General features: G+C 45.3%; 1 protein-coding gene and 2 long non-coding RNA genes across 3 annotated transcripts; all 3 read right to left on the bottom strand.

Annotated features, from left to right (window-relative positions):
* Positions 1-12,223: 12,223 nt before the first annotated feature.
* On the bottom strand, positions 12,224-12,848 carry LOC120935428. Its single transcript, XR_005748478.1, has 2 exons — positions 12,636-12,848; positions 12,224-12,473 (listed from the first exon to the last, which is right to left on the bottom strand). It is a non-coding gene; the product is annotated as an uncharacterized LOC120935428 (long non-coding RNA).
* A 125-nt stretch (positions 12,849-12,973) lies between these two features.
* On the bottom strand, positions 12,974-14,246 carry LOC120935429. Its single transcript, XR_005748479.1, has 3 exons — positions 14,119-14,246; positions 13,904-14,010; positions 12,974-13,140 (listed from the first exon to the last, which is right to left on the bottom strand). It is a non-coding gene; the product is annotated as an uncharacterized LOC120935429 (long non-coding RNA).
* Positions 14,247-15,772: 1,526 nt separating this feature from the next.
* LOC120937580 lies at positions 15,773-20,826 on the bottom strand. Its single transcript, XM_040350921.1, has 2 exons — positions 19,925-20,826; positions 15,773-16,601 (listed from the first exon to the last, which is right to left on the bottom strand). Exons 1-2 carry the CDS (start codon positions 20,493-20,495, stop codon positions 16,024-16,026), a joined length of 1,149 nt encoding a protein of 382 aa, XP_040206855.1. The 5' UTR covers positions 20,496-20,826; the 3' UTR covers positions 15,773-16,023.
* Positions 20,827-72,089: the final 51,263 nt, after the last annotated feature.

Consider the following 72,089-nt stretch of genomic DNA (forward strand, 5'->3'; position numbering starts at 1 on the left):
AGGGTGGTCCACTTGCAGCACTCGCTCACGTAAGAGTCCTATGCCTCTGCTATCACTGGATATTAGAAAAGCGTTCAACACTGTATCTTAGGCATACCTGGCTGCAGTTTATAGTACAGAAATGGGATTCAGTCCACATTTTTTACATTGGATAACATCCCTCTAAACCATAGGTGTCAAACACAAGGCCCGTGGGCCGAATCCGGCCCTCCAGGCCATTTCATGTGGCCCTCGCACCTCCAGCCCTCCTCTGGTCCTCCTCCAGACCCTTACTTTCTGCTTTTAAGCAATGCATCCAGCTTCTTCCCAGCAGCAGCATAAGGAACGGGGGTGCACTGTGATTTAAGGGAGAGTAGGGGACTCAACTTCTGATGGTGGGGTGGCTCTTGACATCTAATGTAAAGGAAGGGGATGCACTGGACATCTAATCTTGCAGATACAACCAGCCCTTTTGAGGCAATCATAATGCTGATGCGGTCCACGATGAAATTGAGTTTGACACCCCTGCTCTACACCCATCCTCAGGCATATATTAAATATTCTGGATTCCGCTCTGAACTCTTCTCAATAGCACAACCCACTCCCCCCCCCTGATTTTTTCATTGGCTTTAGAACCTTTAGCTCAACTAATTCAAGACAACCCAGATATCAGAGGTGTTGATGTAGCTTCTACTCGCCACAAATTATGCCTGTTTGCTGTTGACGCCCTACTTTTTGTGACCTCCCCACACCTAACCTTACCAAATTTATTCAAACTACTAGTCAAAAGGTGCAGGGGTGTCAGGGAAATGGCAGAAGAACTGGCAATTCCGCCCAAGACAATCATGGCCGCCATGGTGACTTCCTCCTTGTAACCTGAATAGATCACATGACCAACTTCCTGGTCTATTTAAAGCGGGGGTTCACTCCAAAAAAAAATGTTAACATTACATTCAGCCGAGTTGTCAGAATGACATTAGGCTGTTTTTTTTATTTCATTGCCATACATACCGTATTTTCACCGCCGCTTCCGGGTATGTAATCTGCGGGACTGGGCGTTCCTAATTGATTGACATCCTTCCGACCGGCGCATACAGCTCGTCACGAGTTGCCGAAAGAAGCCGAACGTCAGTGCGCAGGTGCCGTATAGAGCTGACTCGCAGTCCGGCTTGTTTCGGCAACTCGTGACGCGCTGTATGCGACGTTCGGAAGGATGTAAATCAATTAGGAACGCCCAGTCCCGGAGCTTACATACCCGGAAGCGGCGGTAAAAATACGGTATGTACGGCAATTAAATAAAAAAAGAACAGCCTAATGTCATTCTGACAACTCGGCTGAATGTAATGTTAAAACATTTTTTTTGGGTGAACCCCCGCTTTAAGCCTGCTGCTGGAGCTGCTCATTACTGGATTATCTCTTCAGTCTCCTGTGTACCTTGACCTTGTCTCCTGATCCGTGCTTATCCGTTGTGACCTGGCTTGCCTTAACCTTGCTTCCTGATCTCCTGTGTTTGACCCTCGGCCTGCTTCTTGACTCTGTTTCCTGACCACCCGGCTTGACCCTCGGCTTGTACCTGGAACCTGCTCGTGTATGACCTTGGCTCGCCCCTGTATATGCTCTGGACTGACCTACCTGTGTTTGACCCCCGGCCTGGCTTCTGGTATCTTCATTTAAATACTACAAGTTCAGTTCTGCCTGCCTCAGCCATCCCTCAGTGGCTGAGCTCATCAGACTTCAAGCAAGCACCTGGCCTATCGTGCTTCTGTGGGCTTCGCGCTTCCTGTTCCCAACTCAAGGGTCGCGCTGCACTCTTAGCATCTCGATCTCCATACTCGTTCCTGACAAGGGGGTGAATGTGGGATGATTGAACCCTACATGTATACATGTAAACCCTGATCCTTGGGGGGAGGATTGGGGTGCGTACGGAGCTCACAGGTAAGCAGGGGATGGGGAAGAGCCAGAGGAGAGCTGAAGATGATGAAGGCACATAAACTGACCATGGTGTCAGGGCTCAGCAGCCAGGGGTAAGGCAGCACCAGGCAGGATCAGCCAGGTATTTTAGGTGATAGAAAGAGCCGAATTACACATCACAAGCACTGTGCTGTATAACATGCTTTAAAGGAACAGGATCCATTTTTTTTTTAGGGTTACAAACACTAAGTTTCACAGTGAGTATAACAAGCATGCTTTACTGCATATACAGACTGATTTTACTGTAGTGGGTTTAGTAACACTTTAAGTTTCCTGCTCAATCTCCTCCTATTGCCTCTTACAGCTGTTAAAACAAAAAATGCCATAACGTTGACTTGTTCAGTGAGTTTGTTATTAAGACTTTGACAAATATGAAATAAATAATATAGATAAGTACTTATGTACACTCAGCTCAGCAATGCAATGTCAATACAAGATCTAAAGAGCAAATTTGGAGTAACAAAGTAATATACAACCCATTTAAAAGTGACAGAGAAAGGAAAAAGGCATAGCTGAACAGAGAATTCATTATCATCCCAAGAGCTGAAACATGATCATTTAGAATTGAAATTGCTTTACATATCCGAAAAAAAGTAGAACTACGAGTGACCAATCAGGGATTACAATAACCTTCAATCTGATAATTGACAGTATTGCGACCTCCGAAAGGGAGTATGATAAGAAACAGAACAAGAGGTGAGTGTAGAAGACTAGTAAGAAAGACTAAAAAAAAAACAGTTAGGATAAAGGGAGAAGGGTAAGAGGGAGTGTGGGAATACAAGTGAGATGAGAAAACCTCCTAACTCTGAAGGTCAAGCAGGCGGCTTTAGTTAAAAAAGCTGACATATTCCCTTCTTTCTGTTTGTCGCTTGCTCTCTTTATATGCACCCTTACGCTTTATACCTTGAGGCTATCAGGCCAGCTCTTGCAAGGCTTCAGAGGATGTAGAAAATGGGGCAGTGTGAGTGTGCTATGGCAACAAACTTCTCTAAAGTGGTCAAATTCCCTAGGAAGTTTTAAAACTCACATCAAGTCATGTATAGACTATATGAAGAAACCAAATGCGGTACATATAAGCATTTTAAAAACATAATTATGTGCTTTTAGACTGCTAAAGCTCTAAATGATCTGGTCTCCAAAGAGGATGGTGCTTACATTCAATCAAACAAGTGTCCCTTGTGCTAGTGGCTCCTCTCTTGGGCTGCTTTCACACTGCAGCTGCGACCGCATTGGTGGTAAAGCACCGCTCATTTTAGCGGGCGATTTACCGTTGTTTTAGTGGAGCTTTTCGGCCGCTAGCGGGGTGCCTATTAACCTCCTCTAGAGTCCAAAGAAAGGGTTAAACCCGACTGTGTTTCTGTGCTTCTGAAGCCACATTGATGCTAAAGCCCGCTCATTTTAGCGGCGCCTTACTGTCGGTTTAGTGGGGCTTTTCAGCCGCTTTCAACCCCTGCTAGCGGCCTAAGAAAGGGTTAAAACCGACTGTGTTTTGTCACTTCTTTTGTCACTTTTTAAGGCGCTTCGGAAGCATGCCCATTCGTTCCAATGGGCAAGGGTGGTTTAAACCACCCCAAAGATGCTGCTTGCAGGACTTCTTTTCCCGCCCGCAAGCGCACCGACCCAGTGTGAAATCACTCAGGCTTTCACACTGGGGTGGCATGGGAGGCAGTTTTCAGGCACTTTACAGACGCTGTTTTTAGTGCTAAAATGCCTGAAAGTTGCCTCAGTGTGAAAGTAGCCTTATGCCGCGTACACACGGTCAGAAATTCCACCAGCAAAATTCTGATGTGAGATTTTGGTCGGAAATTCCGACCGTGTGTATGCTCCATTGGGCTTTTGCTGGCGGATTTTCCGCCAGCAAAAGATTGAGAGCAGGTTTACTATTTCTCCGACAGAAAAAATTCAGATTGGAACTCCGATTGTCTGTAGCAAGTCCGATGTGCAAAATTTTGTAAGCATTACCCCCAGTGTTAATAAGCAGTTAAACAGCAGCTACCAAAGGACACCTCACCTTGAATGTAAACACCACTTTAAATAGAATGGAAGGTGTACAAAGTTATACGTTTGACTGCATACTTTATTCACACATACTAGTCTTTTTTTTAAAGTATATTTTATTTTTAATTTATTTTTTTACAGAAAGAATTTTAGATTTTTTCAACGATTAATAGAGTTGGTAGCACAAAGACATGCAAATAGTTCTTATGAACCACTGTATTGTGTGGACAACCAAATGATCTGGTTTGACCATTGATCATTGAGTACAGTAAAATATACTTACATTGATGCACTTGGACAAGGAGTTGATGCTACCACCATATGTAGGAAGTAAAAAGTTTCATGTGTGATAAATTATTTGAAGAATGTTGTCAAGTGTTGACATATAGTAAGAACATCTGGAGCCTTTAATAAACTGTGATATATGGAACCTAAATTGGAATTGCCAGATGGTGATTCTCTATCTAACTAGAGCCTCTTCATATCTTGTCTTCTTGGAATTCCTATTTTTGGCAAAAAATGTAATTCTAGGGAAGTCCTGATAAAATATTCAGCTTCAAATAACATTATTAAAATAATCATTTTGGGATCCTCTTTGATAAAGAGTTGTTAAAATCATTTGGATCATGTTGGTCATTTCAGAATATTTTGGTTGTTTTAGCAAATCTGATAAATGAAAAAAGCACAAAATACCTGTATGTGAACAATCTGTTTTACTAGCCCCACTTTTATTACTTGTACAGTATGTGAACAATCTGTTTTACTAGCCCCACTTTTATTTTTAAATTGTCCAACTGACTGTTTATATTTGAACCTAAAAGCAACCTTTATTCCCCTAATTCTAACAATCCTAAACTGTAGATAAGTAACAAAACACAGACTCTCTAATAAATAGTTAAACCTTTTCATAAAAACAAAAACAAAAAAACTGATTATGGGCCAGATTCTCAAAAGAATTACGCCGGTGTATCTACAGATACACCGGCGTAATTTGAAAATCCCGCCGGCCTATCATTGTTTTGTATTCTCAAAACAAGATACGCCAGAATTAGGCTAGGATCCGACTGGTGTAAGTCACTTACACCGTTGGATCCTAAATGCAATACTACGCTGGCCGCTAGGTGGCTTTTACGTAGATTTCAGTGTCGCATATGCAAATGAACCGAATACGCCGATTCCCGAACGTTTTTGCGCCGCTTCGCCGTAGTTTACGTAGTTTCCGTAAGCGTAAGGTTACCCCTGCTATATGAGGGGTAACCTTACGTCGGTCCGCCGTATGCCATGTTAAGTATGGCCGTCGGGACAGCGTCTGTTTTTTCCATCGTTTACGTTGTTTATGGAACTCGTCGCGAATAGGGCTGTGCGTTAATTACGTTCACGTCGCAACCAATGTATTTGCGGCGTACTTCGGAGCATGCGCTGTGGCCTACGTTTAAGGCTGGCGCATGCGCAGTTCGTTCGGCACGGGGGCGCGCTTAATTTAAATACAAGCCGCCCTCTTTGATTTACGCGGGGATACGCCAGGCCATTTAGACTACGCCGCGGGAAAATTACAGGGCAAGTGCTTGGAGAATACGGCACTTGCTCCGGGAAGTTGCGGTGTATTTTTTCCCAGAAGCAGCTCAGTGGGTGTGGTCTCACCGCTGTGCATTCTAGGAAAGGGTACTTAAGGACAGACACTGTTCTGGCGGGGTCTTGGCCTCAGTGATGTACTTTTTCATCTAACAACACTGAAGAAATTACACTTTGCTACAATGAAAAGTAGTGAGTGTACAGCTTGGATAACAGTGTACATTTTCTGCCCCCTCAAAATAACTCAACACACATTAATGTCTAAACTGCTGGCAACAAAAGTGAATACACCCCTAAGTGAAAATGTCCAAATTGGCCCCATTTTCCCAGTGTCATGTGACTTGTTAGTGTTACAAGGTCTTAGATGTGAATTGGGAGAAGGTGTGTTAAATTTTGTGTTATTGCTCTCACTATAAGAATATTGCAAAGACCATGAAACTGAGCAGCAGCCACGGTGGCCAAGACCATGCAGAGGTTTAACAGGACAGGTTCCACTCAGAACTGGCCTCGCCATGGTCGAACAAAGAAGTTGGGTGCACGTGCTCAGCGTTATATACAGAGGTTGTCTTTAGGAAATAGACCTATGAGTGCTGCCAGCATTGCTGCAGAGGTTGAAGGGGTGGGGGTTCAGACTGTCAGTGCTCAGACCATATGCTGCGCACTGCATTGAATTGGTCCGCCACTGGGGAGCTACAGTTCATTGAGGAAACCATGAATGCCAACATGTACTGTGACATACTGAAGCAGAGCATCCCCTCCCTTCAGAGACTGGGCCGCAGGGCAGTATTCCAACATGATTATGACCCCAACACACCTCCAATATGACCACTGCCTTGCTAAAGAAGCTGAGAATAAAGGTGATGGACTGGCCAAGAATGTCTCCAGACCTAAACCCTATTGAGCAACTGTGGGGCACCCTGAAATGGAAGGTGGAGGAGCACAAAGGGCCTGATCCTCAAAAGGGATACGCCGGCGTATCTACTGATACGCTGTCATATCCCTGTTTCTATCTATGGAACTGATCCACAGAATCAGTTTCACATAGATAGGCAGAAGATCCGACATGTGTAAGGGACTTACACTGTCGGATCTTAGGATGCAGTACCGTAGCCGCCGCTGGGGGCATTTCTCGTCGAAATGCCGCTTCGGGTATGCAAATTAGCACTTACGGAGATCCACAAAGCTTTTACGCTTCGTTTTTTCTCTGTAAGTATTAGTTTGCCGTCGCAATATTAGGGCTGCTCTTACAAGGCCTAAACTGTTTAGACCTTGTAAAAGTAGACCCTTCTACCCCGCGTCGCTGTCTTTTTTAAAAAAAAAAAAAAAATTTCCCGCCGCAACTCGTTTTTTTTTTTACACCCGTCGTGATTATCAAAACCCGGCGCAATGTAAAACCGCGCAAAGCATGAAAATGACGTCGGGAGCATGCGCAGTATGTCTGGCGCGGGAGCGCGCCTAATTTAAATGGGACTCGCCCCATTAAATTAGGAATGCCTTGCGCCGGCCGGATTTAAGTTACACCGCAGAAAATTTCTAGGTAAGTGCTTTGTGGATCGGGCACTTAGGTAGAAATTTTCCGGCGGTGTAACTTAAATCCGAATATTTAAGTTACACCCGCTGGCTGTGGATCAGGCCCAAAGTCTCTAACATCCATAAGCTCAGTGATGTCGTCGTGGAGGAGTGGAAGAGGACTTCAGTAGCAACCTGTGAAGCTCTGGTGAACTCCTTGCCCAAGAGGGTTAAGGCAGTGCTGGAAAATAATGGTGGCTATACAAAATATTGACAAAAGCCAATCAAAAGTGCAAGGCCCTCAGAAAGGCAAGGCTCCCGTAGGCATTGCTGAATCGAGAGGGGGCTCAGGTAAGTATTGGGGTGGTAGGCAGCACTGATCAGTGGCACTGATGATAAGGCACTGATAGGCATTGATTGGCAGAACTGGTGGGCATTGATAGGTGGCACTGTTGGGCAAAGGTAGGTGGCACTGTAGTCACTGGTAGGTGGCACTGTGGGCATTGGTAGGTGACATTGGTGGGTACTGAGAGGTGGCACTGGCAGGTGGCACTGGTGGTCACAGATGAGGCAGCCGCGGCTCTCTGTGTGAGGGACCGATGTCCCTCTGACAGAAGCCGGTGATCGGAAAAAAAGAAAACAATTACTGATCTTCTGTTTACATCACGTGATCAGCTGATAGCTGATCATGTGGTAAGGGGCCAGGATCCACCCCTTACTCCGATTTGTGATCAGCCAAGTCTCATAGACTTGGTGATCACAGAGTGCACTGCGCCTGCCCCATAGGGGGCGCACAGGCAGCTCATGCACGGGAAGATGTCTATTGACGCCTTCCAGCCAATTAAGGCCCACACTGTAGCCATCATTTGGCTATAGCGCTGGTGGGAGGTGGTTAAAGTGAAACAATAAAAATAAAAATTCCTTTATATATCGTGCCTGGGGGTCCTCTTAATGTGCCTGTAAAGTGGTGCATTTGTAGTATATACAGAACATGCTACAGCAAAACTGACATTTCTAAAGAAAAAAATAGTCAAATCCCATTTAAAATAACTTGCAGTTACAATTGTCGGCACTCGGCCATTAACCTCTTGCCCCCGAGTGCACACACATATGCATCCTCGGCTTTCGGGGGTTATACCGGGATGATGCCCACAGCTACAGGCATCATCCCGGTATCATTTTTTAGAGCAGCTTTCCGGTGATAACAACCAATGTGCCTAAAAGCCTCTCGGTTGTTATCCCGGAGGAGCGGGAGTTGACTTCCCCCCTCCCGCCGCCTCCACTGCTCTTAACAGGCATCCCGTCCCACCGGGAGACCCGATCCATGGTGCGCCACTTCCGGCGCCTAGAGAGAGACTGGCATAAAGCCGTAAATGGCTTTCTGCCAGTCTCCTTAATGTAAACATGGAAGCAATGTCGCAACGTCACTTCTGGTTTACATGGCTGCCAATGACGCCGGATTTAAAAAAAAATACAGTATTCAGATTTGCCGCTTTCGGCTATCTGAATACTTTAAAGTGTAAAGGAGGGATTTGGGACCCCCGATCCCTACATAAAGAGTACCTGTCACCGCCTATTACTGTCACAAGGGATGTTTACATTCCTTGTGACAGCAATAAAAATGATAATAAAAAAAATACACATTATTATAATTTCACGCTCACGCAGCAAAGAAAACTCATACGGAAGTCGCTGTAAACGCTGTTCAAATCACACATGTAAGGTATCGCCGCGATCGTCAGAGAGCTTTTCGAATTTGCTGCGAACACCCCAAATTGTTCGCTGTTTGGCGAACGGGCGAACAGCCAATGTTCGAGTCGAACTCATGTTCCACCCGAACATAAAGCTCATCCCTACTATACTGACACTATCCACAGCATTACTGACACCATCCTGCACATACTACCCACCACCATATACTCCATACTCTTCTGCTGCACATACTACCCACTGCCATATACTCTGCACTCCTCTCCCTTAGCTGATCATCATATTAGTGTCACTGTTTATGTCAGTGTCAGTTAGGCTGGCCATACATGATAGAATTTTTTCTCTATCTCACCTTCTTAAAATTTGGTAGTCATATCCCCAAAAATTCTAAGAAGTATATTTTATTTATCTCATGAACAAAATGTGAGAAATAATGTACCGTATTTATCGCGGTATAACGCGCTCTAGCGTATACCGCGCACCCCCAAAGTGGCCCCCAATCCTGTGGGAAAAAAATATTTTTTGTTTTTTTGTACTTACAGTTTTGGTGTCTTGCGCGGCGTCCATCTGCGGCCTCGTCGGGTCCGGCGTCCTTCTGCGGCTTCTGGTGTCCTCTTCGGCGGGTCCGGCGTCCGTCTTCGGCGGGTCGGGCATCCATCTTCGGCGGGTCCGGTGTCCATCTTCGGCGGGTCCGGTGTCCATCTTCGGCGGGTCCGGCGTCCTTCTGCGGCATCCTCCCGCTCGTTTCCCGCCACGACTTTGAATACTGCGCCCGCATATAGCGAGCGCAGTACACTCGTGAATCTTCGGACAGGCTCGGGCGCCTCTCGCACTGACGTCCTGTACGCTCAGGACGTCAGTACGAGAGGCGCCGAGACTGCCCGAAGATTCACGAGTGTACTGCGCTCGCTATATGCGGGCGCAGTATTCAAACTCGTGGCGGGAAATCGGGTATCGGCGTATATCGCGCACCCACGATTTTGCCCTGATTTTCAGGGCAAAATAGTGCGCGGTATACGCCGATAAATACGGTATATATCATACAATCATTCCATAAACACATACACTGCATATATAATTTAAGGAACATATGTTTAGCCACTGCTCTTAACAGGCAACCCGTCCCACCGGGAGACCCGATCCATGGTGCGCCACTTCCAGGGCCTAGAGAGAGACTGGCATAAAGCTGTAAATGGCTTTCTGCCAGTCTCCTTAATGTAAACATGGAAGCAACGTCACAACGTCACTTCTGGTTTACATGGCTGCCAATGACGCTGGATTTAAAAAAAAATACAGTATTCAGATTTGCCGCTTTCGGCTGTCTGAATACTTTAAAGTGTAAAGGAGGGATTTGGGACCCCCGATCCCTACATAAAGAGTACCTGTCACCACCTATTACTGTCACAAGGGATGTTTACATTCCTTGTGACAGCAATAAAAATTATAATAAAAAAAATACACATTATTATAATTTCACGCTCACGCAGCAAAGAAAACTCATACGGAAGTCGCGCCCGCATATGTAAACGCTGTTCAAATCACACATGTAAGGTATCGCCGCGATCGTCAGAGAGCTTTTCGAATTTGCTGCGAACACCCCAAATTGTTCGCTGTTTGGCGAACGGGCGAACAGCCAATGTTCGAGTCGAACTCATGTTCCACCCGAACATAAAGCTCATCCCTACTATACTGACACTATCCACAGCATTACTGACACCATCCTGCACATACTACCCACCACCATATACTCCATACTCTTCTGCTGCACATACTACCCACTGCCATATACTCTGCACTCCTCACCCTTAGCTGATCATCATATTAGTGTCACTGTTTATGTCAGTGTCAGTTAGGCTGGCCATACATGATAGAATTTTTTCTCTATCTCACCTTCTTAAAATTTGGTAGTCATATCCCCAAAAATTCTAAGAAGTATATTTTATTTATCTCATGAACGAAATGTGAGAAATAATGTATATATCATACAATCATTCCATAAACACATACACTGAATATATAATGTAAGGAACATATGTTTATAAAATAGTTTACCATTTGCAACAAAAAAAAAAATATGTCCCCTGATTTCATTTTAAAAATCTGGTCACCTTACCTTAGCTGTCAAATTTATATGGTTTTCTTGAGTGTAGAACCTGTTTTATCTCTCCAGGTTTGCAGCTAATTTCAGTGCTATGGCACTGTAATGCATCGTTTCCACTGAGCTGATCGGTTCGGTACGCTATTTTGGGTGTTTCCATTATGAAAGTGTGTCATAAAACCGAACCGTACCACACCATTCTGGGTCCTGCTTCAGATGTGGGGCCATAGAAAATGGAACGGTTTGGTTAGGGCGGAGCTAAAATACATTCCACTGATTGGTGGACACGCTAGGCATTTTTTCTAAACCCTGTATGGCCCCTGACGGTCCGAATTGCAGTGGAAACGCTCACCAGAATAGACCGGACCATTCTAACCATTCCAAACTGTACCGACCCAAACCATTCCGCTCAGTGGAAACGAGGCATAAGGGTGCAAAACAATGCTTCTACAGATGGACCTCAGATAAACTCTGTAATGTTTGCTGCAGAGTAAATACTGCTTTGTGTCTCCAAGTTTGTGGCCTATTCCGGTTCACCAGTACTATAAAAGTGCCACATATTGTTTTTGCTGCTGACAAATTTCTAATGTTTGCTGCAGGGTAAATCCTATTTTGTGATTCAACTTTAGCAGTCTATTCTGGTGCTCTGACACTCTAAAAATGTCACAAAATGTTTCCGTAGCTTGTAAGGGATAGGCGGGTGATGATAGACCTGTCCTCTATGCTTTCCCATTAACTTTTTGGGCGCCAAGTCTGGGTCACATGAGAGGGCTACCATCTAGGTGGGTTGCTCTGGGCTACGGTAGGCACCTGTATAAGGGTCACTCTGCTCTAAGCATGGGGTACTTCTGATCTGTGCCATTTCCATCAATGCCCGGTCTGAGGCAGCCGTGGGGAAAATACTCAGCCTTTAAGGCAGGCATCTACTCTCAGAGATGAACGTACACAGTGTAAACTCTCCTCCAGTTAAGTATTGGGTCCCGATAGTCAGTGTCAGTGTGAACCTCTCACTGTAGCTTGCATTCAGGAGGGACACGCTGAGCCTTGTTCACATCCACCTGTCCAGCGTTTTCCACTACCCTTCCCCCAGTAGCGCAATGGGGCCCTGCTGTGCACCTAGCACGGGCTCCACGTGCGCACCCACCTAACTCTTGGCTTCCCATACCTTTTCACGGGATGAGAACCTTGGCAGTGCGAGTCTGCGCCTGTTGCTATGGGAGAGTGACAGCTTGTAAAAGGAGTACAGAACACCCCTCTCTCACTTCTAGAGTCTGTCCTATCTGACATAGGTACATGCTACTGACCTACTTTAACTAACTGTGAGAAAAGAGAAAGTTACCCCTAGGGGCTTTGTGCTGCAGCAAAAAATGAAAACGTACCATGAAATAAAAAATTATAAATTTATTAAATATAGAGTTCAAAAAGCCCCAAACACGGGGGACTCAAGATATGAGCTTATGACAACAGAGGTTATACATAGCGAATAAAAACAGAGAATAGAACAAATACAGACATAGCATAACAGTACTGTGGAGTTATACAAAATACTATGGGCGAAAAAACACCCCTACGCGTTTCGACCTTTTGAAAGTAACGGTCTTCTTCAGGGAGTATTGGTTAGACGCTGCCATAGGTTCTATAAAAAGAATACATACAAAAAGATACATGCAGATGAGTGGAACATCATAACAACAGAACATGGGGAGGCCCGCCACCCACAGCCATATAAGTAGATGGTGGGATGCGGGTGTTCCTCCTGTAAATATGGACTGATGTAAAAAGTACCATTGCCACTCACCCAGGGGCGTCCACTCGAAGGCGTAGATCCGGACCAGGTGAACCAATACCGCACCATCAAACTTCCCACGGGGGTATCGGGGGTGAAACAAAGGGGAGAGGAGCTCCCCTAGGTCAGTGTGGAAAAAGACTCCGAATTCCAAAACACCAACGGGAGAGGTACCACCCGGGCCCACGAGAGGTCAACGAATAGCGCGCCGAAGGGTCGCGCCCCGAGGCGGGCCGGGGGGGGGGGGATTGGGGGGTAATCCGCCACCAAAGGGGGGGGGCGGAGGGGGAGAACGGGGCCGGGCAGGGAAGGGGCACAGAGGGGGGGGGAGGGGGGAGAGGGGGGGGGAGAGACCCCCAACAACAAAGCCGGGGATGGCAGATGAAAGCCAAACAGGGGTGGGGGCGAGCACCCGTAACCGGCTGGGCCAGGGGGGGGCCAGCACCGCCGCACGAAGCCGGGATGGGTAGGTTGGGGTGCGGTTAAGCACTTCCCTCCTGAAATTGCGATGAAGGCCCTGTAAGAGAATACACACAAATATATATGAAGCTGAAAAGTGTGTCTGAAAATAAAAAACTAAAAAATAAATAAAAAAGAAAATAAACTAATAAATGTGAGTACATGCCGGGCTGAGCAGGAAGCCTGATGTATCAGCAAGGAGATTAGATGAGCGAAGGACATGCACAGGTAGAAGAAGGGAATGTGAAAATAGAAAAAAAGAAAAAAAGGGGGGGGGGGGGGGAAGGGGGGGGGGGGAAAACAGGGGGAAAAAGAAGGAGAGGGAAACTGTGCAAAAAGGTGAGATATGGCGTGAGGGCAAAGCTGAAGAGGTCAGTGCGGTGAAAAAGAATGAAATAGGAAATGGAATATGGAAAATGAAAGGAGTGTTGGGTGACTGAGGGAGTCACGATAAAAATGCAGTGTATAAAATGGTGAAAAGAATGTGGGAAGTGTGTGTGAAGGAATGGAGTGAAAACGCAGTGAAAAGTGAAGGAGCAAAGAAAAAATAATAAAATAAGGTGAATATCAAGAGGGAAGGAAAGAAGGGGTGAGGAAGAAAAAAAGTGTAAAGGTGAAAGGTGAGAGGTGAAAAGAAAAAGGACACAAAATATACTAATGATGATAATGGATGTGACTACGGATGTATAAGTGACATGTGATGTGTGTACAAATGCATGGGACTAAAAAAGACAAACAAGTGAATGAAAGGGAAGTGAGGAAAAAAAAAAACGAGAAAAAGGGCTAATAGAGACACATGAATAGTGATGGAATAGGAATACCTGTGCTATCTGTGATGCTCACAGAAAATCGGATAGTGCAATGGTTAGAACTGTAGCCTTCCTGTTAAGGAAGAATGTTGAGACACCTTTAAAGGAGGTGCTGACATCTGTTAATGAAATAACAAGAAATAAACAAATAAGAATATAAGTAAAAAATGCCAGAGTGGATGGCAAGTCTGCAGGAAAAAGAGAGCGGAGCTCAAGCTCCCACCTACCCTCCTGCAGCCAAAGTCTGTAATGACCACCAAAATCAGTCGCCGTGGGATCTGGGTTTATCCCGATGGGGCTGGCTGTTTATATAGGGTATGTCTAAGCAGGTGGGGGAGTGCACTCCCTCAGCACCTGTGGCAACCCCACCCCATAATAAGTGGAGGGCGGGCCCGGATGGACACCAGTCGGCCCGAGAGACACACCCACCACTAGGGCAGGTGTTCGTAATCGCCTGAGGGTCCTCCCTCGGGAGGAGCTTGAGCTCCGCTCTCTTTTTCCTGCAGACTTGCCATCCACTCTGGCATTTTTTACTTATATTCTTATTTGTTTATTTCTTGTTATTTCATTAACAGATGTCAGCACCTCCTTTAAAGGTGTCTCAACATTCTTCCTTAACAGGAAGGCTACAGTTCTAACCATTGCACTATCCGACTTTCTATTTTCTGTGAGCATCACAGATAGCACAGGTATTCCTATTCCATCACTATTCATGTGTCTCTATTAGCCCTTTTTCTCGTTTTTTTTTCCTCACTTCCCTTTCATTCACTTGTTTGTCTTTTTTAGTCCCATGCATTTGTACACACATCACATGTCACTTATACATCCGTAGTCACATCCATTATCATCATTAGTATATTTTGTGTCCTTTTTCTTTTCACCTCTCACCTTTCACCTTTACACTTTTTTTCTTCCTCACCCCTTCTTTCCTTCCCTCTTGATATTCACCTTATTTTATTTTATTATTTTTTCTTTGCTCCTTCACTTTTCACTGCGTTTTCACTCCATGGGAGTGTAGGCCGTACAAGACAACTTAACTTCTAATGATTTGAATAAAAAACATAGACCAAAATAATTTAAATAACTTTATTGAATAAATAAATAAATAAATCCTTTCATTTTTTTTTTTTTTTTTTATTTTGGTAGTAGAAATGGCCGCGGCACCGTTATTGGTATAAATAAATCTATATAATCATAAATATTCCATTTAATATTACTAAAATTCTAATAGTAACATTTTCAATATTATTTAAATTCTTAATATAACATTTTCCAAACTTTAATCATCTCTTAAGATCTCGCTCAGTCATAGAACTCGAGCGAATACCATAACTAATAAATACAAAGTCCCCCCTTGATTTCAAGGGTGACATACCACATAAGGTGCTGCGACAGGGAGGGAGGGAGGGGAAGCACACTATGCCGTACCAGGCCTTGACTGAAAAACCCTTCAGAGCGGTGGGCTTATATAGCCCCCCGCACGTGTACAAAGCCCGGGAAACATGTGATTTCAAACACATGTAGAAAGCCCGGGAAACACGTGAGTTTGAAACACCTGCTAAAGCCCGGGAAACACGTGACTCAGAAGCCTAATTTGCCCAGCAACATGACTCATCCTTTGAAAGTCACGTTTTTCCCGCCCAAGCTGCCAGCTACAGTACCTTCAGTTGCCATTTTTTTTTTTTTTTTTAAAACATGTTGTTCTGCCGGCCACAATCCCATGATGTTGGCACTAAATAATGCCCCCTTTCCATGGGAGTGTAGGCCGTACAAGACAACTTAACTTCTAATGATTTGAATAAAAAACATAGACCAAAATAATTTAAATAACTTTATTGAATAAATAAATAAATAAATCCTTTCATTTTTTTTTTTTTTTTTTATTTTGGTAGTAGAAATGGCCGCGGCACCGTTATTGGTATAAATAAATCTATATAATCATAAATATTCCATTTAATATTACTAAAATTCTAATAGTAACATTTTCAATATTATTTAAATTCTTAATATAACATTTTCCAAACTTTAATCATCTCTTAAGATCTCGCTCAGTCATAGAACTCGAGCGAATACCATAACTAATAAATACAAAGTCCCCACCAGCCGGTTTTTGTCGGCTGACAAAAAACGGCCTACCCCAGCACCGTGGCCATTTCTACCATATTCTGGAGATCCGAATTGAAGATATCCAAACCTATGTCAGATAGGTGGATACCATCAGACCTATAGAGACCAGAAAAACCTCCTTCCAACTCAGTGTGCCTATAAGAAAAACTGTTCAATATAGGCATAAATTTCTCAATTGAATGATTAACACGCCTCCGAATCTTCTCCAGAGACCTATTCTCCGGGAAAGATAGCCAGAGAAAACGCGGAATCATTTCAGAAAAGATTATTCTAGTACTAGGAAAGGACAAATGAATATGCTGCAAATCGCGCTTAATTTTAAAGATCAAATCTAAAGTTGAATACTTTCCTATGTCATTACCCCCAAGGTGGATTATCAAAATATCAGGATAAGGTAAACTGTGAGATAAAATAGAAATGTGGTGACAAAGATTGTCCCAACGCAAACCACGAATACCTTTCCAAAAAATCTTAAAAGAGTCAGGAGGCAAAGACAGGTTAGAAGAGTAACATCGTTGACACGCCCGGATGTGAGCCCAATGAACAAATGAATGTCCAATGATCCAGATGGAGGATAATGAACCTAGAATCAGAGAGAAAGATTAGGACGGATATATAAACCAAACCTCTTTGACTCCCATCTACCCAAACTCATAATTACAGACTCATTTAGGCCCAACCTAGCAGCTTCCGTAGCAGCTCCGATGCGAAATGAATGGGATGAAAATTTTAAGTGACCAAGGTCTAAAGAAATCAGGCATCGCCTGAAAATGGCAGAAAATTGAAACCTTGTTACTGGGGATGAATCTAAATGAACCAGAAAATTACCTATACAAGAAGGTCTTACGGAAATGTATCTAGAAATGACTAAGTAAGGGCAAATGATATGATCCCCACATGCATGCAACGTGAGCCAATGCCCTTTACCTAACACATCCGTTTTGGATTTACTAATAAAAACCAGAACTTTTCCTTGAGAAACGCGTACTTCACTAAATTTTAAACCTGAACTACTTTTTTTATTATTAGGAACTAGCTCCGAAATTCGAAGAGCAGCAAAGAAAATTAGCACAAATGCTGTATGAAATAATAATGCTTCGAATTCCGAAATACACACCTTAGGTGTATTTAAACAAATTTTTCTTAAAAGTTCTAATGAAACGGGCCTACGTGTGTCAGGCGTAAAAGTCTGTCTTCTGTATCCCTTTAAAGCCTGACGAACCGAAAAGAAACTGTTACACGCTGGGAGATTGTGTAATTTTAGAAAAAAGGAAATTCCTGCCAGGCTCTTGTTAATATAATTAAAAGATAACTTCTGTTGCATAAGTGAACAAATAAAAGCAAGGACCGTTTGTTCGGTACATGAGAAACCAGCTAAACCCAATTCCTCGGCGAACAAGAGCCACTTTCTCCATGCAACCGAGTACTCGATCCATGTTTTGGAAGCAATCGAGCCCCTGATAGCCGAAACAATAGGGGCTAAATCAGATCCCAAAGCTGACTCGGGCAGGTGCATCCAACCTGATCCGCTTCTGGAAAAAGCTGTCTGAAACGAGCCATCTGAAAACGAGACAGGCTATCAGCTATCAGATTACTTTTTCCAGGAACATGTTTTGCTTTCACCCAAATGTTAAACCTTAAACATAGTAAAACCAGATATCTTAATAATTTTATAACGAATATGGATTTAGAAGAGAGACAGTTTAAAGCGAAGATAACACCCTTATTATCTGAATGTACTAAAATTCGTTTGTTACTGAAAAATTTTCCCCATAATTCAAAAGCAACTACTATGGGGAATAACTCGAGGAGCACTATATTCTTGGTTGCCTTATTGGCAACCCAGAATGGGGGCCACGAACCGCAGCACCAATGGGTGCCCCAGATTGCTGCGAAACCTAGCGAGCCTGCTGCATCCGTGTAAAGATCAAGATCGGCTGAAAAAATAAAATCTTCTTGGAAAAAAGTACGACCATTATAATCAGATAAAAACTGCGACCAGACCAAAAGGTCATCTTTCAGATCCGAAGTAAGACGGATATGGGAAAACGGAGATTTAAGGCCAGACATGGCCATAGACAATCGCCTGGAAAAAATTCTGCCAACTGGCATTACCCTAGTGGCGAAAGCCAGAAGACCTAGAAAAGACTGTAACTCTTTTAACAATACTTTCCTCCGACGCAAAAAAAGATAAATCGTATTCTGAATCCTAGTTATTTTAACCAAAGGGAGCTGATATTGACACAACCTAGTATCAATACTGATCCCAAGGAATTCTATAACCGTGACCGGAAAAACAGTTTTTTCAGTGGCTATTGGCACACCAAAAAACTTAGAAATGTTCAAAAATAATTCTAGCATTAAAAGACAAATAGGAGAATCAGGGGGTCCTACGATCAGAAAGTCATCCAAATAGTGGATAATCCCGTTGTAGCCAGCCTCGTATGAGACGACCCATTGCAAAAAAGTAGCAAAAGTCTCAAAATATCTACACGATAAGGAACACCCCATAGGGAGACACATATCGTAAAAATATTTTCCTTCAAAACAGAAACCTAGAGAATTAAAACATTCAGGGGCAATGGGGAGCAGTCTGAATGCAGATTCAATATCAGTCTTTGCTAACAATGCCCCGTTACCAAATTTTTTTATTAACCTAATTGCGTCGTCGAAACTTGCGTAAGATACAGAAGCCAACGAATCATCAATCTCGTCGTTCAATGAATCACCCTTTGGGTATGAAAGGTGATGAATTAAACGATAAGAATTGGGCTCCTTTTTGGGTACAATGCCCAAAGGGGAAATACGAAAATTCTTAAATGGAGGAAAAACAAAAGGGCCCGCGACCCTTCCTGCTGTAATTTCTTTCATTAATTTTTTTCTCACCACCTCACTATGTGTCAAAACCGATTTCAAATTACTTACTAAGCTGCAGCCGACCCCTGAAAAAATTGGAAGGGTGAAACCTGAGGAAAATCCATTAATTAAAACCTCAGCTTTCTCCCTGTCTGGGTACCGCATTAGCCACGGGTACATGTTTTGCAGATTCACCGGAGTGCAAGCCTTTAGAGTTTTCTCTACCTTGTGCAGGAAAATTTCTTTTGAAACATTTTGAGACAGGATGAGTCCCGAAACAAAAGGAACACTCGTGCTTGTATCTGCACGACGTTGACCATTTGCACTGAGACTCATTAAATGCAAAACAAATACCTTTCTTATAAGTGGGCGGTACATTCTGCGCTGGTAACTGTCTTGAAAAAACTGGTTTCTGCGGAAGGATCAGGTTCAACCATAAACCTACATCCTTCATACCCCATCTTAAATTAGGATACACTGACATCTTCTGTCGAAATGATTCATCGTAATTATACCACCCGAAACCCCCGAAATTCCTATACGCTTCAAGTATATTCTCCAAATGTTGGAATAGACCACTACACTTATCCGGGAATTTTTCACCTAAAATGGAAGAATAAATACAAAAGGCTTGTAACCAATTGTAAAAAGATTTTGGAGCAGTACGACGTCTATCTTCTGATAACTCGTCCATTTTTTTGTCGCTTTTTCCCGAAAATTCCTTACCAGGGAGTAAAGCTAATAATTCAATAAAGTCGCCTTTCCAAATTTTTTCTTTTATATTTGTGGACAAGTGAAAACCCAAAGGAGAGATTTCACATGGGAGAGGCTCTTTAAAGGAAATTTCAGGGATCTGAGAGGAAGTAGGATTATTAAGAAAAGAATCAAAACTGCTATCATTAACAGCAATAGCAGACTGAGAAATTGTAGGTAAAGCCTGTGCTGACCAAACATTAGCAGGGGATAATTGTGACTGACTAGCAATAACATTTTTTAAATTATTAACAGATTCCAATAATTGCTTTAAAATCAACTGGTTTCCTAACTCACCACTAGATGTCGCTGCTCCAGCTTGGGACGCTGAGCTGTCATCTCTCTGTGAGCTGCTAGCCGGCCTAGAAAGGAATTCTAGCCGCTGAGGAGCCGTCACATTGTCCAGCTGAGTCTGCCTGGCCACTGGTGACGCTGTCTGCTCCTCCATAGGAACCTGCAAAGAAAAAAGATCCCTCCTTCCCTTCACTGGTGATTGACGGCCTCTACCCCTCCCCGTCGTGACGCGCACCGGAGATGGAGAGGCCGTCCTCCTCTTCTTCTGTATTCGCAGGCTGCTGCGTTGAGGGGTGGTGTCGGAAGTTCCGCCCAGGCTGGAAACCTCATCCTCACGGGCCGCAGAGACAGCAAGGGAGCGCTCGGGTGGCTGGGTCCTGGAACACCTGTAAGGGAGAGATGGTGTCTGAGGTAGAAGCGGTTGCTGAAAAGCATCCGACGGACCCGCAACTTCTCCATCTTCCTCCGCGACAAGGGCAGGTTCAGCCTCCATCTCCGCCAGGCACTTCTTCAGCCATTCTTCCCCGCCGTCCTCCGCTGCTCGCTCCAGGAGTCGCCTGATGAGATCCTTCATGACCTGAGGTAAGAGAGATAAAAAGGGGGGGGGAAGCACACTATGCCGTACCAGGCCTTGACTGAAAAACCCTTCAGAGCGGTGGGCTTATATAGCCCCCCGCACGTGTACAAAGCCCGGGAAACATGTGATTTCAAACACATGTAGAAAGCCCGGGAAACACGTGAGTTTGAAACACCTGCTAAAGCCCGGGAAACACGTGACTCAGAAGCCTAATTTGCCCAGCAACATGACTCATCCTTTGAAAGTCACGTTTTTCCCGCCCAAGCTGCCAGCTACAGTACCTTCAGTTGCCATTTTTTTTTTTTTTTTTAAAACATGTTGTTCTGCCGGCCACAATCCCATGATGTTGGCACTAAATAATGCCCCCTTTCCATTCCTTCACACACACTTCCCACATTCTTTTCACCATTTTATACACTGCATTTTTATCGTGACTCCCTCAGTCACCCAACACTCCTTTCATTTTCCATATTCCATTTCCTATTTCATTCTTTTTCACCGCACTGACCTCTTCAGCTTTGCCCTCACGCCATATCTCACCTTTTTGCACAGTTTCCCTCTCCTTCTTTTTCCCCCTGTTTCCCCCCCCCCCCCCTTTCCCCCCCCCCCCCCCTTTTTTTCTTTTTTTCTATTTTCACATTCCCTTCTTCTACCTGTGCATGTCCTTCGCTCATCTAATCTCCTTGCTGATACATCAGGCTTCCTGCTCAGCCCGGCATGTACTCACATTTATTAGTTTATTTTCTTTTTTATTTATTTTTTAGTTTTTTATTTTCAGACACACTTTTCAGCTTCATATATATTTGTGTGTATTCTCTTACAGGGCCTTCATCGCAATTTCAGGAGGGAAGTGCTTAACCGCACCCCAACCTACCCATCCCGGCTTCGTGCGGCGGTGCTGGCCCCCCCCTGGCCCAGCCGGTTACGGGTGCTCGCCCCCACCCCTGTTTGGCTTTCATCTGCCATCCCCGGCTTTGTTGTTGGGGGTCTCTCGCCCCCCCCTCTCCCCCCTCCCCCCCCTCTGTGCCCCTTCCCTGCCCGGCCCCGTTCTCCCCCTCCGCCCCCCCCCTTTGGTGGCGGATTACCCCCCAATCCCCCCTCCCCGGCCCGCCTCGGGGCGCGACCCTTCGGCGCGCTATTCGTTGACCTCTCGTGGGCCCGGGTGGTACCTCTCCCGTTGGTGTTTTGGAATTCGGAGTCTTTTTCCACACTGACCTAGGGGAGCTCCTCTCCCCTTTGTTTCACCCCCGATACCCCCGTGGGAAGTTTGATGGTGCGGTATTGGTTCACCTGGTCCGGATCTACGCCTTCGAGTGGACGCCCCTGGGTGAGTGGCAATGGTACTTTTTACATCAGTCCATATTTACAGGAGGAACACCCGCATCCCGCCATCTACTTATATGGCTGTGGGTGGCGGGCCTCCCCATGTTCTGTTGTTATGATGTTCCACTCATCTGCATGTATCTTTTTGTATGTATTCTTTTTATAGAACCTATGGCAGCGTCTAACCAATACTCCCTGAAGAAGACCGTTACTTTCAAAAGGTCGAAACGCGTAGGGGTGTTTTTTCGCCCATAGTATTTTGTATAACTCCACAGTACTGTTATGCTATGTCTGTATTTGTTCTATTCTCTGTTTTTATTCGCTATGTATAACCTCTGTTGTCATAAGCTCATATCTTGAGTCCCCCTTGTTTGGGGCTTTTTGAACTCTATATTTAATAAATTTATAATTTTTTATTTCATGGTACGTTTTCATTTTTTGCTGCAGCACAAAGCCCCTAGGGGTAACTTTCTCTTTTCTCAAGACATATCAGGGGTGTGCAGCACTCTTTTTCCCGTGGGTCCATATACCCTTTCTTTGCTAAAACTTTAACTAACTGTAAGCTTCCATTACCCATGGCAATCACATGTATTACCAGGGTGACTCTTTAAGTGCTGACTTTTTATACTGCAATGTGCCTAGTGATCCACAGTGGGAGACTATGTCCCTACTCCCTAAATCAGGCAGTGTTCTGCCTTGGCATACCTTGGCTGATGTCTCCAGGAGATCTGTCTCTGCAGTTCCTTGCATATTGGCAGGCTCCTCTCTGCAGATTATCTCCTGTGATGACAGCTGGACAAGAAGGTAGCTGAAGGAGAGATGGACATGGCCCCATGGGTGGGTGGTTGGGTTAGGATCGGGTTGCAGCTTCACCTGTTAGCCTTTGCTTTTCCCATGTGGCCGGTCTCTCTGTGCAGAGCCTCACTCCTGAATTTACAGGTGAAACTCGAAAAAATTTGAATATCATGCAAATGTTCATTTATTTCAATAATGCAACTTACAAGCTGAAACTAATATATGCGATAGACTCATTACATGCAAAGCAAGATAGTTCAAGCCATGATTTGTCATAATTGTGATGATTATGGCTTACAGCTCATGAAAACCCCAAATCCACAATCTCAGAAAATTTGAATATTACATACAATCAATAAAACAAGGATTTAACAATATCGGACCTCTGAAAAGTATAAGCATGCATATGTATTCAGTAATTGGTTTGGGCCCCGTTTGCAGCAATTACTGCCTCAATGTGGCGTGGCATGGAAGCTATCAGCCTGTGGAACTGCTAAGGTGTTATGGAAGACCAGGATGCTTCAACAGCGGCCTTTAGCTCTTCTGCATTGTTTGGTCTCAAGTCTCTCATCTTTCTCTAGGCAATGCTCCATAGATTCTCTATGGGGTTCAGGTCAGGCAAGTTTGCTGGCCAATCAAGCACAGTAATCCCATGGTCATTGAACCAGGTTTTGGTGCTTTTGGCAATGTGGACAGGTGCCAAGTCCTACTGGAAAATTAAGACAGCATCACCATAGAGCTCGTCAGCGGAAGGAAACATGAAGTGCTCCAAAATCTCCTGGTAGACAGCTGCATTGACCTTGGACTTAATGAAGCACAGTGGACCAACACCAGCAGATGACATGGATCCCCAAATCAACACAGACTGGAAACTTCACACTGGTCTTCAAGCATCTTGCAGTGTGTGTGTGTGTGTGTGTCCATTCTTCCTCCATACTCTGGGTCCTTGGTTTCCAAATGAGAAACAAAATTTGCTCTCATCAGAAAAGAGGACTTTGGACCACTGAGCAACAGACCGGGTCTGTTTTTCTTTAGCCCAGTTAAGATGCTTCTGACGTTGTTTGTTGTTCAGGAGTGGCTTGACAAGAGGAATACATTTGAAGCCCATGTCCAGGATCCGTCTGTGTGTGGTGGCTCTTGATGCACTGACTCCAGTCTCAGTCCAATTCCTTGTGAAAATCCCCAACACTTTTGAATGGCCTTTTCCTGACCATCCTATCCAGGCTGTGGTAATCTCTGCTGCTTGCGCACCTTTTTCTTCCACACTTTTCCCTTCCACATAACTTTCTATTAATGTGCTTTGATACAGCACTTTGGGAACATCCAACGTGTTTTGAAATTACCTTTTGAGGCTTTCCCTCCTTATGGAGGGTGCCAGTGATGGTTTTCTGCACAACTGTCAGGTCAGCAGTCTTTCCCATGATTGTGATTCCTACTGAACCAGACAGAGAGACCATTTAAAGGCTCAGGAACCCTTTGCATGTGTTATGGCTTAATTTGCTGATTAGAGTGGGACACTTTGAGCCTAGAATATTGCACCTTTTCACAATATTACAATTTTCTGAGATTGTGGATTTGGGGCATTCATGAGCTGTAAGCCATAATCATCACAATTATGACAAATCACGGCTTGAACTATCTTGCTTTGCATGTAATGAGTCTATTTCATATATTAGTTTCACCTTTTAAGTTGCATTAGTGAAATAAATGAACTTTTGCACAATATTCTATTTTTTGGAGTTTCACCTGTATATGCACAGGAAGGAGTGTCAGAGCTCAGCAGTGTGTGCCAAATAAAGTAGTAGTGATTGTCACCGGCGCAAATGAATATATTATGGGTAATAAATTATGTTCTATTGGCCTGCTGCAGTACTGTGTAAACCTTCAAGGAGGTTTAGGTAAGAAAGCAGAAAAGTGTTGTTACTGCGCTGGTCTAAATATATGATGTCACAAAATAATTAATTTGAAAAGAGAAAATTGCGCTAATCGAATGAAAATTAAATGAATAAGTAGGAAGGCTGCAATAGCGTGAACTAACACAAAACAATACAAAAAACAAAGAAAAAATTGCGCCAACCAATAATAAACCAGTGAAGTCCTTTGTGTTTCCTATAAGTGAAACATAGAAAAAATGTGCACTATATGAGAGCATAAATAAAAAAAAAAAAACTATTTAAAAAAAAACTATTTAAAAAATTTCTGTATCAAAGTCCATAGACGATAAGTCCAACCCGGACAGCACCCAGTGTGAAGATGATTGACAGTTGTGACCCGCCACCATATGGACTGAGGCTTACCAATAGGTAATTTGATAACAGCGTTATTCAAATTACTGCAGGATACTTCCAGAGTGCGGGATATCAGCCAGAAATACACCAGGTCACAGCCCCTTTAAGAGATCCACGACGGGATGCAGCAGGATACACTAACGGTATTCGTCCTCATAGCATGTCACAGCCCAGTCAATGCAAACATAAAAGGAAGGAGACCGCACATAGGGTAGTATGCACTAACAGGTTTTAATTAAAACGGTTAAAACTACTTACAGGCGAAGGTAAATAGGAAGCAGATAAACAATTGCCGGCCGGCATCTAACAGGAGCCCTTCCTGTACGCGGTGACGTCACTGCACTCCGTCCCAGACGCGTTTCGTCACAATATGACGTTCTCAATGGGAATGGGCTCTGCAGTGAACCACCGCTTAATATATCCAGACCTCGCTTTGACTGCCAGGAACCGGAAGTAACCAAATCGCCATTTTGAAAATGGGAAAACTAGTTATTTAGTGTGTGCGGGACCTTAAGTGCCCTTAACTACGTTGAAAACTAAAAAATAAAGAATATGTATATAAATAAGGCTAAAGACAGGGAGCTATCTCTTTATTAAAAGAGAGACAGTATTAAAGATATAAAGAATTTGTGTTTTGTGCATATAAGTGAATTTAACTACAAAACGTGCATAGATTAAAGATCCATCCTGAATACATGTAGTCGGTCCCTCTCGTGGCCAGAGCTGGAACTGCCGACCTATGGATAATTTTACCTGAGTGAGCAATACCTCACACTTACATAAATCAGGATGCTACAAACCAAATGGTGAATGTTGAGAAAATTTAAGAAAAATTAAACGTAAATAGAAACCCCACAGGGATTAAAATTGTGTATAAATTCATATAATCATATAAATACATTAATATTCATATAAATTAATAATTAGTCAAAAATTGGAGCATGATTAAACCAACCCCCATCTCCAAATTGACATACCATTAATAGTGTAATTTAAATAGTGAACCCATTATTCATTAAAACCAATAAAAAAGGGTGAAAAATAGAAAAATGGTCCCATCCTGGTGAAGTCAAAATGAGGCTAAAAAGTTTACAAATACTTATAATATATATAAAAAACCACTATACAAAATCGCTCTAAACAGTAGTATAGACACAAAACTATCATGATGACATCAAGCATTATTTATAAACGCATTTATATCAGTGTCTATGTTTAGGCCATGAGGCATATAGCACTTGAGCCGGTGTATCCAAGCCATTTCCAGCTTGGAAATTTCTCTAACTAAAGCACTCCCCCTCCAATTAGGTTTAAATTTATCAATACCTAAAAACAGTGTATTTGATGGATCTTTGTTATGTTTGAGGAGGTAATTCTTTATATCTTTAATACTGTCTCTCTTTTAATAAAGAGATAGCTCCCTGTCTTTAGCCTTATTTATATACATATTCTTTATTTTTTAGTTTTCAACGTAGTTAAGGGCACTTAAGGTCCCGCACACACTAAATAACTAGTTTTCCCATTTTCAAAATGGCGATTTGGTTACTTCCGGTTCCTGGCAGTCAAAGCAAGGTCTGGATATATTAAGCGGTGGTTCACTGCAGAGCCCATTCCCATTGAGAACGTCATATTGTGACGAAACGCGTCTGGGACGGAGTGCAGTGACGTCACCGCGTACAGGAAGGGCTCCTGTTAGATGCCGGCCGGCAATTGTTTATCTGCTTCCTATTTACCTTCGCCTGTAAGTAGTTTTAACCGTTTTAATTAAAACCTGTTAGTGCATACTACCCTATGTGCGGTCTCCTTCCTTTTATGTTTGCATTGACTGGGCTGTGACATGCTATGAGGACGAATACCGTTAGTGTATCCTGCTGCATCCCGTCGTGGATCTCTTAAAGGGGCTATGACCTGGTGTATTTCTGGCTGATATCCCGCACTCTGGAAGTATCCTGCAGTAATTTGAATAACGCTGTTATCAAATTACCTATTGGTAAGCCTCAGTCCATATGGTGGCGGGTCACAACTGTCAATCATCTTCACACTGGGTGCTGTCCGGGTTGGACTTATCGTCTATGGACTTTGATACAGAAATTTTTTAAATAGTTTTTTTTTAAATAGTTTTTTTTTTTTATTTATGCTCTCATATAGTGCACATTTTTTCTATGTTTCACTTATAGGAAACACAAAGGACTTCACTGGTTTATTATTGGTTGGCGCAATTTTTTCTTTGTTTAAAATAATTAATTTACCCCTTAAACTTAAATAAAAAGTGAATAATACTCATATATAATAATATAGTGCTGACTAGAGTACAGTAATGTACGTGATAGGCAGGGCTTTTTTTCAGGGGGAACTTGGGGGAACTCAGTTCCACCACCTTTGGCTCAGACCCCTTTGGTGCCTGCTCACCACAATCACTTGTAAACACAGAATTCTGGTTTCTGTGTTTACAAGTGACAGCTCTGCACTCTGTGTGTAACCCCCCTGAACTCTGCACTCTGTATGTAATGCAATCCTGATATTTAATGTCCCTTTAAGACCCTTCTACTGTTTTTGAAATCTGAACGGGGTCGTGGTTGAGTTCCTGCACCTATTTTCTGAGAAAAAAAGCTCTGGTGATAGGTCACTATAAAAATAGCAATAACCAGCTCTCGTGAACGTGTACACTTGCATAATGCTGTGTACCTCTACTGTGCCATCAAAAATAAATAAATAAATCAAAAGATGTGAATAAAAATCAATATCCAGCTCTCTAGAGCATGTACATTAAACACAGTGCTATTTTGCCTACACACAGATATAAATATAAATATAAATATAAATAAATATGTAAGTAACCAAATAAATATATATAGATAAAGTGCAAAATCAAAAACATTTAGTTTTTTTTTTTTTTTCAAAAAGTATTTATTGAGTTTTCGAGAGTTATAACAGAACAGGGTAAGACAAGGGCATCGTGAAATAAGTAGCAAGAGGGGACGCAGCCCCGAAAATGTAATGACATTAGATTAGCGAGAACGTACATGTGACATAGTGGAGGCAAGGTTTTCGAGGTCGGGTACCTGGAGAGATTTTGAGGGGGAGGGGGGTGGGGTGGGAATTTTCGTTCACGCTCCCCCCGAAGGGGGGGGGTGTCAAAGAGGATATTTGTCTCCACGTAGACAGATAAATATACATGAGAGTATGGGAGTACTAACTGGTAGGATCTGTAGGGTAAGCATAAAATCAAATCTAAAGCTGGTGTATAATAATTCGCTAACAACAGCTATAAGAGACATTGCAAACATTATGGTGTAGTATAGAACACAAGGAGAAGAAAAAGGACTGAAAGTAAAAGTGGGGGGGGGGCACCATGGTATAAGCTGCAGCCATTGAGGCATAGAAGGGGGGAGGGGGGGCGGTGACCTCCGGATCATCTAAGGCAGTTCAGGTCATCTGGAAGTGGTGAATCGGGCAGCGGGTGATGGCGGGTCCCCAGCTGGGAACAGAGGCGGAGGGGATTTAAAGTATGAGAAGGAGTATTGGTCAAAATTGGAGAAGTCCTCTTGAGAAAGCGTAGTGGACATGAAAGGTTCCCAAGTTGAGAGGAAACGGGCCTTTGCTGAAGCTCGCTGAAAGTCTGTGGTGGCTCGCTCCTTGTAGAGGAGGAGAAGAAGATCCCGTTGGATTTGAGTGATGGAGGGGGGTAGAGGAGATATCCAGTTCCTCAGGATCGCCCATCGTGCAACAAGGAAGCTGAGTAGCGGCCAGTTCTTGGGCGCCTGTGGATGAGGCGGAGCAGTATTGGGGTGGGGGGCAGACCCTTGAGATCTTTGAAGTAGCAGGGGGTCCCAGTATCCAAATATGAGGAGGAGAGGATCTTTGGGCAGCCTCAGTAGAGTAATTTGAAAGACGTAGGCCAGGACTTGGTGCCAAAATGTCGAGATAAATGAGCATGACCAGAACCGATGTGCCAAAGAAGGTTTCGGGTGACGGCACAGGGGGCAGGAGGCCCCGTTCGAGTCATGCGATGATCGCAGATATGGGATGTGAGCCCGGTGGAGGATTTTAAGCTGGGTTTCCTTCCAGATTTCGTTAGGGGTTATCCGTTGGACTTTATTGAAGCCGTGCAGCAGTTTGGGTATTAGGTCCTCGTCGGGAAAGTCCTTGCCCCAATTTGCGGCAGATGAGAATGATATTGACGGTAGGGCTTCAAGGAGCAGGGGTTTGTAAATGTCCGAGATCTTATATGAACCTTCCAGGAGCAGCCGGTCAGTAAACGTGGAGGAAAAACGCTTCGAAGACTCACTGCAAGAGGACCGTAGGTAGTTGATGCATTGCCAGTAGTGGAAAACATGGGATTTGGGCAGATCAAAAGCCTCGGCAATTTTTACAAAAGATAGGGGGATGCCAGTTGAAGAGTCACATATAGATGAGAAAAGTGAAAGTCCCTTATCCTGCCAAACTTTGAAGGGTTTATGGTCCAAACCTGCGGGGAAGCTGGGGTTGCCTTGAATGGGAAGATGCCGTGACATGAAGGGGGATAGGCCAAGGAGTTTTCGAATTTCCCTCCAGGCGATGACAGTATCTCTAAGTAACAGGTTATGTTGGAGCGTGGGGGTAATCGATTTCCATTTGCAGTGTAGAAGAGCCACTAGGGAGAAGGGGTGTACCATAGCAGATTCTAGACAGTAGTTTGAGTACCTTGAAGAGTGTGATATCCAGTCCAGACTTGTCCTCAATAAACATGCTAAATTATACAACCTGACACTAGGAAGACTAACCCCATCCTCGCTCCTGGGAAGAAAAAGTTTTTTCAAAGCTATGCGAGGTCTCTTGCCATGCCATATGAATTTTGAGATAGCCGATTCAATAAGTTTAATATCTTTATGGCGTAGGAGCAGGGGTATGGTTTGCATTGGGTAAAGTAATCTGGCAAAGCTGACCATTTTGACCAAGTGACATCTTCCCAGGAGCGAGAGCGGCAGATCCGACCAGTTCCTCAATTCTTGAGAGATTTTTGTGATCAGAGGGGGGTAATTTAAGTGGTACAGAGAGGAGGGCAGTTTGCCAATTTTTATACCAAGGTAAGTGATGTGGGAAGTAGCTACAGTGAAAATAGAGTGACGCGTCCAGGGAGGGTCAGGGTGGGAGCCTAGGGGGAGGATTTCACTTTTGGAGTAGTTTATTCGGAGACCAGAACAAAGTCGAAACCTGTCGAAGATCGTTTTGATGGTGAGCATGTCAGAGGAGGGGTCTGCCGAAAAAATTAGGACGTCATCCGCAAAGAGCGACGAACGGAGTTCGTGAGAGCCCGTTCGAATGCCATGAAGGGGGGCGATTTGTGAGAGGTGTCTAGACAGGGGTTCTAGCGCTATGTTGAAAAGAAGCGGGGAAAGGGGGCAGCCTTGCCGCGTACCCTTATGAAGGCGAAATTCCTCTGAAAGAATTCCAGCAGCTACCAATTTTGCAGAAGGGGTCGCATACATAGCATTGATAAGATGACAGAAGGGGCCGGAGAATCCCATTTTTGCCATAGATAGAGACAGCCATTCGAAGTTAACATTATCGAAGGCTTTCTCCGCATCTAGTGTGATAATGGCAAAGTCCCCATCCGGGTGTTGTTTGGCGTGTTCCAGGGCCAGCATTACTTTGCGGATATTTAAGGTGGCCGTTCTGCCCTTTACAAAGCCAGATTGTGCCGGATGGATCAGAGACGGGATAATGGCGGAAAGCCTGTTTGCGATGATTTTAGATAAAATTTTGACATCCAGATTTAAAAGGGATATTGGCCTGTATGAGCCTGGCTCGAGGGGATCTTTACCTTTTTTGGATAATAATTTGATAATGGCCTGGTTTCCCGAGGGGAGATAAGGGCCGCCGGACCACACGCCGCTGTATACTTTGTGTAAGGTAGGTTCTACAATGTTCTGTAAGGTCTTATAGAATTCACTCGTGAAGCCGTCAGGGCCCGGGGCTTTTGAGGGTGTGAGTTTGCGGATGGTATCCGAGATCTCGGCGGTGGAAATGGGGGTGTTTAGATCTGCTAGTTGGGAGGGGGTGAGTTTAGGAATAGATAGGTTCTCTAGGAAGGTGGTTGCCGTCGTTATGTCGATGGGGTCCGGGCCGTACAGGGCTGAGTAGTATTGGAGCATTGCCTTATTGATTGCCGGGGGCGTGGTGTTAACATTGCCGCTGGAGTCTCTCAAGGAGGTGATATGGGTGGGAGCGAACGAGCCTTTGCATAATCTGGCTAGGAGTTTACTCGACTTGTTTCCGAATTTGTGGAATGTGGCGTCTAAATTGGCCTTTTTAACCTTTTCTAGAGTGTCTGCCCAGGTGTCGAATGATCTCTTGGCTGCGTGCCACTCGTCTCTGTTGTCAGAAGAGTCAACTAGGTAGAGACTCCTTTGCGCTTTATGTAGTCGGGAGCTGGCTAGTTTATATTTAGACATGGCATTTCTTTTAAAGGAAGTGGCATATGATATGATCTGCCCTCTGAGGAAAGCTTTGCCGGCGTCCCAAAAGAGGTTCGGGTCATCTATATGAGGGGCGTTCGCCGAGGAGTACTCCATCCAGGCTTTCTCCATAAAGTGTTGAAAGTCTGAATGATTGTGGAGGTAAGAGGGAAAGCGCCATAGCCGTGGGTGGGGAGGAAGGTCGAGGTTGTCAAGAGAGACTGATACCGGGGCGTGGTCAGACACCGCGATGTCTAGTATGTCAGTAGCTGATACCAAGGGGATTAAGTCGTCTGATCCGAAAAAGTAGTCTATCCTAGTGAACACTGCGTGGGGGTTCGAGTAAAATGTAAATTTCCTGTCTGCGGGGTGAGATAAACGCCATAGGTCTCGCAGATGAAGTGAGTCCATAGTGGAAGCGAAAAGCGAGGGTTGCGATGGGTCCGGGCTCGAGCTGGAGTGTTTAGGGGAAGATCTATCATCTACCTGATGCAGAGTGTCATTAAAGTCACGACCAACCAAGTGCGGGAGGTTGGTGGTTTGCAGTAACCAGGAAGATAGCTCGCTGTAGAAAGCTTTTCCTGGGCTGTTAGGGGCATACACGTTTGAGATGACCAGTTCCTTGGAACCAATTTTGAGATGGGCCGATACCAACCGGCCATGGGAATCAGAATTTACCACAAGGATCGTGCATGGGAGGTTTTTATGGATTAGTAAGAGCACACCTGCCTTGCGGCCAACGGCCTCTGAACCCAGGACCGTGCCCACCCAGAGTTTTTTCATGCGCGAAAAGTCGGATGCAGGGAGGTGGGTCTCCTGCAGTAGTGCTATGTCAGCCTTAAGCCTTTTCAGGTGTCTGAGGATCTTCATTCTCTTGTTTGGGGACCTAAGTCCCTTCACATTCCATGAAAAAACGTTCATGTTGGGGATTCCAGGAACGGGGTCTGAGATGTATTTCTATGAAAAACACCACTTGGTGAGGGGCCAGGGGAGGTCGCCATATAAAGGTACATTAAGATCTGTAGGGCACGGGGGAGGAGGGGGTGAGCACGATGCACGTGTGTAGGTGCCGGAGGGAGGGGGACAAAAAGGAGGGGAAGGAGGTGCAAGAGGGATGCCCGGAAAGGGAATAACAGAGAGAACAAAAATAGTAAAACCAAATACAAGAACTTCACTTTTTTCCACATGGAGTCACTGTACGAGCAGGCCCCCTTGTCACGACCTAGGTGATGGGTGCCCGAGAGCCCAAGATTAGATGGCAGGCTCATCGCGGCTAACGAGCAGTGCACATACAGAGGGGGGGTAACAGTATTGCTGCGTACAGTGAGGCCAGGAGACACAACGTCATAGAAAGAGAATAGTACATCATTACTAACCATATCACAAGGATAAACAAGCAGGGAGGAGGAAGAAGGCGAAGCTGGCTGGTCTATGTGCAGCAAGCCTTACATGGGCTTAGATATACCATATCAAACGGGGTACTGAAGGAAAACCAAAAAAGTGTCTTAACGATACCAAACGGAAATAAACAGATATCTTAACACAGAAGTCTACCTGACCGGTTGATGTGGGGGTGGGATACCGCCAGTAGGTGGAGAGTCAAGTAGTGCAGGAGCATGCCTGCTCCGAGAGGACCTTGATGGTGCACTAAAAGTGAACAAAGGAGGGAGTAACCCAGGTGGGAGCGATGGTTGCAGGAATATCACTTCACAGTGGTCCAGGCCGGTTCTTGGGCCGAGGCCCTGAAGCGCTTAGGTGATTCTTTCCTTGGGCTTCTTTGGTCCAGGGGACGGTTAAGAGCCGGGGCCTTGGAGGGCGTCTGGTGGTTGGGGTGAGCATGCCGCGACCGTAGAAAAGCTTCGGCTTCTGAGGGGTCCTGGAAAGTCAGCTGATCGCCATTAGAGGCCTTGAAGCGCAGTATGGCAGGGAAGGCCATGGTAAATTTAATTTGGTGTTTGAACAGTTCAGTGCAGACCTGCTGAAAAGCCTTTCGTTTCTTTGATACCTCGATGGAGTAGTCGGCAAAAACTAGCACTTTTATGCCATCGATCTGGAGCTGGCGGGCTTGCCTAAAGGATTGCAATATGAGGGACTTGTCAGCGTAGTTAAGGTATTTTGCAATAATCGGTCGCGGTGACTTGCGGTCGGAGTTGAATGCCCCCATGCGATGTGCCCGTTCGACTGTGCATGGGCCTGGGAGGCCCAGCGCCTCTGGGATGCGCTGAGCGCAGAAATCTGAGAAAGCAGAGGCCTGAAGAGATTCTGGGACACCGACGAATCGCAGGTTGCTCCTCCTTGATCTGTTTTCTAAATCGTCCAATTTCTGGAGGATGAATTGGTTTGTCTTGTCCTGCGCGTGTTCTAAGGCCTGGGTCTGGTAGATTTCCTCTTCTGCGCTGGACAAGCGGTGCTCCAGCTCATTTAGTCTGGAGCCGTGTTCCCCTAGCTGGGCCTTTATCTGTGCCATCCCAGCGTTCACGGCCTTCTCCACTGATGCCGCAATCATGGGTGTTAGCAGGGCGGCCATGGCTTGAGCTATCCGCTCGGTGTTATTATCCCCCGCTGAGTGGGGTGAGGATGCTTGTGGAGGAGGAGAGGGGGAGATTGCGCCGCTTACCTCCATCGTAGCCGGCGCGTCTGACGTCCGCGGAGCGGAGTAGGCCGAAGCCGGGGCCTCGATTTGCGGTTGGGCCGCCGCCGGCTGCGCCGTCTGCGCCGTGTGGCTCCGGGAGCCAGATTTCTTCACAAAGCGGTCCATCCGTGTGCGGGGATGTGCCCAGAGGTGGAAGGGGGCTCGGATGGCTGCTCGGGCTGGTTTTAAAGGCCGTTATTTTTGTCGTGCGGTGGGAGCTGCAGAGGAGAGCAGTCACTCCATGCGGCGCCGGAACCGGAAGTCGCCAACATTTAGTTTCAAAGTTCATGTGCAACATATGTGCAAAAAATGTGTTTCAAAGTTCATGTGCATTCATGTTGTAACACATCCCAAAAATCGTGGGTAAACACAACTTGACAGTTATAGTCCAAACAGGAGATAATATGGTGATAAATCCTGGTGCTATGTCTCATGCATACAGGGTGCTGCTATTTCTTCCACCCGACAGAAATGAGTGCTACCACCACCACCTGCCAAAATGCAAACTCACCAGACCCCAGCTGGTAATAGGCCAAAAAACTTTTTCCGTTAGGATCGATGGATATGTCCTCACAAGGTGTTCCTCAATGCCTCAAAAAAAACCAAGGGGCTCATCATAGTGTAGTAATTATAAAAGGTTTTGTTTATTTAAGAAACATAAAATCAAACTACTCACAAGAGAGGTGCTTTAAGACCAGCACCTGGTGTCTTTGGCAGTATCAGTCTTTAGACAGCCGCTCAACAGCTTGTCGTTCGGGTGCGTACCTGGCTCCTGCTACACTTGTAGTTCCACAGGTCAGAATGCACTCCCTTGGACAGCGCAAGTTTGGTTTTAGCGCCAGATAGGGTCTGCGTCGCCCCAGGCAGCGGCAGATTAGTGCCAGTAGCGCTAACACCCACGCATGCACCATACGCCTCCCTTAGTGGTATAGTATCTAAACGGATCGATATCTGATCTGATCAGATCTATACTAGCGTCCCCTGCAGTTTAGGGTTCCCAAAAACACATTGTTAGCGGGATCAGCCCAGATACCTGCTAGCACCTGCGTTTAGCCCCTTCGCCCAGCCCAGCCCAGCCCACCCAAGTGGAGTATCGATCGATCGATCACTGACACAAAACACAAAAACACATAACTGCAGCGTTCGTAGAGTCAGGCCTGATCTCTGCGATCGCTAACAGTTTTTTTGGTAGCGCTTGACTCAGTCGCTAAGGCCTCGTACACATGACCGAACATGTCTGCTGAAACTGGTTCGCGGACCAGTTTCCGCGGACATGTTCGGTCGTGTGTAGGGCCGACCGGACTCCCGGCCTAGCGGACAGGTTTCCAGAGGACGAATGTTTCTTAGCATGCTAAGAAACAGGTCCGCTGAAAGCCTGTCCGTCGGACATGTTCGGTCGTCTGTACGACTCACCGGACATGTCCGCTCGGCCGAAAGCCCTCGCATGCATCACAGTGATTCGACGCATGCGTGGAAGCATTGACCTTCCACGTCACCGTGTATCCTGTCCGCGGGGAATTTGGTCTGATGGTGTGTACAGCCATCAGACCAAATGATCCCAGCGGACATGTCCGACAGGTCCCGTCGTGTGTACGAGGCCTTACAGGTCAGGTGCTTTTTTTGCCTGTAAATGTTACCACTGTACCCCTAAATTTAGAGCCCAAAGTGGCAAATCGAAGGTACAGTGGTGAAGAGGCCTACTTGTTTCTGAGCCTGACAGATAGTGAGGAGGAGGTTACGCATCTGTCAAATTCTAGCTCAGAATACGATCCTGTAGATGACAGTGGCTCCCTGACAGATAGCTCTGATGATGGAGTTGTGGTCCCTGCTACCAGACCCCGATCTTCTGCTGTCGCTGAGGTGCAAGAACCGCAGGGCTCTCGTATGGAGCAGAGAAGTACTAGCGCCGCTATTCCTTCTGGTGAACTGGCAAGCACCAGCGGCCTAGTACATCCTGGTCATACATCCAGCACTGCAGTAACACTTGGTGACGTGGCGAGTCCCATAAGTGCAGTTCAAGCTGGAGAGGTGGCAAGCACAAGTAGTGTCCCGCTGCCACCAAGAAGAAGACGACAAAGACAGGCCCGTCCCCATAGTGCCCTTCCTGCTGCATTCGCCAATCCTTATTAGGTACCCACCACTTCTGCAGAACCCGTACTTCCCCCATTCACTGGCCAACCCGGAATTCAGGTGGATACAGTTGATTTTACGTCACTGTATTTTCATTCGCTGTATTTCACAGAAGATCTCTATAGATCTATTGTGGACCAAAGCAATTTGTACGCTGGTCAATACATTGCCGCTAATCCCCAGCTGTCCCTTGCCAGAGATTGGAAGCCAATTACGGTTTCCGAATTTAAGATCTTTCTGGGCCTTTCCCTCATCATGGGCATGACTAAAAAGAGTGAGCTGCGGTTGTATTGGTCCACGTACCCAGTTCACTATATGCCCATTATCTCTGCCTCCATGGCCAGGACACGATACGAGCAGATCTTGCGGTTCATGCATTTCAGTGACAATGAACTCTGTCGTCCTCGGGGAGACCCTGGATTCGATCGGCTCTACAAAATTCGGCCCCTCGTAAACCACCTCAACGAACAGTTTGCAGCCTTGTATAATCCCCATCAAGTTGTCTGCGTTGATGAGTCGCTGATTAAGTTTTCTGGCCGCTTGTCATTCAAACAATACCTTCCCAGCAAGCGTGCCAGATACGGGGTCAAGATGTATAAGCTCTGTGACAGGGCAACAGGCTATACATCTAGCTTTATGGTTTACGAGGGAAAAGACAGTCACGTAGAGCCGGAGAAGTGCCCAGATTACATAGGGAGCGCTGGTAGGATAGTGTGGGAATTGGTGTCACCCTTATTCGGAAAGGGGTATCACTTGTACGTGGACAATTATTACACAAGTGTGCCACTTTTTAGTCACCTTTTTGATTATAGAATTGGCGCATGTGGCACCGTGTGACCTAATCGTCGGGGCTTCCCCCAACGGCTTGTAGAATCCCGTCTTAGTCAGAGGGAGAGAGCCTGCTTACAGTGTAATAATTTGTTAGCAGTGAAGTGGAGGGATTCACGGAATGTTTTCGTTCTGTCCACACTTCACGCAGACACGGTAGTCCAAATTCCTACGGCGGCTGGTGTTGTGGAGACACTCCTCTGTATCCACGAGTACAACCTTAACATGGGAGGGGTGGACCTCAATGACCAGTTGTTGGCGCCGTACCTAATTGCCCATAGGTCCAGACGCTGGTACAAAAAAAGTGTCTGTTTATTTGTTTCAATTGGCTTTGCTGAATGCTCATGTGCTATACAGAGCTTAAGGACGAACTGGATCCTTCCTAAAATTCCAGGAAGAGATCGTCAAAGCCCTTCTGTTTCCAGATGGTGCTGTGCCCCACCTTCCCAACGCAAATGCAGTTAGCCGGCTGTATGAGAGGCATTTTCCTTTTGTCCTCCCTGGTACCCCTGCCCAAAGAACCCGCCAAAGAAGATGTTGTGTCTGCAGCAAACTCGGATTTAGGCGTGACACCCGCTTTTATTGTCCCGACTGTCCTGACCAACCAAACTCACACAAAAACACAAAAAATATATAAAATAAAAAATCCAAAAATAGTTGTGGTTGTATTTTTCTACTCTCTTTATTGTTCTCTTATGTTCACTCTCTACTGTCCACTCACTATTGTTCTATATCTATTCTCTCTATTTTTACAATGTTTTATTGTATTTGCTTTACAGGTATGGTATGTTATACTGTAACATATTTATTTAGCGTGACAGCAACAGCGTTTGCTCCCACGATATATAAAGCCGCGACTCCAACGCTGTAGAAAGTGATTTCACCACCACAGTTAAAAAAAGAGCATATATGCTGAAGCATGGGGGCATTAGGGGCGGAGGAGCGATTTTGCTCCTAATGCCGCGTACATACGGTCGACGGAGGCTTGCCCGTCGAAAAGTTCGACCGTGTGTACGCAGCATAACTTTTTTTGCGGGAGGATGCCCCCATGCTTCGGCATATATATTTTTTAGGCACAGGTTGCGTTAAAAAATGTTTTATTTTTTACTTTTTTTTTGGTATTTGCTTTGCAGGTATGGTATGGTAAGATCTTACTGTTAAAATGTAATGTTACTTTGTTATAATGTTAACCATCATTTGCTTAGCAGGTACGCCATTCAGTTGCACCGCGGATTTATTTAGCGTGACAGCAACAGCGTTTGCTTCCACGATACATAAAGCCGCGACTCCAACACTGTGGGAGGTGATTTCACCACCACAGTTAAAAAAAGAGCATACATGCCGAAGCATGGGGGCATTAGGGGCGGAGGAGCGATTTTTCTCCTAATGCCGCGTACATACGGTCGAAATTCCGTCGGAAGCTTGCCCGTGGAAAAGTCCAACCGTGTGTATGCGCCATAACTTTTTATGCGGCGTACATACGTGTGTGAGCGGCATAACTTTTTTGCGGAAGGATGCCACCATGCTTCGGCATATATAAATGGTGCATGTATGCCCATTATTAGAAGTGGGTGGATGAAGGGAGGTATTCTAATGGTGGGCATACCCACCGATCAATCTCTTTTTTTCGTTCAGCCAACAGGCTGCATGAAAAAAAAAAGATTACAATACATGTCCAACAAGAACCATCAACGTATGGTATGTTGCTGGACTTGAATGGTTATACCAGAATGATGCCTGCGGGTTTAGGTATCATCTTGGTATCATTCTTTTCAGCCAGCGGTCGGCTTTCATGTAAAAGCAATCCTAGCGGCTAATTAGTCTCTAAACTGCTTTTACAAGCAGTGGAAGGGAATGACCCCTCCCCTGATATAAACCGCGCCATTGGGAAAGTGGGAAAACATTTTATCACACCGATCTTGGTGTGGTCAGATGCTTTAAGGGTAGAGGAGAGATCTAGGGTCTAATAGACCCCAATTTTTTCAAAAAAGAGTACCTGTCACTAACTATTGCTTTCATAGGGGATATTTACATGCCCTAAGATAACAATAAAAATTATCTAAAAAAAAAAAAGTAAGGAACAGTTTAAAATAAAATTAAAAAAGCAAATTTAATAATAATAATAATAATAATAATAATAATAATAATAATAATAAAAAAAGCACCCCTGTCCCCCCTGCTCTCGCGCAAAGGCAAACGTAAGTGTCAGTCTGGCGTCATATGTAAACAGCAATTGTACCATGCATGTGAGGTATCACCGCGAAGGTCAGATCGAGGGCAGTAATTTTAGCAGTAGACCTCCTCTGTAAATCTAATGTGGTAACCCGTAGAGGCTTTTAAAGGCTTTTAAAAATGTATGTAGTTTGTCGCCACTGCGCATTTGTGCGCAATTTAAAAACATGTCGTGTTTGGTATCTATGTACTCGGCCTAATATCATCTTTTTTATTTCATCAAACATTTGGGCAATATAGTGTGTTTTAGTGCATTAAAATGAAAGAATATGTATTTTTGCCCAAAAAATGTGTTTGAAAAATCGCTGCGCAAATACTGCGTGGAAAAAAAATGCAACACCCACCATTTTAATCTGTAGGGCCTTTGCTTTAAAATCATATATAATGTTTGGGGGTTCAACGCAATTTTCTTGCAAAAAAAAAATATGTTTTCATGTAAACAAAAAGTGTCAGAAAAGGCTTTATCTTCAAGTGGTTAGAAGCAGTGGCGGCCCGTCCATAGGGGGCGCCCGGGCGCCGCCCCCCCTCCCCAGGCAGTAAAAAATAAAAAAATAAAAAACATTTTTAAAAAAGTCCTTATTGCACCGCGCCGGGCACAGTGCTGTATGGGTAGCGCTACGTCTGTGCAATCACAAGATTGCAGTCGCGGTGCTACATTGGCAGCTAAAATATGCCTTTGTGGCGCAAACCGAAGCGCCACTGTTTCCGGCGCGATGGCCTGTATTATGGCCGAGCGTGTGCAGTGAGTGCACACAGTGTGATTGAACTATGTCACCGCCCCAGTGGGCGGTGCTTTCTTTCACACAGTCAAAGCACAGTCAGGAAGTGACGTCACCTCAGTCAGATCTGCAGCTCAATACTGCACCGCCTGAGAGGATCTGCTGCAAAGAGGTAGGAACTGAAGCCTTCCCCCCATCATTATATTTTTTTATATGTATATTTCTTGGTAAAAAGCGTCAGTCTCCCCCCTGGTTATTAGCTGAAATGTGTTTCCTCCAGTTTATTAACATTTCTGTTAATAAAAGAAGGTAGAAGCCATGCCTTCCCTTTCAATTGGATTCCAAAAACAATAGATCTATAAAAAAATAAAAAATTAGAGCAAATTCCAACGAATCTCACAAAATTTCAGAATTCAGCTGTCAAGAAATACTGGAGCTGGTTTACTAAAAGAGTCATGTTACACTGAACTGCATTCACTTTATATATCCAGTCAGTTTCTGTACTATGCATGTTCATATTCTCCTAACCGAAATGAGTATTGTAAACGTTTTATTAAATCAGCTTTACTGACATTGATACTATAAAGGTTTCACACATTGTTTCCCAAATGCCCCTTCTGCCTATTGGACAGTAGTGGTTCAGAGTCAAGGGGTAGCACTTCATCGGCTCCAGTCATATGACATAGCCAAGGGGGGATTTCCTTTACTCTGAACTGCAGCTATATCTGCATAACCCCCTACCACCCCTGCCTAGATCTAACTCCTCCACCACCCCTGCCTGTGTCTAACCCCCCCTACCACCCCTCCCTGTGTCTAACCCAGCACTACCACCCCTCCCTGTGTCTTACCCAGCACTACCACCCCTGCCTGTGTCTAACCCCCTACCATCCCTGCCTGTGTCTAACCCCCTACCACCCCTGCCTATGTCTAACTCCTCCACCACCCCTATCTGTGTCTAACCCCCCGCTACCACCCCTTCTCTTTGTCTAACCCCCTACCATCCCTGCCTGTGTCTAACCCCCCTACCACCCCTGCCTGCGTCTAACCCCTTACAAGCCCTGCCTGTGTCTATCTCTCACCACCCCTGCCTGTGTACAACCCCCCCTACCACTCCTGCCTGTGTCTAACCCCCCACCGCACCTGCCTGTGTCCAAACCTCCCTACCACCCCTGCCTGTGTCTAAACCCATATATCTTGCCAACATACTTTTCTTGTACAAGAGCACAAGAAATATTAGACTCTGTTATTTGCCCCATATTGCTATTGTATTATTTTATAAAAGTATAATACAAATGCATATGAAAAATGCACCATTCTATAATGTGTTAGTAAAATACATTACCTTTTTCCAAAGTTCCTTCTAATATTAAACATCGTACTCATAGCAAGCAGATATTTTCGCTATGTTTAAAAAAGCTAAAAATAAACGAAAAAAACTAAAAAAAACTAAAATGAAGGTACTAGAAACTTATTTAAAAGTTTGCTTAATACATTTGTTATTTTGCTATATTTATGGTTTATGATACCACACTGGCATCAGTAAATAAAGTTCAATGACATGACACATTTGGAACACCTTCATATATGTTCTGTCTTCATCCAGTTTAGTACATTTTAAAATTTGAGTCCACTGCCAGATCCTATACTTTTGTTTAAAGCAAAAAGTAATGAATATACAGTATAAGGTCAAGCTACTGTTGGGCAGAGTAAGCATTGATACATTTCCAGGATATGCATCCTTTGTTCCTATTGCAGATTACCAGATGGCTAGGTTTTGTTAATACCAGTGGCGGCTGGTGCACAACATTTTTTGGGGGGGCAAACAAATGAAAAAAAAAAAAAAAAAAGACAATTGCCATCAAAGGCAGCCACTGTGCCCATCAATTGCAGCCACTGTGCCATGCCATCAATTGTCGCCACTGTGCCATGCCATCAATTGTCACTACTGTGCCATCAATTGTCGCCACTGTGCCATCAATTGTTGCCACTGTGCCATGCCAAAGGCAGCCACTGTGCCATCAAATGCAGCCACTGTGCCATCAATTGTCGCCACTGTGCCATCAATTGTCACCACTGTGCCCATCAATTGTCACCACTGTGCCATGCCAAACGCAGCCACTGTGCCATCAAACGCAGCCACTGTGCCATGCCATCAATTGTTACTACTGTGCCCACATCAATTGTCGCCACTGTGCCCACATCAATTGTCGCCACTGTGCCCACATCATATGTGCCCACTGTGCCCACATCAATTTTCCCCACTGTGCCCACATCAATTGCCCCTACTGTGCCCACATCAATTGCCCCTACTGTGCCCACATCAATTGTCCCCACTGTGCCCACATCAATTGTAGCCACTGTGCTGATGTATGCTGTTATATGGTGTCAATAACTTTGTATGCAGCAGCATACACTGTGATACATTTGCCTATATGTCTCAGTTTACTGCTCCCTGCTAGCCAGGTTATTGATGTGCTAATGTCCCCTCACTATTTCTAAAGGTTAATTGATCTATTGTGTTGTGTGAAGGAGAGCTGGGTTTAAGTGGCTTGTGTTAATTATTCTGATTGCTTCATTGTGGTAATTATCTCTCTATATGCGGGGTCGAGCGGTCTGGTTGATGTATTCAGTACAGCTAGTGCTCAGCGTCATTGATGTCATTGTCTAAAGAAAATGTGTTTCAGCATCGGCCCCGTCGTGTCTACCTATAATCTGTATGGAAGCCCCAGTGTGAGGGGGGCGGAGATTTGTCATTGTAACAGTTTTGGAAATGACATATAAGCTGTGTGTGTTATAACATTAAAGTCTGTGTTGTTCAAGCAGTAAGCTGGTCTCATGTGTGGCTTTCTGGGCGATTCCAGGGATATCCCTCCTCGTGGAATATTGGGTGATGTTCTTATGGGAAGAAGGGAACGTTGACGGGGATATCATACCGATACCGTCACAATTGGTTGGTAGCAGTGGGATTTTTCCCTTCTATTCCCCTTCACACCCGGATTCCAAGCAGACACTGGAAGAACTACTGGAAGTTCGTGGAAGGATTGCTAGCAACAAAACCAAGCGGGTCATCATAGCAGAATCAATGGAGCTAGACCAGGAGGACGGGATTGCAGCAACGCCAGCAGTACAAGAGATGGAGACACCAGTGATTCAGGAGGAGGAATCGCCAGCCAACAAGCTAATGAGAGAGAAGCTAGCGTGGTTCGGCCCGAACCCAACGCCAGATGTGGTACTGAAAGTGATGGACATGTTAGTAAACGCAGAGCTACAGAAGGCTAAAGAAATAAGAGACGCGGAGCTACAGGAGGCTAAAGAAATAAGGGACGCAGAACTACAGAAGGATAAACAAATAAGGGACGCAGAACTACAGAAGGATAAACAAATAAGGGACGCAGAACTACAGAAGGCTAAACAAATAAGAGATGCAGAGCTACAGTTAAAACTGGCAGCAGTCCAACAAGCAGAACAGTGAGTACAGCACAGCAGACGCAAGGAAGATTCCGTTTAGCGCTTTTAAAGCTTTTGATGAAAAGGACTGTGAGATTGATAACTTCCTGGCGGATTTTGAGCGACAATGTAACCTGCACCGAATAGCTAGAGGAGACTGGGTTTCAATATTGTCAGGCAAACTGTCAGGCAAAGCTTCTGATGCTTTCCGGACCGTGCCAGATCAGGATATCCATAGCTACGCCCGGGTTAAAGAAGTGCTCCTGGCTCGTTATGCAGTAACCCCAGAGTCCCACCGACAGAAGTTCAGGGACTCACGCAAAACCACGAAAGACTCTTATGCGGAATGGGCATGCCAATTGTCCCGGTCGGCCTCTAACTGGGCTAACAGCAGCCAGGCCACCACCGCAGAGGACATTTTGCAACTAATGCTCCTGGAGCAATTTTACAATCACATCCAGACGGACGTCAAGGATTGGGTGAGAGATCGCAGGCCCATGACTCTACCAGAGGCCGCGAAGTTGGCGGATGAATATGCAGATACTCGCAAGACGAACCAGGTCACACCACAGGAACAACCTCCACCACAAACGGTGCCCTCACACCCACCAACCGCTAGATACCAACCTCCTAACAGACCGGTGACATCTAGCCCTCGCTATCATCGCCAGGAGGGCAACGAACAACGCTGCTTCCGGTGCAAACAGCTGGGTCACTTCAAGCAGAATTGCCCCATGAATGACAACACCAGGTCAAATTGGTCTCAACCTGGGTACCGCCCACCAGCAGCAGCCCATTGTGTAGACTCGGCTTGGGATCCAAAGGAGCTGGGTCAGGAAGAACCATTGGGCACCCCTTACGAAGCCCTCATGGTACAATCTGTTATTACGGACAACAGGGAACACCATTGTCAGCTGGTCATGGGCGACAGCCCTGAGCCGGAGGGGCCCTGGAGGGAGCTGGGCAGAAAGAGGCACCGCCGGCCACCCTTCAAGAAGAAGAGGTCCTGGAAGCCGTATAACAAGCTGACCTGGGAGGAGAAGAAGCGACTGGAGGAGAGGGAGTCGCAGCGGGCGTCCCAGATGCGTGCCGAGATGTTCGCCAAGGGCCCACCGGTGGCCCCTTACACCACCACCCAGTTCCTGATGATGAAGGACCACGTGGAGAGCCTGCAGGACATGAGCAAGCAGGAGCTGATCCGTGAGTACATAGAGCTGGAGGAGTGCATAAGCCGCAGGGAGGAGGAGAACAACCACCTGAGGTCACAGCAGCATGAACTGGAGATGGAGCTGGAGAAGCTCCAAGAGGAGAACCGGCGGCTGCGGAGGGAGCAGGGGGTGGCTGACCTTATGGGGCTCTGATTCCCCTCCCCCCCCCCCCCCGGACTCTGAGCACCAGTGCTACAGCATTTCAACAAATATAACTTTTTCTTTTTATGAATCTCCTGGGATTGTCACTTCAGAGCCATAACCTGCCCCCTCCCATAGCGGGACACCTAGACGGCGGCGCACAGACCCATTCGCTGTCTTCACACTGACTTCTGGTGACTTTGCAGATCGCACAAAGACTTGGGGACTGACCGGCGTGTGATCTGACGACCCGGTGACATACCTGAGTCTGAAGCAGTTGCCAAGGGAGGTCAGTCATGCCAAACGGAGTTAACCTCTGACTAATAGCTCTGAACCCGTCAACCCTACTGGACCAGGGAAGGTCCAACCGGGTTTGCCGGAGCAGGGAGCAAAAGGGGGGCCATTGTGATACATTTGCCTATATGTCTCAGTTTACTGCTCCCTGCTAGCCAGGTTATTGATGTGCTAATGTCCCCTCACTATTTCTAAAGGTTAATTGATCTATTGTGTTGTGTGAAGGAGAGCTGGGTTTAAGTGGCTTGTGTTAATTATTCTGATTGCTTCATTGTGGTAATTATCTCTCTATATGCGGGGTCGAGCGGTCTGGTTGATGTATTCAGTACAGCTAGTGCTCAGCGTCATTGATGTCATTGTCTAAAGAAAATGTGTTTCAGCATCGGCCCCGTCGTGTCTACCTATAATCTGTATGGAAGCCCCAGTGTGAGGGGGGCGGAGATTTGTCATTGTAACAGTTTTGGAAATGACATATAAGCTGTGTGTGTTATAACATTAAAGTCTGTGTTGTTCAAGCAGTAAGCTGGTCTCATGTGTGGCTTTCTGGGCGATTCCAGGGATATCCCTCCTCGTGGAATATTGGGTGATGTTCTTATGGGAAGAAGGGAACGTTGACGGGGATATCATACCGATACCGTCACATACACATTTTTCACTCCAAGAATTAAAAAGTATAAATTCATGGAAATCAGATTCAAAAATTGTAAAAATGCAGCTTTGTATTTACCATTAGGTGCATGCAGGGTATGTGTCAGAGGCTACAGGCTACAGGATCAGATTGAACAGTAGCTAAGAATACTTACTTGTACCCAATTGAGTTTAAACTTGCCTTGTCTCATCTGGACAATTGTGTGCAAAATCAACTGCAGAACTAATAGGCAAAAAAGCCCTGAAAGAGTCGCAAGGCTCTGTTGTTTATTAAAGCCATCAAAGGCATCTGAGAAATAGCTTCCAAATTATGGGTTGCAGAACATGCCAGCGGGTGTTTCAAGCTTGTGTGGCATTTATTAAAAGATGTGTCTAATTTGAGCTCCCTTTAAAGCTTGATATAGATGTACAGTAGCTTTAGGCCAGACGACCGGATCTAACCGCTGGGATTGATCCGCGGATCAGTTTCCGCAGATAGATCCGGTCGTCTGTACGTCCGAGCGGACGTTTCCCGGAGGATAAAAATCCAGCCGACGGATTCCCAGCGGATAAAAATTTTGTAGCATGCTACAAAATCTATCCGCTGGAATCCAGTCCAGCGGACTGATCCGGTCGTCTGTACAGACTCACCGGATCAGTCCGTCCGCTCCCCTCCCTCGCATGCGTTGTAATGATTCGACGCATGCGTGGAAGTATTTACCTTCCAGCGTCGCGCACGTCGCTGCGTCATCGTCGCGGCGACGACGCGACACGTCACCGCGGATGTATTCCGCGCGGATTCCGATCTGATGGTGTGTACAGCCATCAGATCCAAATCTGCCAGAGGATTTATTCGCTGGAAACGGTCCGGCGGACCGTTTCCAGCAGATATCCTCTCGTGTGTACGGGGCCTCAGAGTATCTTGAATTGCATGGGGCAGCAAACCTGCTGTGTATACGAGAAATATACAGTGAAAGTTTATGCATGTCTATGAGACATGCCTATTCACTTCCACTGGCCTCCATTCTTAACTATCATAGATACTAGGGATGATCCGAAAATCCCCCGGTTCGGTTCGCAGCAGAACATGCGAACAGGCAAAACATTTGTTCGAACACGCGAACACCGTTAAAGTCTATGGGACACGAACATGAAAAATCAAAAGTGCTAATTTTAAAGGTTAATATGCAAGTTATTGTCATAAAAAGTGTTTGGGACCTGGGTCCTGCCCCAGGGGACATGTATCAATGCAAAAAAAAGTTTTAAAAACTGCATTTTTTTGGAGCAGTGATTTTAATAATGCTTAAAGTGAAACAATAAAAGTGAAATATTCCTTTAAATTTCGTACCTGGGGGTGTCTATAGTATGCCTGTAAAGTAGTGCATGTTTCCCGTGTTTATAACAGTCTCTGCACAAAAGCATATTTCTAAAGGAAAAAAAGTAATTTAAAACTACTCGTGGCTATAATGAATTGTCGGGTCCCGGCAATACAGATAAAAGTCATTGAAAAAAAAATGACATGGGTTCCCCCTTAGTCCATTACCAAGCCCTTTGGGTCTGGTGTGAATATTAAGGGGAACCCCCAAAAAAAAAAAAAAATGTGTGGGCCCCCCCCCCGAATTCCATATCAGGCCCTTCAGGTCTGGTATGGATATTAAGGGGAACCCTGCGCCAATTTAAAAAAAATGGCGCAGGGGTCCCCCTCAAAATCCATACCAAACCCTTCAGGTCTAGTATGGATTTTAACCACTTAAAGACCCGCGTATTGTAAATGTACGTCCTCTTTTTAAATATGGATATCTCAGTAACGGCAGCAGCCGCTGCCACAACTGAGGTATCCATATTTTCTGTGGGCGGCCGTGTAAACGATAACAGTGGTCTCCGCGGCGGATCCGCCGCGAGATCGCCGTTATCGGTGGCGGGAGAGGGCCCCCCCCCTCCCGCCGCTTTTCCGCGCCCTCCGCCGCTTACCGTAGCCGTCGGTAGGGGCGGAGGAGATCGGATGCTGCCGCCTGGAGAGCGAGGACTTGAGTGAGGGCAAGATGGCCCCCACCCGTCCTCATAGCTCTGCTGGGCGGAAGTGATGTCAAAACGTCAGTCCCGCCCAGCCTCTTAAAGAGACAATTTTTTTGTTGTCATTTTTTTAAATGACAAATTTTCCTTTTTTTTTTTTTTTTCTTGCATTTAAGTCTAAATATGAGATCTGAGGTCTTTTTGACCCCAGATCTCATATTTAAGAGGACCTGTCATGCTTTTTTCTATTACAAGGGATGTTTACATTCCATGTAATAGAAATAAAAGTGATCATTTTTTTTTTATTATTTCAGTGTAAAAAATAATAAAATCAATAAAAATAAATAAGAAACCCCCCAAAAAAATTTTTTAAAGCGCCCCGTCCCGACGAGCTCGCGCGCAGAAGCGAACGCATACGCGAGTAGCGCCCGCATATGAAAACGGTGTTCAAATCACACAAGTGAGGTATCGCCGCGATCGTTAGAGCGAGAGAAATAATTATAGCCCTAGAGCTACTCTGTAGCTCAAAAAATGCAACCTATAGAATTTTTTAAACGTCGCCTATCGAGATTTTTAAGGGTAAAAGTTTGACGCCATGCCACGAGCGGGCGCAATTTTAAAGCGTGACATGTTGGGTATCATTTTACTCGGCGTAACATTATCTTTCACAATATATAAAAAAATTGGGCCAAATTTATTGTTGTCTTATTTTTTAATTCAAAAAAGTGAATTTTTTCCAAAAAAAGTGCGCTTGTAAGACCGCTGCGCAAATACGGTGTGACAAAAAGTATTGCGATGACCGCCATTTTATTCTCTAGGGTGTTAGAAAAAAAATATATAATGTTTGGGGGTTTTAAGTAATTTTCTAGCAGAAAAAACTGTTTTAGTCTTGCAAACACCAAATCTGAAAAACACCTAAGGTCTTTAAGTGGTTAAGGGGAACCCCGCACCAAATAAAAAAAAATGGCATGGGGTTCCCCCCAAATATCCATACCAGACCCTTATCCGAGCACGCAACCTGGCAGGCCGCAGGAAAAGAGTGGGGATGAGAGAGAGCCCCCCTCCTGAACCATACTAGGCCACATGCCCTCAACATGGGGAGGATGTCCGAATGTTGATGGGGACATGGGCCTCATCCCCACAACCCTTGCCCTAGGTTGTGGGGGTCTGTGGACTGGGGGGTTATCGGAATCTGGAAGCCCCCTTTAACAAAGGGGACCCCAGATCCCAGCCCCTCTATGTGAATTGGTAAGGGGTACATTGTACCCCTACCATTTCACAAAAAAGTGTCAAAATGTTAAAAACCAAAGGAGACAGCTTGGGACAAGTAATTTATTTAATAAATAAATAAATACAATTAAAAAAAAAGATTCCAGCGATGTAATCCATTCACGATCTCCAGCGATGTAGTCCATTCTCGATTTTCAGCGAGGATACAGCGCACACGATTCTGCCTCCATGGGAGGCACCCGACTCCAGCCTGACAGCTCTAATATAGCTGAGGGCGGGGCCACTCATTACGTGACCCTGTTCCCCTCTGATGCAAGAGAAAATTTCGGGGTTACCCAGTGATGTATACGGGTGACCCCGCCACCTCTGATTCAACGGGAAACCAGCATTGCATCAGAGGGGGTGGGTTCACCCGTACACGTCACTGGGTACCCCCGAGAATTTCCCCTTGCATCAGAGGAGGGCAGGGTCACGTGACGGGTGGCCCGCCCTCAGCTATATTAGAGCTGTCAGGCTGGAGCGCGTCATTAAAAAATAAATAAAAATAAAGATAAATAGGGTGGTCTAGTTGAAACGTGTCAGGGCTTGTATGATATTGTTGAATGTATGCTGACTTTTATGAATAAAGGCCATTGAAAAGTGTGATCGGCTCGAGCACCTTTGCTTGTTTACTTAAGTGTTTATTTTAAAGGAAACCTTTACTGAAACACTGACAGAAGCTTTTTTGAGTCACTTACCTGGAACAAGAATGCAGGAATGTCTGAGTGAAGTTAATGTAACTGACAGTCTTAAAGCGGAGTTCCACCCAAAAGTAGAACTTATGCCTATCTGGTTCCTCCCCCCCTCCGGTGCCACATTTGGCACCTTTCAGGGAGAGGAGGGGAATGGATACCTGTCTTAGACAGGTACCCTGTCTCCTCTTCTGGGAGACCGGGCCTTGGAGAATTACATCAGTAGCTCAGTCCCTCTCCTCCCCCCCATCTGCCAGCCAGTGTGAGAGCGCAGCGTGCTTCGCACATGCACAGTAGGGACCCGGTCGTGAAGCCAAAAGGCTACACTTCTGGGTTCCCTTACCTGCAATGACGGCGGCACCACCCGACCAGCCAATGGAAACATCATCTGTGGTGCCAATATCGCTACAGTGCCAACATCGCTAGACTTCAGGACATGTAAGTGTCCTAATGTTAAAAGTCAGCAGCTACAGTATGTGTGTAAAGGGGCGGGTGGACCTCCGATTTAAGCAGCTCATAGATGACTCAACTTTCTTTCCACCACCACTGACTGATTGTGTTGATGGAGGAATGCCTCCCACAGGGCTATTGTGTTATGCAGGCAGGGTTGCAGGGAACCTTCCCAGCTGGCGGAACACAATAATTACTGCTACCAGTTTTAGCCGCAAAAGGCTGGTTGTACCCAAGATGATCGATGGATCGACTTGAGTACAATCAGCCTGCCCATACATTTTTAATGTGGCTGGCTTCACTTCCAAGTCAGGGAGGTTAATTTACTAAAGGCAAATATACTGTGCACTGTAAGTGAAGTTACTCTAGATCTGAGGAGAGGCTCTGAAATCAGGGGAAGTTCCGCTGATTTCTATCATTCAATCATGTACAAGCAAAAATTTATATTTTTATTTCCCTTGCATGTGATTGAGTATTCTTTGCAAAGTGAAGCTTTACCTCATTAACTTTTTTTACCAAATCATTTTTATTGTAAGAAAATAATATATATACCTGTCCTTTTTCTGATTAGGTGAGGAAGGGTTAAGTACTTAAAATGAGGTGAGATTGTGTGTGTGTGGGGGGGGGGGGGGGTATAATCTTGACTGATCGGCACTTTGGTGTTGAGTGTTTACCTCATTTACTAAGCTCTAGAGCAAGTGCACAGTATATTTGCCTTTAGTAAATCAACCCCAATGGCTCCAAATACTGAAATCATTGATTCAACATGACAGGGAGCAAGAATTTTGAGAAGCATGGATCAACAAAGACAGTTTTGTTACAGTTTTATTACTTCCCTTGACTTATTTTTCATACTTACTGAAAGTTTTCTTAAACTCTTTTGCTGCCAAGTCATGTGCTCCACTTTTAACTTCAGGTGGCTAAACCTTTTTATTAAAGAAATTCTACTTTTTTTTTATGTACAGCTTCTAGAGTTTGTAAAAGACTTCCTCCCTTCCAAAATCACACATTTCAAGTACAGGACCAGAAAAATAAAATGACGGTGCTACTGATTTTGTAGGTATCATGATAGCTGTGCATATGTTTATCAAAATTATATTTTTGATAATAATTTACTAAGAACATTACTCTACAAAACTTACAGAATACCTACAAAATGTAAAAATACAGGTAAAGAGGAACTCTCCCTCCAGAGTTGTCATTATGATGCATATGCAGGTGCGTTGAAGTATCCAGATCCTGACAGAGCCCTTTAGGAAATCTGCTTACGAAATCTGCTTACATGAGGGAAAGTTTTCACACATGCGTGAAGCCAGTAAAAGTTTGTGACTTCCATAACTGCTGTTTTTGCAGCTACGTGGGGAAGCCCATGCTGGACCAGATGTTTGTAGAAACTATGGATGAGCTTCGTGTTCGAGTCGAATCCATGTTCGACTCGAACATCGTATGTTCGACCGTTCGTCAAAATACGAACGTTACGGGCCGTTCGCGCCAAAATCGAGTGGTGCGTCATGGCCCATAATTCACTGCGGCATTGCTGGCTGATGATTGGCCAAGCATGCACTATGACCCGCATGCTTGGCCAATCACAGCGCTCAAAAAACGGAGAGCCATAATTGGCCAAAGCCAGGGTGGCTTTGGCCAATTATGGCTCAGGGGGTTTAGTACCTGCCCCACACTATTAAAGGCCGCCTGCAGGTCGGCCTTGTGTAGTGTGTTGCGGCGGTGGTTAGAGATCTGTCTAAGAGAGAGAGAGAGGCACGTGTCCTCTGTAGTTTGCACCTAAAGCTACTTGGTGTGTACTGCCCGTGTCCTCTGTAGTTTGCACCTAAAGCTACTTGGTGTGTACTGCACGTGTCCTCTGTATTTTGCACCTAAAGCTACTTGGTGTGTACTGCACGTGTCCTCTGTAGTTTGCACCTAAAGATACTTGGTGTGTACTGCACGTGTCCCCTGTAGTTTGCACCTAAAGTTACTTGGTGTGTACTGGCCGTGTCCTCTGTAGTTTGCACCTAAAGCTACTTGGTGTGTACTGGCCGAGTCCTTTGTAGTTTGCACCTAAAGCTACTTGGTGTGTACTGCACGTGTCCTCTGTAGTTTGCACCTAAAGCTACTTGGTGTGTACTGGCCGTGTCCTCTGCAGTTTGCACCTAAAGCTACGAGGTGTGTGTACTGCCTTTGTCCTCTGCAGGCCATTAGTATGTCTGGAAGGACAACAAGGTGTGCAGAGAGTCACAAGGACAAGCAGGTTCTGCGTCTAGAGGCAACAGTGCTGGTCGTGGACACGGTGCATCTTCATCAGCACGTGGCCGTTGGACACACTCGTCCTTGTTTTCTGCAGCTGGCCGTGTTAAGCCGCAACATGCCGAAGACTTGGGAATGTTCATGACCAAGCCGTCCTCATCCTCTCTCACCCAGGCTCAGGGTACTTTGTCTGGCAAAGTATCTGCCAAGGCGTCCTCTTCCCTCTGCTCAATGGCATCACTCACTCCTTCCCTAGCCCCACCATGTCCTCCTGAGGAGTCCCCCGAACTGTTTGACCACATTGTTGGGTACATGCTGCATGAGGATGCGCAGCATTTTGAAGGCTCTGATGATGGTACACAGATAGAGGAAGGCAGTAACGTGAGCCCAGAGAGAGGGGGTGCCCAAGAAGGACAGCAATCTGGCAGTCATGTTCCCCCAGCTGCAGCATACTGCCAGGTTTTCTACAGTGATGAGGAGGGAGGGGATGATGAGGTCACTGACTCTACGTGGGTGCCTGATAGGAGAGAGGAGGAGGAGGAGGAGGCACAGGCACATCTCCAATGAGGCAGGATGCCCTCCAGGGGCAGCTTATGGGCAGCACACCGACTGCATCAAAACGCAGAGCTATGCATGTGTAGGGCGCTGCTGTGTCTCAGCGTTATTCCAAAATTCTTTGGTGTGGGCCTTTTTTGAGACGAGTGCATCAGATTGCACCGCTGCTATTTGCAACATATGTCTCAAGCGTATCTCGCGTGGCCAAAAAATCACCCGCTTGGGCGCCACATGCTTGACCAGACATATGTAAACCTGCCATGCAGTTCGTTGGCAAGCGTACCTCAAAGACCCACACCAAAGAACAAAGCGGACCTCCCCTTGCCCCTCATCAGCTGGGATCTCCAACCCCACCATACCCTCAGTCCTCTCTGAAGCCTGCACTGATAGGACTGAAGGTGTAGAATTAGGTGTGTCACAGCCTAGTACATGCGGGCAATCTACTATCGGTACACCGATGGCAGAATGTACCAGGCAAAATTCCCTGCCCCAGCTGCTGCAGCGCCAAAAGAAGTTCTCTCCCAGCCATCCACATGCCCAGCGGTTGAATGCTAGCTTAGCTAAATTGCTAGCACTTCAACTGCTGCCTTTTCAGTTGGTAGATTCTGCCCCCTTCCGTGAGTTTGTGGAATGTGCGGTACCTCAGTGGCAAGTTCCCAAACGCATTGGGTGACTCTGCTGGCAGCTGGGAAGGACGCAGGACAAGGTACAGTAGTGTTGGAGGTTGTTCCGCCACCATGCCTCCAAAATGCTACTACTGGTTGTGACACACCTCTCTCCTCCACCCCCTCTTCTTCTTCTTCTTCCTCTGTGGCCTCTTCCTGTGCTGATGTGTCCTTGGAACCAGCGGTGCTCCGTAGGCGTTCAAGGGGCTACGCAGGTACACAGGCAAAGAGATGCCATGTGGTGCTTGAGCTGGTGTGCTTGGGAGACAGGAGCCACACTGGGGCAGAGGTTCTGTCAGCTCTGCAGAGGCAGGCTCAGAGGTGGTTGACGCCACGCCAGCTTAAGCCAGGAATGGTGGTTTGCGACAATGGCACAAACCTCCTCTCCGCCCTGCGACAGGGACAACTGACCCATGTGCCCTGTTTTGCTCATGTCCTTAATTTGGTGGTGCAGCGGTTCTTGGGCATGTACCCGGGCTTTCAGGATGTCCTGAAGCAGGCCAGGAAAGTCTGTGTGCATTTCCGACGGTCATATAATGCCAGTGCTCGGCTGGCAGACCTCCAAAGGGACACAACCTGCCCAAGAACCGCCTAATCTGTGACATGCCCACCAGGTAGAACTCTATGTTGGCCATGCTGCAGGGGCTGTACACGTAGCAGAGGGCCATCAATGAGTATCTGTGCCAATATGGCAGCAGAACTGGGTCAGGGAAGCTTGTTTTTTCCCCACGCCAGTGGGCCTTGATCAGGGATGCATGCACTGTCCTGTCACCATTTGAGGAGGCCATGAGGATGGTAAGCAGTGACAGTGTATGCATCAGTGAGACTGTCCCTCTTATTCACATGTTGGAGCACACGCTGCATGGCATAATGGACAGGGCCCTTGAGGCAGAACAGAGAGAGGAAGAGGAGGACTTCCTTACCTCTCAAGGCCCCCTTTATCCACACAGTGTTCCTGCTTGCCTGCCTATCACACAGGAAGAGGATGAGGAGGAGGATGATTGTGTCAGCATGGAGGTGGAGCCTAGCACTCAGCATCAGCAGCAGTCTTCAAGGGATCAATTACAGTCCCAAGGAACCCATGGACTTGTACGTGGCTGGGATGAGGTGGCTGCGGATCATCAGTGACCCAGAGGACTCCACTCCGAATGCCTCAGCAAACCTACGCTGCATGGCCTCCCTGATCCTGCAAAGCCTGCGGAAAGGATCCTCGCATTTGTGTTATCAAGGAGAGAGATCATTACTGGCTGGCAACTCTCCTTGATCCACGTTACAAGAATAATGTTGCGGACCTTATCTTGCCAGCGCAGAGGGAGCAGAAGATGAAACATCTTCAAGGCCTTGCAAAAAGGTCTGTGCAACACGTTCCCAGAGACTGTGGGGTTACAAAATCCTGGTCCTGGACAACGTGTTGCTGAGCCTTCGGTCAGTCACAGAAGGAGCAGTGGAGAATGTGGCCGTCTGACCGATGCGTTCAGACAATTTTTTAGTCCGCAGCCCCAAGGTATGACCGGTTCCAACAACCATTGCCAGCGTCTGTTTTACATGGTGCGGGAATACCTAGGGGCAAGATCAGACTTGGACACCTCTCCCACCGAAAATCCTCTGGTTTACTGGGTCTTGAGGATGGTTCACTGGCCGGAGCTTGCACAGTACGCAATTGAGCTACTGGCTTGTCCTGCATCCAGCGTTCTTTCAGAACGCACATTCAGTGCTGCTGGGGGCTTTGTAACCGATCACAGGGTGCGCCTCTCCACCGACTCGGTCGATCGACTGACCTTCATAAAAATGAATCAGGCTTGGATCACCACCAGCTACCAAGCACCTGATGCTGATGTAACTGAATATTTTTTTTTTAAATGTCAGATCCCTTCAAGACTGCCTATGCTGATGCTGAGTGACTATTCAGTTATGCTGAGTGAATATCCTTTTCCTCCTCAATGATCTTGCTGATAGCTTGTAAGAACATTGTTGGTTCTGGGCACCGCCACCAGTGGCTAAGGCCCAATTTTTCTGCCCCTGTTAAACAGGGGCGAGTAATTACAATGTTTGATGCAATACTTTGCAGCGGGCTCATTGCTGTGCTCCAACTAGAGTATCGGTGAGGGGTTACAGTGTTGTGGCACCAGCACCAGAGCCTAAGGTCCAATTTTTCTGCCCCTGTTTAACAGGGGCGTGTAATTAAAGTTTTTGATGCAATACTTTGCAGTGGGCTCATTGCTGCGCTCCAACTAGAGTATCTGTGAGGGGTTGCAGTGTTGTGGCACCAGCACCAGTGCCTAAGGCCCAATTTTTCTGCCCCTGTTTAACAGGGGCGTGTAATTACAATGTTTGATGCAATACTTTGCAGCGGGCTCATTGCTGCGCTCCAACTAGAGCAGGGATATGCAATTAGCGGACCTCCAGCTGTTGCAGAACTACAAAACCCATGTGGCATAGCAAGACTCTGACAGCCACAAGCAGGACACCCAGAGGCAGAGGCATCATGTGACTTGTAGTTTTGCAACAGCTGGAGGTCCGCTCAATGTCTAAGGCCCAATTTTTCTGCCCCTGTTTAACAGGGGCATGTAATTACAATTCTTGATCTAATATTTCACAGCAAGGCATTCCAGCGCCCACCAAGACTAACTGTGAGGGCTTACAGTGTTGTGGCAACACCAACACCTAGGGCCCAAATTTATGCAGAGTATATACGGCAGGCCCCTACTTTCAAACATCCAACTTACAAATGACTCCTACTTGCAAACAGAAGGAGACAACAGGAAGTGAGAGGAAATCTACCCCTATGAAGGGAAATTCTCTTCTGTAAAAGGTGTCTCCTGTCCACTGATGCTTTATCACTAGAGTTGAGCGGACACCTGGATGTTCGGGTACGCCGGTTTCGGCCGAACTTCGGAAAAAAGTCCGGGTTCGGGACCCAAACTTGACCGGAACTTGACCCCGAACCCGAACCCCATTAAAGTCAATGGGGACCCGGACTTTTTACTACTAAAATGTCTCTAAAAAATTAATGGAAATGGCTAGAGGGCTGCAAATGGCAGCAAAATGTCGGGAAGAGCATGGCAAGTACTCTGCATATAAATGTGGATCTGGAAATAACTTAAAATAACATAAAAAAAATAATAATAAAAAAATAATAATCTTGACCTAGGAGGACGAGGTCCATATGGAGTAGGAGGTTGAGGGTTAGGGTTAGGGTTAGGGTTGGGGTTAGGGTTAGGGGGTTAGGGTTAGGGTTGGCTAGAGGGCTGCAAATGGCAGCAACATGTCGGGAAGAGCATGGCAAATAAATGTGGATCGGGAAATAACTTAAAATAACATAAAAAATAAAAATAACATACAAAAAATAAAAAATAAATAATCTTGACCTAGGAGGATGAGGTCCATATGGAGTAGGAGGTTGAGGTGGCGGTGGATGTGGCAGTGTAGGTGGAAGTGGCGGTGGAGGAGGACAAGGTAGCCAACACAGCAGGTTTTGGTTTTTAATTGATTTATTTTTTAAATTGGGGTACACCCCAAAAGAGTGAGAAAGATCTAGGGTTGCCACCTCATTAATTTAGACCCGAACACATAGTAATTACACAGGTTCTGGGGCTAATTTAATGTCGATAAGGCACCAAGCGAGTTAAATTAGCAGCACTTTAATCAGCAAGAGAACCTGTGTAATTAATATGTTTTCGCTTTTAAAGGGATGAGGTGGCAACCCTAGAAAGATCAGAAAAAAAAGAATGACTGGGTAAGGCCGGCCCAGTGTCTATTCTGCACAAGGTAAGGACAAGTCCTGTGGGATCCATGCCTGGTTCATTTGTCTGTGATAATGCTCCCTGCCATGCTAAATACACGTTCAGATAATACACTGGCTGCAGGGCAGGCCAGCACCTCCAAGGCGTAAAGGGCAAGCTCAGGCCATGTGCCCAATTTGGAGACCCAGAAGTTTAAGGGGGCAGACCCGTCATTCAGTACGTGTAGGCGTGTGCACACATACTGCACCATCATGTTGGTGAAATGCTGCCTCCTGCTAAAACGTTCCATATCAGCTGGTGGTGCTGGTTGTTGTGGCGCGCTGACAAAGCTTTTCCACATTTCGGCCATGCTAACCCTGCCTTCTGAGGTGCTGGCGGTGCCCCGGCTGCGTTGGCGAACTCTTCCTCCTCCTCTGCCTTCGCCTTGTGCTTCCACTGTGCCCCTGCTGTCAGGTGGGAATTCCACCAGCAGCGCGTCTACCATCGTGCGCTTGTACTCGCGCATCTTGCCATCACGCTCCAGTGAGGGAATTAAGGACGGTACATTGTCCTTGTAACAGGGATCCAGCAGCGTGGCCACCCAGTAATCAGCACCTGTTAAAATGTGCGAAACACGGCGGTCGTTGCGGAGACACTGCAGCATGTAATCGCTCATGTGTGCCAGGCTGCCCAAAGGCAACAAAAAGCTGTCCTCTGTGGGAGGTGTATCATCTGTGTCCTCTGTATCCCCCCAGCCACGCACCAGTGATGGCCATGAGCTGGTCTGGGTGCCACCCTGCTGTGAACATGGTTCCTCCTCCTCCTCCATCTCCTCCTCCTCATCCTCCACCTTGTCATCCTCCAGAACTGTGCCCTTGCTGGACAATTGTGTACCTGGCCTTTGTTGGTGCAGGAACCCACCCTCGGAGCCACTTGTGAATGACTGCCCTGAAAGCCTTGGAAATTATCCCGATTCCTCCTCCTCCTCCTCCTGTGCCACATCCTCTTCAATCATCGCCCGAAGCGTTTTTTCAAGGAGGCATAGAACTGGGATAGTAACGCTGAGAACGGCATCATCGGCACTGGCCATGTTGGTGGAGTCCTCAAAACAGCGCAACAAGGCACACAGGTCTCGCATGGAGGCCCAGTTATTGGTGGTGAAGTGGTTCTGTTCCGCAGAGCGACTCACGCGTGCAGCTGAAACTCCACTATCCCCTGCTTCTGCTCGCACAGTCTGGCCAGCATGTGCAAGGTGAAATTCCACCTTGTGGGCACGACACATATGAGGCGGTTTTTCATAGAGGCCTTTAGAAGGAGCAGAAGGCTCCGAGCGCGTAGCCTAGATTCTCAGTGGTTTGCCTCATACTGTCCTTCCCCTGGTGCTCTCTCTGGTTCTGCTTCCTGTGATGTCATCGTCTGTGTTCCACTCTGGTTCTGGCTGGCTTCCTGATTACTACAGGATGAATTTCTACACTCTTCTGCCTACCCGTGAGTCTGGATGCACCTGAGACCGGACCGCACTGTGATTACAGCACACAGATGAGCCAGTTTTTTATACATGTTTGTAAGTGCATTTCCTTTTTAACCCAATAAATTGTGACCAACATATTGCACTTAGGTGGCGCTTTCTGTTTTGTTCCCCAACACAGTTGAAATAGCTTAACATACATGCTATACATACAGCATATTGTTGCCATTTACCTGTTTTAGTTGTTTTTGTTTTTAATATAATATCCAGGGAAAATATCAAAGTCCAAAATGCCTGCATTTAAAGGGCCTTTGCTGGCCATGGTATTATATTTCTATGTAATTCACATATTATTATAATATTAACTAATAACAGTACTTGCTGCATTTCTCATGTATTCACTCTCTTTTTTTATACAACCACCCTTATTAGGTATTTAAAGAGGAACCAGCATCAGATACAGTATATTTTTTCATGTGCATTCATTTACTCTACACAGTAATGCAAGGCTTTCTCCCTGGTGTGGAGTGCCAAACTCGCCCCCTCCCTTGGACTACAGAAGAGTCAGGACGCTCTCTATGTTGCAGATAGAAAAAGGAGCTGTGTGTTAGTGGGTGTCCTGACTCTCCTGTAGTCCAAGGGAGGGGGCGAGCATGACACTCCACAACAGGGAGAAAGCATTACATTACTGTGTGGAGTTACAGACAGAAGAACAGGAAGTGAGGATTTCTCAGAAGAAATAAGGACATTTAAAAGCAAAATCGAAGGATGAGGTAAGTGAAGGAGGACTGCACTAAGGTAAAGGAAGCTATTTAGGAAAAAAAATTGTACCTTTACAACCCCTTTAATTGAACAAACTGAAGTTAGAAACTGATTGGCTACCATGCACAGCTACACCAGATTTTGCACCCTACCATTTTAGTACATCAACCCCAATGAACTTACTATACTACAGAAGTAGTGATAGTAGCAGCCAAAGAGGATGACAGAGCTAGTAGGTGTGGGCTGTTTTTGTTGACACAGGAACACTGCCAGTTTGGGACTGTATTGGGTTTGCTTTCTCACCCCTGGCTGGAAATGGGGAGAGCATAGCCTGCACCTCCTCTCTCCTCTCTGCTTAGGGTTGCCACCCTTCCGGGATTCACCCAGACAGTCCGGGTTTTAAATCCTGTGTCCAGGTATCAGACCATCTGGAACCTGGACACAATATTCAGAATGGACTGTGGCCTCCAATTAACCAAGTACCACAAATGCTGAGTGCATAGGTGAGCACATGGGCCCCACCCCCATACACAGACAAGAGAGGAGGGAGGGCTTGATCTGCTCCTCCTCCTACCCCTCTGTCTGCCCACCCACACTCCAATTCCCAGCATTCTGTGCCTCAGGAAAGCGATGTGTGGGCTGCAAGTTTGAAGCTAAGCAACTCAGCTCAGTAACATTGTGGATGAAAGGTGCAGATGCCTGAGCTTCCATCCTTGGGTGAGTGAGCTCACCATCCACTGTCTTTGGCTGAAGTCTCCCCCCTTCCTATTATCTCTCTCCTGCCTCCAAGTGAGTGAGTACACACTAAGGTTAGGGGGACTCAGATGTAAGGTGTGCCCTGTGGACTCTGATGTAAGGGGGGCTTTAAGGACCCTAATTTAAGGGGGAATGCAACTCTGATGTAAGTGGGAGGTTTAATGAGCAGAGTTCCCCTTTACACCAGTGTTCCCCCCTTAAAAAAGATTGCTGTGCACCGCTAAAGTGTTCGGGTTTGTCTGGAAGAAAAGGTGGCAACCCTCTGCTGCTGCCACTACTCCTGCCCACCACTGTAGCTTCTGAGGTCTGTAAGTTTTAGGGTGGAAAGGCATATTGTAATGGGGACACAATGAGAGGAGTAACAAACATTTGCGCTGGGGATGAGAGGGCTTGTGCTAGGAGGGGGGATTGAGGGGAGATTTGTGCTTGGAGAAAGGATTGGGGGGAGAGGGTTTGTGCTAAGAGGGGATGATTGTGGGGAATGATTTATGCTAGGAGGGGTATTTTAGAGGGGAGAATTTGTGCTGGGAAGGAAAAATGTTGGGTGGGGGGGTTGGACTTGTGCTAGGAGGGGAGATTTTTTGGGGGGGTGGGGGGAATATGTGCTGAAAGTTTTTTTTTGCTGAGATGTGATGCTCATGTATCATGGACAGGCCCGTTGGAACAGGAGAGGCAATGCAAGCAATTGCTTGGGGCCCCCAGTTGGAAGGGGGCCCCCAACTAGGGTGCCCACGTTCATTGTCCCTGAATAAAAAGAACACTGGGAACATGATTCAGGAAATCATGGGACTGAGCCACCATAGCTTTGGGTCTGGCTCCGCCTCCACCTGACTATACACCAAATCACTGGTTGCTATAGCCGCCTAGCGTCTGGCAACCAGTGACGTCACTGCCCTGCTTGAGGGTGGAGGAGGATTTCACTTCCTCCTCCTCTGCGGCGCGCTAGTGCTTGGTTTTGAATCTGCTCGAGACCCGATCAAATAGTGGCAGCCCTGTAGCACCAATCCTCTTCTCCCTTACTATCAGCTTTCACAGCTTTGACCAATAAGGGAAGGGGGCACATATTTCTCCCCGCCTCCACCCTCCCCCTTGTGCAGAGCCCGGGATCGTTTGTCCACACTTGGTGAAGGGAGAGAAGAAGTTTCAGCAGCATGGAGAACACAGACAGAGGCAGCAGTGACAGCCCAGAGCTGCAGACATCGGAGCTGTGCAGGAATTCTTCCTCCTCATCTTACTGTGAGTCCCCCCCCCTCCTCCCCCTCTGGGGCTGCTGTGTGTATAATGACTTTCTGCATCTGTTCACAGTCACACACTATTCACCTTCTGGGGTCTGCAGTCTTCCTGGCCAGTGCTCTTTTTTTCTATTAGAGGGGGTGAGCAGGGTCCTCACATCACCCCCCTGCAGTTCTCCAAGCTAGGGGTCTTTTTTAACTGGTGGGGGAGGGAGGGGAGTTCCTGGATGGGGGTCCCCTAATATCACCCCCTGCAATCCTCATAACTGGAGGGGGAAGAGAGGGGGATTCCTTTATTAGGGACCCCCTTATCACCCCCCCACACACACACAGTCCTCCTAGCTGGGGGTCTTGTTTATCTAGAGGCAGTGTGTCCATAAGGGCGCCACCCCCTCTCTCCAACCACCCCCTCTATCAGACAGGGGGGGAACAGTAGGAGCATTTGATGGAACAGTGACAGCGTTTGTCAGTGTAGGGATCAGGTAGGTTAGTGTAGGGATCAGGTAGGTTAGTGTAGGGATTAGGTAGGTTAGTGTAGGGATCAGGTAGGTTAGTGTAGGGATCAGGTAGGTTAGTGTAGGGATCAGGTAGGTTAGTGTAGGGATCAGGTAGGTTAGTGTAGGGATCAGTGTAGGGATCAGGTTGGTCAGTGTAGGGGTCAGGTAGGTCATGCTGGCATCTTTATGCTTCCCACATTGCTTTTATTTATATTTTACCATTGTGTGATCACTTTTTTTGGCCATATTTACACTGATTTGTAAGATATTTTTATAAATAAAATTCATTGGTTGATCTACACCAGTGTTTCTCAACTCCAGTCCTCAAGGCGCCCCAACAGGTCATGTTTTCAGGCTTTCCATTATTTTTCACAGGTGATTTGATCAGTTTCACTGCCCTAGTAATTACCACAGCCATTTCATCTGAGGGAAAACCTGAAAACATGACCTGTTGGGGCGCCTTGAGGACTGGAGTTGAGAAACCCTGATCTACACCATATGCAGCCCTCTTTTATATGTCATGCTATGCTGGGGCACTAGTGATTCATCTTGCCCCACCATCACCCCTTCCATCCACCCGGCTGTTGGTTTTCTGCTTGCTGTGGTTCTGCGCTGTGGGGGGGGGGGGGGGGGGGGCCCTCCATGTCCATTTTGCTTGGGGCCCCCTAATTCCTTCAAACGGCCCTGATCATGGAAAAGGAGGTCCAATCAGTTTGTCATCTTTGCCCTTGTCCTGCATTGAGAAAATAAAATTTCCTGCCTGCACAGGACAGATGACAGAACCTTGGCCTAGGCAGTGTCACTCAGTTGGAGCTCAAAGACTGCTTTTTAAAAATAAAAGGTAGAACATTTTGAAAGAATTACTGTTGCTGCATATTGTAACATTTTAGGAAATTATTCATGCAGAGCTGTAAAGTTACAGAAAGGTCCGTTTTAATGAATAACATCGGAGGGTTTACTGAAAATGGAATACCCTTTTAGTGCAGCTTTATTCTGACTTAATGAAGAGGAGTATAAACATGATTTGTAACCTGAAGACGTACAGGATATATGTTCTGGAAATATACCCATTCTCAACATCAATCTGTCAATGTCTGTTAATTGTACAGGATACTTTATATACTGTTGTTTTACATTGTGCTGCCATATGTTTTTAAATGTCTAGCATTTGCCATAAAATGCCTTGCCACTATAAAACAAAAGACATACTGACAGTTCCTTGGTACCTACATAAATATAATGATACCTTAATAAATAATAGGTTTCATGTGTAGCAGATTAAGAAGTTTAAGAAAAGTTTGCCTTAAATAAAGAAAGAATACAGTTACACTATATATAAAAATTGTACTATAACACAAAAAACACATTAGTATATGGTTTTGATTTTATGAGTTAGAAATAATAAACAAAATAATAAACAAATGCCATGTCGAATTCAAAAGAACAAGAATTATTTTTTTTCTTTTTTTTTTTTCTTTTTTGCTTTCGTGTTTTTGTTAATAAAAGTGGCTTATTCAGACATGCTAGCTGTCAGAATTTACAATTAATCTGATTCCTCCTGTATTGAATTGTAATGTAACAGTACTGTTCGCCCTCATGTTGTAAAGCTCTGTGCAAACTGTTGGCACTATATAAATTCTGTATAATAATAATATAAATCCGTTGCTTCTTAACCCACTTACCAAGGTATAACCATAGGCTATAAAACTATAAAAAATGTATGCTTTTGTTGATGATCTGCTCCTTTATGTATATTTCTCAAAATAATATTCCCAACATAATGGGATTGATTTACTAAAGGCAAATTCATTTTGCACTACAAGTGCACTGCAAATGCACTTGAAAGTGCACATGCCTGATGAAGGGGTATTGCGCTGCTCCGAAACGTTGCACTTTGCTTTGTGATCTCTTTCATTAAAACTTTTGGACGGAAGTTGTCGATCCATGGTGTGCTGGCGGGTATGTACGCTCATTTGGAAGGGCAGTCAGTTGCTTTAGATCTGAAGGGAAGCTCTGCTGATTTTATCATTCAATCATGTGCAAGCTAAAATGTTTTTTTTTTTCCATTCCATTAGATCTACAGCGACTGCACTTCAAGTGCACTTTGAGTGCAAAGTGGATTTGCCTTTAGTAAATAACCCCCAATGTCTCTTATTAATGCCTTTGGGCTAATTTCAGGTTACACCATCAATTTCAAAAAATCGAAAGCACTTTATTTACCTAACTGCTGTGATAGACCCAACCAGGACATATGCTTTTGGAGGGGACTGCAGGGTAGCCTCTCGCCTGCTGACTATGGGCCCTGGCTTTTGAGGGGCCTCCCAGAGTTTTCTGGCCTTCCTATTCCTAAGCAGTGGCAAAAAGTCTTCACTATATTAAATTTGGCATCACACTAGAATCAGCTCTTTGTCCGGTGTCTCCTCCTCCTCCACGGTGGAACCAATCAGCGGGTGCTCTCATATAGGAATGGGTAAATAGAGAACCATCTCATCGTGTATGTCCATAAAGCCAAGTTTATTGAGTAAAAAGATATAAAAAAAAGACTCTCAATAGTGCTGCGAGATCAAATACTACTGTACTGCAATGTGTCTGGGATGCCTTGTGTTCCACAGATTGGAATCCCCGTAACTGGAAGTGACATAGTGATGCTGTAAGCTTACGTCACTTTTATGAGATGCCTCTCTCTTTACCCATTCCTATGTGAGTGTACCCGCTGACTAGTTCCACTGTAGAGGAGGAGGAGACACCAGACAAAAAGTTGATTGTAGTGTGATGCCTTTTACCCCTGCCGTGGTACACCTTTTTTGGTGAGTGTGGACCTGAGGGGGGAGCACGCATGGAAATTCATCAAATCTTCACCAGTAATATGGTTTACTTGAGCACCAATCAAATTTGAATCCGATCACCTATGTGGATTTATGAACTGTGAATTTTTTGTTTGCGATATTGAACACTTTTCAAATACGTACAGATTTTTGGTTCTGTTGCACAGAAAGCACGTTGAGCACTTTATTATTTATGGAAATAATAATTTTACCAGTTATTGATGGAAACAAAAAGCAAAATAATTCTGCGCTGTCTGTAGATGGTGAGCAGCTACAAAACCAATAGACAAGTGGATGAAAAAACATACAAAACATACAAATGTAGCGCTAAAGTGCAAACAATAATGAATACACTAAATGAATAGTATATATGATAAATCTGTGGATACGTATATAAAAATTATGTGCAAACACAGTCTCTTTAAAAAGGGTGATAGTCCAAAATAAATATTAAAGTGATGGTGCTCCAATTATTCCAAACGTGAAACCAAGGAAGGAAGAAGCCGTCACCAACAAGAGAGGCTTACCGGAGAGATTGAACCCTGAGGAACGTACGTTCAAGAGGGTCAATCAAGCATGATGTAGATGTAATTGGACCAATCAATGCTGCAGCTCACAAACGACCTCCAAATCTGTATGGGAGCCTGTTCATGGGTTGTATTTCTTTCTTTCTAGTGCTAAGGTACACACAGTTATTGATGGACTATGAGTGAGACTGAAGAATCCCCTTGTGCTTACATACCTGTACTAATATTTAATTGACAGCAGTGTCCAATGATTTTTTCAAAGCCTGATTGAGTAAATCGGCACGATTTGACATGTCAAATTGCATGCCAAATTGCAGCATATTGCCAGCAACAGCACTGTCCCAATCGGTGCAATGCCAATTTTGAGACGACGCCCTGATTTTCAAAAGTAGTACCTGCACTACTATAGGTGACTTCAGGGGTGATTTCAAAAGACATCTGTGCATTAACCCACACGGATGTCTTTCAAATCGCCCCCCAACTCACACTGAAATGTGGGCATGAAATTGCGCAAGTTCAGCTGAACTTGCACGATTGCAAACCTGCCTTCAGTGTGAACAAGGGCTAAATTCAAATCAACTTTGGATTACTTTGTAACGTTCACTTTATAACTTTATTTATCCTAGTTTGAGGTAATTCTCACATGTTTTTGATCTCAGCTTTATAGTAAAAATACTACCCTACTAAACCTTTATAACAGTTATAATGTATTTCAAGGTTTTTAACCATTTCATAAATACCCTTTTTGAAGTCCCTCCAGAGATGTTTTATCCCTGGAACCTTTCCCATTTTTTTTCTGTCTCTGGACATGCTCTTTAGTATATTTTTGTAACTAAAATCTCAAAAGTTTGACAAGGTAATCTAATCTTATCTAAATAAACTCTATAGTGTATTTAGGACCTATTATCAGTTATCCATCTAGGGACGCACTTATTCTATTTACTTTCCATGCTGTTTCTCCATTTGTTTTCGAAACTAGCACAACCAAACCTTTTTCTTCTACTGTATAGTCCTGGCTAACACTGTATCCTTATTAATGGATTATTTGAGAAGATTCTTTTTCAATAAGTGCATGAAAACCCACATAGCATAAACATTTAAAACATTACAATAAGTGGCTCATTATTGTGGACAATATTGCCAGCATTCTTGAAAACTTTACTGCACATCTTGTTTGCTACTGGTAGTCTACGTTATGTGTGTTTGTTCATTGAATCAAAATAAGATGACATTGACTGCACTGAGTGAATGTCTAGTGTTCAGTCTGAATTTTACGTGTTTGGAAATTTATGTGTTTGGAGTTTGTTTGGTCATTAGATCAAAATAAGATGATATTGACTGCACTGAGTGAATGCCTAGTGTTCAGTCCACATTTTACATGTTTGGAGCTTGGCTAAAATCTGAACTTTCAGGGACCTACTGCCACATTTCATAATGCATCATCTGCCTGCACCAGGAAGTAAACTATTCAGCAGCAGTGTTACGAGCCTTCAAGGGTCTGGTATGTCTGTTGGGGGGGTTCCCATGTGACCCATGTCATATTTTACAAAGAAAGTAATTTACTGGCAATTTAAACTGTGTTTTTTTTCTTTATATATTTCAGTTTTGCTGTAGTACATTGTATACATCATATAGGTGTGCCACTGTACAGGCAGGTTTAAGACATCCCCAGGCATATTTTTTTTATTTTTTTTTAGGAACTGGGCATTTATAATATTTTGTTTAAAATATTATTACATCACTGCTCTCTGCAAAATAGTATTTTAAAAAATATATATATTTTGCATTGGTACGCGTCCCCACTTGGCAGTGCCCAGCCTCCCATGCCATTTGTTTGACAATTAGGCTGGGTTCACACCTATGCGAATTTTCCGAATTCGCATCACAGGAGATTGTGAGCGGCTCTCAATGGAGTTGGTTTTAATATCTCTGTTGCGGCTGTGAAGGGCCAAATTCAGGCAATAATAAGTTGCCCTAAAACAATAAACATCTATTTGTTTTCAAAGATACCTCCAGGTAGGAACTATGCACTACACTGTTCATGATTTTATTAAAATGATGAGCTGGGTTTGATGTGAACATTTTTTTGGACTGTTCTTTCCAAATAGGTAAACGCCCATAATAAAAGCCATTCACAATCTTTGCATGTGGGCAAGTCGAGATCTGGGTTCTGTGTCGATCATACCCACCTACTTATTGTTCTGAAAGCTACAACTACTTCAGCTTTAATCAAGTAAGTGGAAACAAATTTTGAACAGAAAATGTATGTAGAAAAACTGAAAACATTTTAGTAAAAAAAGAAACTAAAAGATCCCTGAGGATATAAGGTTCTTGTTTGATCACAAAGCGTCCCTTATGACTTAATTACAAATTAGTATAGCATGAAGGTTTGAGGCTGTATTCTGGGGTATGTTTGCCGGATTTACTGTAATGAATGCTGCTTCCTTTAATTTAGTAAAAAAACACTCACCTTTTGCAGTGAATATGTTTTAAATAACTTTAAATGAATCAGGAGTGATGTCATCAAATATACTCTAGGATACTTTTTGGTAATTGCTGCTATTGCTGTAAAGGATACTCAGGATGATGGCTGTTCTTACACAGACCATTTTTTCATTAAAAGGTATAATTTCTATATTTTTTCATTTAATGAATGTGAACCAACATCTATAGCATACTTGTTCACTTGCATCTTGCAATAGCAATAGCAGAAGATATCTTGTACAGTACTGCCTGCTTACAGCTGTTCATATAGTTACAATATACTGTGGACAGATACAATATACAGTACAGTGTATAATTTTTCAAGTGATTGACATCTTCTGTTGCCATCAGCTGCTATAAAATTATTCATGTTTCTCAAAATGTAGTCAAAGCCCAAGAAAAATCAGTCCACATATTAACACTTGGGGTGGATTTATAAAGCAGTGAGTTTGACATTCGCCCAACCAGATTATCTGCAAGTGAAACTTCCACCTGCATGAATTTAAAATTATAGTGATTGATTCACCACCAGTGAATATTTGCTTTAAAAATGACCCCCTAAAGTTGAAATAAACCATAACATTTCATTTGCTAAAGTGTTGTGTATGATACTACCCCCAAAGGAGCTGCTGGTTTGTTTTGGGCGGCATGTAACCCCGTGTTTCTCTGATATCTAGGGATGTTTGGTGAAAGTTGTAGTAATGGAATGTCCACAACAGGTGTCTTTTTCTGTGCTCTTTATTACCCAGCCGGGTAAAAACAATAAAACGGCAATTCGAAAAGCCGCGGAACACTCTGTTAAAGTATGGGAGAAATCTAAAGTGCTAATTTTAAGGCTAATATGCAAGTTATTGTCCTAAAAAGTGTTTGGGGACCTGGGCCCTGCACCAGGGGACATGTATCAATGCAAATTTTTTTTTTAATAACGGACGTTTTTTCAGGAGCAGTGAATTTATTAATGTTTAAAGTGAAACAATAAAAGTGAAATATTCCTTTAAATTTCGTACCTAGGGGGGGTGTAAAGTAAGCATGTGAAATAGCGCACTTAGAACTGTCTCTGCACAAAGTGTAATTTCTGAAGGAAAAAAGGCATTTAAAAGCGAATCGCGGCTATAATGAATTGTCGGCTCCCGACAATTCAGAGAGATTTCATTCATTAAAAAAGAGCGTTGGGGTCCCCCCAAATTCAATTACCAGGCCCTTCAGGTCTGGTATGGATATTAAGAGGAAGCAAATGGACGAAAAAACTCTGGATAGCCGCACTCCAAAATAACTAAAATAAAGTTGGTCTTTTATTTTCAAATGCACATGCATTCACCGCAAACAACAGGTACAGTATTGGCCGACGCGTTTCACGCTGTACTTCAGCGCTAAGCCATGACTAAGCGCTGAAGTACAGCGTGAAACGCGTCGGCCAATACTGTACCTGTTGTTTGCGGTGAATGCATGTGCATTTGAAAATAAAAGACCAACTTTATTTTAGTTACTTTGGAGTGCGGCTATCCAGAGTTTTTTCGTCCATTTGCTATAATCAGCATCGCCGGCACCCTGGTGGTTCAACAACCCTTAATGATACACAAGGCTCACCTGGAGCGGTGAAAGATTTGTCTGGATATTAAGAGGAACCCCACCGTCAATTTAAAAAAAAATTATGTGGGGTTCCCCCCAAATATCCCTTACAGACCCTTCAGGTCTGGTGTGGATTTTAAGGGGAACTCCACCCCAAATAAAAAAAAAATGGCGTGGAGTTCCCCCAAAAATCCACACCAGACCCCTTATCCGAGCACGTAACCTGGCCGGCCGCAGGAAACAGGGGGGGACAGAGAGCGCCTCCTCCCTCCTGAACCGTACCAGGCCACATGCCCTCAACATGGGGAGGATGTCCCCATGGTGATGGGGACAAGGGCCTCATCCCCACAACCCTTGCCTGCTGGTTGTGGGGGTCTGCGGGCGGGGGCTTATAAGAATCTGGAAGACCCCTTTAACAAAGGGGACCCCCAGATCCTGCCCCCCCATGTGAATTGGTAATGGGGTACATTGTACCCCTACCATTTCATGAAGGAAGTGTAAATAGTTGTAAAAAAACACACACACACACCGTGGAAAAAAGTCCTTTATTAAAAAGAAAATAATCCAGAGGTGGTAATCCACTCTCGGTCCCTGCTCCAACGTTGTCGGTATCCAGCGACGGGGATCCAGAGCGCAGCATCGCTGGCCGCCTGTCTCCACCGGAGACAGCAAGGCAAATGACGCTGCTGAAGCTAGTGATATTTCTTATATAGGTGAGGCGGGGCCACCCATCACGTGACCCCATCCCCCTCGGACGCACCCTCTGCTACGTCACTGGGGAAGCCCATGCTTCCCCCTTGCGTCAGAGGGGGCGGGGTCACGTGACGGGTGGCTCCGTCTCACCAATATAAGAAATGTCACTAGCTTCAGCAGCGTAATTCGCCGGCCGGCGATGCTGTGCTCTGGATCCCAGACGATCTTCTCATCGCTGGACCGGAGAGGAGATCACCCGTCTCTGGATACCGACAACGTTGGAGCGGGGAGCCGGGACCGAGAGTGGATTACCACCTCTGGATTTTTTTTTTTTTAATAAAGGACTTTTGTTTTTTTAGAATTATTTACACTTCCTTCGTGAAATGGTAGGGGTACAATGTACCCCATTACCAATTCACACAGTGGGGGCCAGGATCTGGGGGTCCCCTTTGTTAAAGGGGTCTTTCAGATTCTGATAAGCCCCCCGGACCCCCACAACCACTGGGCAAGGGTTGTGGGGATGAGACCCTTGTCCCCATCAACATGGGGACATACTCCCCATGTTGAGGGCATGTGGCCTGGTATGGTTCAGGAGGGGGGGCGCTCTCTGTCGCCCCTCTTTTCTGTGGCCAGCCAGGTTACGTGCCATTTTTTTTATTTGGGGTGGAGTTCCCCTTAAAATCCACACCAGACCTGAATTTCTTTTTTAAATTGACGACGGGGTTCCCCTTAATATCCATACCAGACCTGAAGGGCCTGGTAATTGAATTTGGGGGGACCCCACGCTTTTTTTTATTTTTTTTTTATAAATGAATTCTCTCTGAATTGCCGGGAGCTGACAATTCATTATAGCCGCAAGTCAGTTTTAAATGCCTTTTTTTCTTTCAGAAATGACACTTTGTGCAGAGACAGTTGTAAGTATGGGAAAAATGCGCTATTTCACATGCATACTTTACACCCCCACTAGGTACAAAATGTAAAGGAATATTTCACTTTTATTGTTTCACTTTAAGCATTATTAAATTCACTGCTCCAGAAAAAACTGAAGTTTTTAAAACTTTTTTTGCATTGATACATGTCCCCTGGGGCAGGACCCAGGTCCCCAAACACTTTCTAGGACAATAACTTGCATATTAGCCTTTAAAATTAGCACTTTAGATTTCAAACGTTCGAGTCCCATAGACTTTAACGGGGTTCTAAAGTTCACACAAACCTTTGGTGTGTTCGCAGGTTCTGGTGCGAACCGAACAGGGGGGTGTTCGGCTCATCCCTACTCACAAGCAGCTAGATCCTCTGGAAGGAGCAGAGCAGTTCTGTGACCTCCTGTCCTTACCCAGCTACAAGAAAGAATCCTGCCCAATCAGTGGCGGCCCGTCCATAGGGGCGCCCGGGCGCCGCCCCCCATCCCACAGTCAGTAAAAAAAAAAAAAAAAAAAAAAATTTTTTTAAATCTGTCCCTTTAAGATTTTTTTTTTCCCAAAAAAGGGCCTTATTGGCTCTATGTCCGCGCGCCGGACGCCGGGAACAGTCCTGTAGGAGTAGCGCCACGTCTGTGCAATCACGGGATTGCAGACGCGGCGCTACATTGGCACAAAAAATATGCCTTTGTGGCGCTCTCCATCGCGCCATTTGCTTCCGGCGCGATGGAGTGTATAGTTATGGCCGGGCGGGTGCATACACTGTCTGTGTGCACCCGCCCGTCTCTGTGCTGAGTGTGCTCGTTCCGACGTCACTTGAGAAACAGGAAGTGACGTCGGGTCAGCTAGAGCTCAGTGCGCCCGACCGTGGACGAGGTAAGCTTGCCTGTCTCTACTTCGGCGGCCGCTTCACAGCTGCATCCAACCCCTCCCGCGATTTCGTATTCGGCGGCCGGCTTCCCCCCCCCGCTTATTCAAAGTTTTTTTTTCAATTGATTATTCGGCGGCACCCCCCCCCCCCAGCTTATTCAAAGGCTTTTTTTTTGCATTTAATATTCGTCGGCCCCCCCCCCCCCCCGCTTATTCAAACTCTTTTTTTAATGCAATATTCGGCGGGCCCCCCCACCCCACGCTTATTCAAAGTCTTTTT

The sequence above is a fragment of the Rana temporaria genome, chromosome 4 (genome assembly GCF_905171775.1).
Source record: "Rana temporaria chromosome 4, aRanTem1.1, whole genome shotgun sequence".
NCBI classification, from domain to species: domain Eukaryota; kingdom Metazoa; phylum Chordata; class Amphibia; order Anura; family Ranidae; genus Rana; species Rana temporaria.

Bases quoted from the DNA above. Each gene is read 5' to 3' on its own strand.
- LOC120937580 (XM_040350921.1), bottom strand. From the start codon at position 20,495: ATGAAGGATCTCATCAGGCGACTCCTGGAGCGAGCAGCGGAGGACGGC. The intron at 16,602-19,924 runs GTGAGTTAGGAA...CTCTGATTCTAG, and splicing joins TGGAGCAGCGACATCTAGTG to GTTCATTATCCTCCATCTGG.